This window comes from Nicotiana sylvestris, chromosome 2 (genome assembly GCF_000393655.2).
Source record: "Nicotiana sylvestris chromosome 2, ASM39365v2, whole genome shotgun sequence".
Lineage (NCBI taxonomy): Eukaryota > Viridiplantae > Streptophyta > Magnoliopsida > Solanales > Solanaceae > Nicotiana > Nicotiana sylvestris.
In genome coordinates this window covers 147,732,970-147,805,058 of record NC_091058.1, presented here as the reverse complement: position 1 = coordinate 147,805,058, position 72,089 = coordinate 147,732,970, and the positions used below count along the sequence as shown (strand labels likewise).

The 72,089-nt window shown below is 40.6% G+C and overlaps 3 protein-coding genes across 3 annotated transcripts; 2 read left to right on the top strand and 1 right to left on the bottom strand.

The window, feature by feature from the left end:
- Positions 1-30,416: 30,416 nt before the first annotated feature.
- Positions 30,417-33,065, bottom strand: LOC138885752 (uncharacterized). The gene is made up of 4 exons (XM_070166732.1): positions 32,186-33,065; positions 31,895-32,023; positions 30,910-31,047; positions 30,417-30,583 (listed from the first exon to the last, which is right to left on the bottom strand). Exons 1-4 carry the CDS (start codon positions 33,063-33,065, stop codon positions 30,417-30,419), a joined length of 1,314 nt encoding a protein of 437 aa, XP_070022833.1.
- Positions 33,066-48,956: 15,891 nt separating this feature from the next.
- Positions 48,957-49,706, top strand: LOC138885751 (secreted RxLR effector protein 161-like). Its single transcript, XM_070166731.1, has one exon. The coding sequence runs from the start codon at positions 48,957-48,959 to the stop codon at positions 49,704-49,706; it is 750 nt and encodes a 249-aa protein (XP_070022832.1).
- Positions 49,707-53,879: 4,173 nt separating this feature from the next.
- LOC138885750 (uncharacterized) lies at positions 53,880-55,452 on the top strand. Its single transcript, XM_070166730.1, has 3 exons — positions 53,880-54,274; positions 54,361-54,682; positions 55,084-55,452. The coding sequence occupies exons 1-3, from the start codon at positions 53,880-53,882 to the stop codon at positions 55,450-55,452; spliced, it is 1,086 nt and encodes a 361-aa protein (XP_070022831.1).
- Positions 55,453-72,089: the final 16,637 nt, after the last annotated feature.

Sequence of the window (72,089 nt, the reverse complement as noted above, 5' to 3'; positions counted from 1 at the left end):
TTTCGCGTATTAGCTTAGAATTTCTTTGTAGAATCAGTTACTTGAAGTGTTATTTACATTATGAAATTGAATTGAATAGATTTGGGCCATTTGGAGTCGAGTACTCATGGCAAAAACGTGGTTTTCGAGTTAATTTTGAGCTGGTTCGAGGTAAGTGGCTTGCCTAACCTTTTGTGGGGGACCTTCCCCGTAGGATTTGGTATTACTGTTAATTGAAATGCCTTGTATGTGAGGTGACGAGTGTGTACTTGTACTAATTGTTGAAAATCCAATTTTCAGTAAGTAATTACTAGTATGTTTCTTTTCCTATTCATATTACCTGTATTTAAAATATGTTGTTAGCTTAGGAAAGCATGTCTAAGTGTTTTAATTGCCTTATTTGCTCAAACTGCTTTACCTGAATTCCGTGCAGCATGCTAGGCTAGAATTACTTGTTTGCCTCAATATGAAATTGAAATTTCTGAATATTTTCTTGATGTTGCTGTGTAATTACATTTGGGACTACGAATGTGGGATTCCGGTAGCTCCCTCTTGTTTGTTTATTTGGGACTACGGATGTGGGATTCCGGTAGATCCCCCTGCACAGTTATATGGAACTACGGGACTGCACCTGGTAGATTCCCCAGTACTGGGTATTTACATTTGGGGACTACGGAACGGGATTCCGGTAGATCCCCAGTCCATTATGAGTTAGACTACGGGACGACACCCGGGAGATCCATTGGACATTTACATTTGGGGGCTACAGGACGGTATCCTGGTAGATACCCGGTTGCTATCTCTGTGTTGAGCCGTGTTCCCTCGGTGATTGTTTTGCCTCTATTCTAGTTGTTGTTGCTCTTTCTATTCTATGTTATTTCTTACTGTTGCACTTAATTATACTGTCTTGTTCTACACTATTATACTTTGTATTTTATTTAACCTCAGTAGGTCCCTGACCTTCCTCATCACTACCCGACCGAGGTTAGGCTTGACACTTACTGAGTACCGCTGTGGTGTACTCATGCCCCTTCTGCCCATGTTTTTCATGTGCAGATCCATGTGCCTTAACTCAGACTTACCATCCTTGAGGCGAGGCGACCGTTCAGAGACTTCGAGGTATATCTGCCGCATCCGCAGACCCAGGAGTCTCTCTCCACTCTCTCTTATAGTTACCGCCCTTCTGTATTTATTTTGTTTTAGACTATTCTGGGGTTAGAGCACTATGTAGTGATCCTTAGCTTGTGATTCATGGGTTGTCGGGTTTTGAGAAAATGTATTGGTTTTAAGAGTTAATATTGTGTATGCCGAGCGTCACTTTTAAACGTTGTTTTATTACTCTATTTTTGTTTTAAATTATTTTGTTCCGCAAATTTGTTTTTTCTTCTGCATTTTAAGCTTACTTAGTCGTAGAGACTAGGTGCCGTCATGATGGTTCACGGAGAGCGAATCGGGGTCGTGACAATTACCCGTCCCATACCTATGGTCCATGAGGCTTTGGACCTACTATTTGGGTGGTTCTAGACTTTATTTAAGGTGATCAAAATGGTAACATTTGGACATTCAAAACAGGTAGAACTGCATATAATAGCAATGAAAGGCTCAATTTAACCTCCACACATAAGCACAAAAAGCACAAGATTAGAGTTATAGCTATGTAGTAGACAGTTTCAGATGCATTTGGGTTGCTAAATCCTATAGGCATGGTTCCTATGCAATTCTACTTAATATTATCCAGGCAGTACTGCCGTGTATAGGCAGGTTAAAGCATCGCAAGTCCTATAGATATGATTTCTAATTGTTTACGCAATGAGGCAGTGAAGCAATATGAATTACCAAATTGCTAGTGCTAATTCTATAAGTATACTTCTTAGGCAGATGACAACGTTCCTTGGATGATTTCTAACAACTGAAATTGATTTTATATAATTTATCCCTACAAGCATGCCGTCTAAGTACGATAATGCTATGAAATAAAAAAAGTAGTTGATTAGCTGATTAAGATCCTTTAGGCATGACATCTAAAGGAGCAGCGTGACAGAAGCAATTAATTAGTTGATTAGTTGAGGTTCTATAGGCATGATATCTAGATTGACATACATCGTAGAATCCTATAAACATATTGTCTAAGTGCACAATAGTAACATAGAAACAAGTTTGGCAAGTACTTTGGACTAACATTCTTGACAGTGTACGAGTGAGGTGTGTGTAATCACTATATGCATGATTTCTGTTAGTATGCAACATGATAAACGAAATAACATATAAGTCATGTTGAACGAGATAGCAAACAAAACACGTAGACCCTATAGGCATATTTTCTACCCTTTTTATGCAAACACTAGAATATCCCAATCTCTTTTCAATAATTTCCCCATTATTTGTTATTACAAGTTGTTACAACTTTAATGAATAATACAAACCAAATATGAACTGTTACAGAAGGAGAAAACCATAGGCCCAACAATAGGCCTAGTACAAAATAACCTAGTCTGTTTCTGGGCCTTCGACAGCTCCCTTTCATATGACCATTTAGAATCAAAATCCCCAGCTTATAAGACCAATATAGTGAGTCTGAATCCAACAGCCAAACCCAACATCATATAGAACAAAATTCCAAACTCAAACGAATGACTCACTCGAACATGATCACACAAGTAACAGACAGTATGGCGAATTAATTAAACAAAGTAGGAAGTACATACACTAAGTGTAATGACCCGACCGGTTGTTTTGAGCGTTTGCACTTAGCTCGCCAGTTATTGGGCATGAATAGCCTCGTATGATGTATTATGACTTATGTAAATCGTTGTTTTGGTTTTCAGGATAATCGGAATAAATTTGGAAGAAACAATTCTCAGCTTGAAGCTTTAAATTTGAAAGGTTTGACCAAGTTTTGACTTTTTAGTATTCGATCTCAAATTTTGATTTTTATGATTTGGTTAGCTCTGTTAGGTTATTTTGGACTTGGGAGCGCATTCAGAATGTTATTTGGAGGTCCGTGGTAAATTTAGGCTTGAATTGGCAAAATTGGAAATTTAAAGTTTTTGGTCGGCAGTGGAAATCTTGATATCGGGGTCGGAATGGAATCCAAAAGTTGGAGTAGGTTCGTAGTATAATTTGTGATGTGTGCGCAAAATTTCAGGTCATTCGGAGGTGATTTGATAGGTTTCGATGTCGTTTGCGGAATTTGAAAGTTTATAAGTTCTTAGGCTTGAATCCGAGGTTGATTCGGTGTTTTGGTGTTGTTTTAAGTGATTCTAAGTCTCGAATAAGTTTGAATGATGTTATAGGATGCATTGGCATATTTGGTTGAGGTCCTAAGGGCCTCGGGTGAGTTTCGGGTGGTTAGCGGATCATTTCGAACTTTGGAAAGGAAGCAGATTTTTTGGTATTTTTGTTGCAGGAATTTGTTCTTCACGTTCGCGAAGGGGAGCTTGCATTCACGAAGAGTATCTGGAGATTGAGGAAGATTTGTTCTTTGCGTTCATGAATATTGAGCCACGTTTACAAAGGTTGGAGTTGATTTGCATCACGATCGTGACAGGAAACTCGCATTCGCATAGAAGGGTGAAGTAGGCTTGGGCATCAGGCCCTAAGGCATCACGTTCACGGCCAGATGAATGCATTTGCGTAGGCCAAGCTAGGAAAGGCATCACGTTCGTGAGGTGGATTTCACGTTCATGAAATAGGAATTTGAGCAGTGAATTTTTGTGCTCCGCGAACGCGAGGTTGTGACCGCGTTCGCGAAGAAGGGCGCACCTTAGCAGAATGTTTAAGTTAAAAATTGAGGGTTTTGGTCCATAATCTCAAAAGTTCATTAAAGAGCTCGGGAGAAGGCGATTTTGGAGGGGATTTTCAGAGAATTGATTGGGGTAAGTGTTCTTCACTCAAATTTAGTTAAATCCCATGATTATGTCTTGATTTTTATCATTTAATTTGGGAATTTGGGGTGAAAATTGGGGGGAAATGGAAGAAAATTTGGAGAGATGAATTGGGGATTTGAGGGGCCATTTGAGGTCCAATTTTGATGTTCTTGAATATGTATAGACTCGTGGGAGGATGAGAATTGATGTTCTTTTGATGGCTAGTATCATGGCATTTAGAGCCTCTGTGTGTGAGACTGGAGAGTGATGACTGAGTGAGGCCCAGAGCATGATATTGAGTGACAGTTATGGGATCGGGTTGCACGCCGCATCGAATTATTGATATATGCCTTCGTTGGCTTGTGATAGCGCTTGGGCTGTAGAAGCGCAATTGATTATATTCAGGGATGAATCTTCCCTTGGCATGAAGATAGATCTTCTCCATGAGGTTGGTTGGCTTGTTCCTCGGTACTAGAGATTAATGGTCTGTGATGTGTATATATTCCAGGATGGATCTTCCCTGGGCCTGGTGAGCCATATATAGTACCGAGTGATTGTGAGGTTGCTATCATTGTTATTATCTGGAGATGGATCTTCTCCACATGCTGGAATGGCCTTCCTTAGTACTAAGTGACTGCTGTCAGAGATGTATATATTCCGGGATGGATCTTCCCTAGGCCGTGTGAGCCATATATAGTACTGAGTGGACGAGTATTTGCGATTGTGGGCACATGAGGCACTCAGCATGGTGCATTTCATACAGCATGTGCATTGGCATGTAGATGTAGCAGAGTTACATTTCCTTACCCTGTATATACCTGCTTTGTATTACTGTTCGAGCTGCTTATTTAACTGAAAACATGCCTACATTTTTGTATATTATTTCTGTTACCTTTGATGAGGTTGAGTTTGTCACTACCTATAATTCCAAAGGTTGGACTTGTTACTTACTGAGTTGGTGTACTCACATTACCCCCTGCACCTCGTGTGTAGAATTCAGGCACTTTGGATCCAGTGGCGGTGGTTGATCGAGGCTGCTGACTTAGGAGATTATTGAGGTATCTACACGTCGTTCACAGGCCTTGGCTCTCCACCTTACTTTCCAGTTATATTTCAGTTGTTCCCTTAGACATTATATTAGACTATGTATCTTTCCTTAGACGCTCATGCACTCAGTGACACTCCGGTTTTGGGCTGGATTGTATTTAATCTTGGAATTTCTTATGTTTTAAAAAGCTCTCTAACTGTTAAAAGCTTCCGTAAATGTTTTCAAACTTATTATTCTCGTGTTGATTGTTGAGTTGAGGCTGGCCGAGTTTCACGAAAGGCATCATCATGATGAGTCGGGTTTTGGGTTGTGACACTTAGTTCTTAGGACTGTAAAACTAATAATCACTAAGCCACCTAGACAAAGTTCATGTGGCATGCTGGCAGGGCACACATAAGGCAAGTTCACGTTTGCATTTCAGAGGTTTAGGGGACATGATTGATCATCATAGGATAGCAGACCCTTTCCAAAGAAGTTTCAAACATTAACATGGGCAAAAATAGCTTAAGGCAATTCTCAAGCAGGGGATTTAATTGTAAAAAGCTAAAGGATCAACAGAGAATAGCCTTAATAGAGTAGTTTTAACATAAGGACTGACAACATAGGTTCATAGTCGAGTAATTACTTAACAGGAGGAAGTTATCATACTAAACATTAATCAAAGTACAGGAGACAATATGTCACAACCCAAAATCCACTAAGGGTCGTGATAGCGCCGGACACCACTATCAGGCAAGTCAACCATAAATACTTAAATAAATTCTCGTTTAAATAATTGTGAAAACTATGATTTTCCACAATTTGGCTAGTAAAAGATAGTCTTTATAAAATAAATAAAAGAATGTTTAGAAGTTAATACAGAATACCCCATAATCATCCCAGAACCCGGTGTCATAAGTGCATGAGCCTTTACTAGGGATGAAATAAAATACAGTAACTGTCCGAAATACAAAGTAGACAGAAATGAAAATATAGTACAATAATCTGAAGGAGACGCTGCGGGCTGCGGGGCGTCTCGATAAATGCAGCTCACCTAAGTCTATGTATCAATCATACCGCTATACCACTAAGCCACTAGCCACATATGAACCTGTGCAAAAACAATGCACAACAAGTGTAGTATGAGTACAAAAACAACGTGTACCCAGCAAGTATCCCGTCTAATCTCAAAGAAGTAGAGACAAGAGGTCGACTTCAACACATACTAGTGGTCCAATAATATAGTAAATTGTGGATTTTCATAAAGATGGTTGTAACTCAATAGCATGAAGCAAGTAAGCAATTCTTTCATTAATAAGAGATTTCCAAATTTATTTTTCATCATTTATACATTTATCTCAAGTCAGGGAGAGCAAATATCAACATCCATAAATCTCAAGGCAAGCAATACAAACATGCGCAAATCATGCCGAGGTCGTACGGCCCGATCCAATAAATATTTAAACTGTGAACTGCTAGAGGGTCGAATGACGCAAACCATAGATGCATCTATTTAATCTACCGAGGCGTTCGACCCGTTCTGAAATTAAACACACACATATAGTCAATCAAGAAGTCAACAGGGAATAATTATCCAAAGAAAAGCCAATTCTCTTTTAACTATTTAAGAAAATGATGTTTAATCTTTTTAGAAATTCATTTACTAATTCGATGTGATTTAAGCAATTCAAACTGTCAATAAGATTACAAATATTCCAAGTAATGCATGCTTTTGGGTCCTAGACTACCCGGACTTAAACATAATAGTAGCTACGCATGGACTCTCGTCACCTCGTGCGTACGTAGCCCCACAAATAGAAGCACAAATCCAATTAAGTCACCTATGGGGACAATTCCCTCTTACAATGTTAGAAAGGAGACTCACCTCGCTCCAAAGCCTATTTCCCAATTCAAGAATGCGCTCAAACCTCCACATCGGAGCCGAACGATCCAAAACTATTAAAATGTGGTAAGAACTAATCAATACATGCTCAAAAGTTCATATCCTAATTATTAAACCAATTTCCCAACCCTAAATGAGAGGATTCCTAAAATTCATCCTCGGGCCCACGTGCCCGGATTCCAAAAATTCTTGAAGAAAGTTGTTACCCATAACCTAAGGATCAAGAATATATGATTTCTGCTAAATTCTATAATAAATTTCGTGGTTAAATCTTGTTTTTATCAAAACCCTAGGTTTTTCATCTAAACCCTTGATTTCCCCTCACATGTTAATCTACCCATAATCTATGTATTTAACTCATGTTGTGTAGAAATTACTTACCTCAAAGTACTAGGTGAGTGCCCACTTCCAAAAGCTCCAAAATCTCCCAAGAGATGAAAGGAAATGAGCTAAGAGGACTAAGTATCGAAATAATAGTTGTGCACATGCCTTAGATGTCGCATTTGCGACACCCAGCTTACAAATGCGACGGTCGCAAATGCGAACATGGGCCTCCCCTGCCAAGGTCGCAAATGTGACCTGTGAGCCGCAAATACGGACTTTGCTGAGGTCGCAAATGCGACCAAAACATCACAAATGCGAACTCTGACTCAGGCCATGCTCCATCGCAAATGCGAAGCCTCACTCGCAAATGCGAGGTTCGCAAATGCAAACAATTTCTCGCATTTGCCAGACCTACAACTGCTGCCAACAACACCAGAAAATCTGGTGTGTTTTCTACCCCTCCCACACGTCTGAAACTCACCCCGAGGCCCTCGAGACCTTAACCAATTATACCAACATGTCCCAAAATATGATACGAGCGAGCTCGAGGCCTCAAATCACATCAAACAACGTCGAGATCATGAATCGCACTCCAATTCAAGCTTAATGAACTTTAAAATTTCAAACTTCTACTTTCATTGCTTAAACCTATCAAATCACGTCCGATTGACCTCAAATTTTGCCCACAAGTCATATTTGACATTAATGTCCTTCTCCAACTTCCGGAATCAAAATCCGACCCCGATATCAAAAAGTCCACTTCCGGTCAAACTTCTCAAAAACCTTCAAATTTCTATCTTTAACCAAATGAATCCAAAATGATCCACGGACATCCGAATTCACTTCCAATCGTGCTCCCAACACCAAAATCACCATAAGGAGCTATTCCCAGACTCGAAATCCCAAACGAACACGATAACACTGAAATGCACTTCAACCCAAACTTATAAAATTCTTCCAAAAATGCTAGCTTCCACAATAGGTGCTGGAACGCTCCGGGGTCATCCAAAACCTGATCCGTACATACGCCCAAATCTGAAATCATCATATGAACCTGTTGGAACCTTCAAATCCCGATTCTGAGGTCGTTTACTCAAAAATCCAATCTTAGTCAGTTCTTCCAACTTAAAGCTTTTGAAATCAGAATTCTCTTTCCAAATCGACTCTGAACTTCCCGAAATTCAATTCCGACCACACATACAAGTCATAATACCTGAAGTGAAGCTACTCATGGCCTCAAACTGCCGAACAATGCGCTAGAGCTCAAAACGACCGATCGGGTCGTTATATTCTCTCCCACTTAAACATACGTTCGTCCTCGAACGTGCTGAGAACTGTGCTGGAGTTGTCCGAAATCACTGTTTAACACCTCGAGCACCTACCCATTCTAGCACAACTCAGCTGGGCACCTTAGCTTGATCAATCTGAAGATATCCTTTTTCACTTAGGTGAATAAGCCTTAGAGCCCAATTCCAATATCCGGAATTCTATGCCAGGCTTGTTTCCAACATACGAACACCGTATCAATCACCACACGATGTACCAGAACATGACTGGATACCTTTGCTAAATTCACACCTTGCACCGCTTTATTCACAGGACCACAATAACATCTTCTGATAACAATAGCTGGAATTTCCATGATTCTGATACTCCCATTACACTTCATGAAATACATAGGTCTTGCTCTAAATCTTACAATTCCGCCACGACGGAAGAGACGTGTAGAAATTCATAACCAATTGTCGAATCAACAAATCATTGGGTCTATGCTCCTGACAGGAATCATTACCTCATTCTGAACTAAATAATGGTCTTTTCTCTTTAATATACTTCATATAATTCGATCGCACCAATCCTATATCCAATTATCCCGTCTCACCCAGTGTGAACTACTCAGGCAATAAGCCACCCCGAACATGATCAAAAGTCTCGGATGATGCCACAATGCTAATAGGCTACCAACTCGAACATAATACAAAAGGGAAACGAACTCTGGAAGGGACTACTCAACTTACGCACTAATATGAACTTTTCTCAGAAAATGGAAAACAAGACACACAAAAATAGGATATAGAAAACTGTATTCAACATCACACTGTTGCGGCGTGCAACCCGGTCCAAATAACATACCCCTGGCGACGTGCCACCCGATCCACTCATAAAATTCACATAAGAAGATACACACCGAGCTAAATTGCTCATTACTACGAAATACTGAATATCGGCCACAAGCACGCTAAGTGCATAATACCATCCCTACGGAGTCATATAGCGCCATAAGCTACAAAACCCAAGCACAACTGAAGTGCGATATATGATCTAAATCTCAAGGGCCATCTTGCTCACATAACACCATCGCTATGCGGAACCTCAACACATAAGAATTTATCAAACCGATTCACAACTCACACGGCACCATATAGTACTACATGAAACAACCGATGACGAAATAACATCCAACGTCCGAATACTCCTCCATAAGGAGCGCATTGCTGAATGAACACATCTAGCCTGATACAGAGCCCACATTCATATTTAAATCCATCCACAGATCTCAAGTCGATTCTGATCGTACCGAACTAGGCCAATAATCTCTCTTGGGTACATAATAAACTCCTTTTTCCATAACACACAAGAACAACCATCACAACTGGAGCAATCCTCCAATGTCCACAACCCAATAACTGAGTGCCCTCCAGGCATAAATTCTCAAATTAACAATATCACCACAATCTTCATACTTGGTTTAATTTTTCAATCAATCAAGTGACTACCTGCCACACTTATACAACCTTCCCGTGGGGCACGCTCCCACGACCTCCAGTAACAGATAACAGGTCTGCACATCCCCACCACCGGCCATACCATGCTATAAAGCAAATCAAAAATCTGCAAATCAATACACGAAGCCTCTTGTACAAGGCACTGATCTCAAGGGACGCTAAAGACAATACCAACTTACTTTAAACTTCCAAACTCCTTTCCTGATTATCCAAGCTCGCAACATCCTTGTCAACATCGAACCAAAACCTTGATCCTCACTTTCAAATTCCATACCACTCACTGCACCTACCATGACAATATGCGATAGCACCAGAATTTCATCATAACTCCTGGACCACTAATAGATTAATACTTTATCATATAAAAACTTTTCACTTAACTCATTTCAGGAGAACCATAGCATCGCGCGAGTGAATCCTCATAAATGTAGAACATTCAAATACTCAAGTAGTGGTCTAAACCGCTATAACCCTTCTGGGAACTGCCTGCGCATAACAGGCCATAATACTTGAATACTTCCAAACATAATCAATTACGGCGGCCATCGAGCCTCGCGCGCACCGCCACCACTATGCCAATTCAACCATGGCTGACCAATCTAACTTCCTCTAATTCATTCTTAACTTGCCTTAGAGATAATATTAGCTCCATTCCTTACATCACCAACCTGAATCTGCACTCACCCCGAGTGACCTTGAATCACGAGACCATGGTGTCTCAAATTCCACGAACCATCTCATACCTTCCTTGTGTGCATATCCGCATCCTCAACCAGTATACCCATTCCGAAAATCTCGCTATGGATCCGAAGTCTATTTCCTCCCATTCCTCCAAATGCTACACGGCAAGCCGAAAGTTTCATAGAACATTCCGATTCTCTTATCATGGTCCGTTGTAAAAGCTCGATTCTTAACCATACTTATGGACTCGAAATACTTAAACACCACACTTTAACCTTTGGATCCACTAGGACCGTTATTGAAAGCCACCCAATCTGACTTGGTCCTGAATATAGTCAACTCCAAGAATCTTCTAGCACATGAACACCCTCTCGTCGAAGCACCCGGGTGAATCACTTTCCTTGAAACCCGCATCTATACAAGGCATTAATCCTGAACCATTCCCCAAGTCTGAACGTGGGTCAATAAGGCCAACCATAACATACCTTTAACAATTCATTTGCTCAAGTTACCACTTATACTCTCTTCACTTAGCTGAAATAACCTACAAATATGCTAAAATCAAGAAATCTCACCAATAGACAACCATGCAATCCAACCGTAGGTAGTGGGACTCTCCCACTTAGCTTGAAGCCACTATTACACAACTGTAGAACCCACCAAGATTCTTTATCTCTTATTGACATGACCTTGCACAATCAAACTGCCAGATTCCTTGAAATCCTTCCGTTAGCACTTCATGAACACTCTGAATCTCCATCAATATTCACATATTCGACCTCTTACCAGATGGCCAGTAAAATCCTTCGCGGAAGCTTCGCCTACCACGCGACCGCTAACCTGCTCACAGGGGATAACCCACATGTGGAAATTACCTACCGACATCTTCCAACATCGTTGCACGGGGTACAATAACTATGACATCAATAACCCACCCTAAGCTCGTGCTCATTCACTAGCTGCACAAGTCCATTCACTCCTTGTGGACATCAATTAAATGTGCGACAATATCCTTCCATCCCAAGTCATGTTGTATCCTTCTTCATATCAAGCAACTCCCTTCTGTCATATCCAACCTCCCGCCTCATAATATCCAATACTTTAAATTAAATCCGTAGACCCAACCACTATCCACTAACATTCCCAAATCATTCCAAACTTTACTCAAGGGTGCGTAGTCATCCTACCACAAGACCCATATGCTACTCCGCCACTCTCCCACTTTGGCAAGACTCACTTGTTTAATCAGCTACTCGACTTTCGCTTCTTATTCCTGGCCTTCTAGAAATTTAACCACCGCCTGGCACTTCCCTCATGTCCTTCCTCATCCTTTGATGCTCAGTTGTTGCTCTAATTCAATCTCTATCTCTGAAACATTTGAACCAACAAATTGTCACTAACTTTAATTTTTTGAAGATCGTCTTCCTAAAGCCGTCAGCATTAGAAATACCGATTCAATCCTGCACCACCGCACCCTGCGATCTCTGACAGTCGCTTCTCCAATACTATTTCTCAATACCCTGCCCCAAAGGCGAATTGAAGAGAACCATATACCAGCGAACTTAACATATTCAATCACGGATGACGACACCACGACGCAGATGAAAATCCCATCACACTTGAAATCACCAAGTCTTGTTACTCCATCACTCCAAATCTGGACATCCCTAGGCAAATTGCTTTTCCTCCACCGGAAATGAAATATCGGATCTCCGAATCGTGCACTAAGTAGACTTCCTTTCAAGTCATTAACTACCCCAACACATAAGCAAGCACCTTACCAACACGTCAATATTGTACGATAACCGATCATGAGCAATCAAAGAAATCCGGGCATAGCCTCAAAGCTCTTAGGTGTGCAACTACGGAGCTGAGATGACATAATATCCTTCCGCAAGGCGATGACAATAGCCCAACCAACTATGCCGGGAGAAACATCTCGCATCACATCTGTAGTACCATTACCACTCTTCAATTCTCGATTTATAATGAGCGTTTTGCGTTGCGTAAGATAGAGTAGGAAGGAAACAAGGCATAAGCCTCAAAGGAATCAAATCGCACGATGAGGAATCAAGAAGGGAAGTGCTCCTAACAGCCCTGTAGCCTCTCAAAGATAAATACAGATGTCTCCATACCGATCTGCAAGACTCTACTAGACTTACTCATGACTCGTGAGACCTAAGGGAACCTAGTGCTCTGATACCATGTTGTCACGACACAAAATCCACTAAGGGTCGTGATGGCACCGGACACCGATGTCAGGCAAGCCAACCATAAATACTTAATTAAATTCTCGTTTAAATAATTGTAAAAACTATGATTTTCCTTCAATTTGGCTAGTAAAAGATAATCTTTACAAAATAAATAAAAGAATGTTTAGAAATTAATACAGAATACCCCATAATCATTCCAAAACTTGGTGTCACAAGTGCATGAGCCTTTACTAGGGAATGGAATAAAATACAGTAACTGTACGAAATACAAAGTGGACAGAAATGAAAATACAGTACAATACTCTGAAAGAGACTCTACTGGCTGCGGGGTGTCTCGATAAATGCAGCTCACCTAAGTCTCGGTATCAACCATGCCGCTATGCCACTAAGCCACTAGCCACACATGAACCTGTGCAAATAAAATGCACAGCAAGTGTAGTATGAGTACGAAAACAATGTGTACCCAACAAATATCCCATCAAATCTCGAAGATGTAGAGACGAGAGGTCGACTTCAACACTTACTAGTGGTCCAATAATAATATGCCAATAATATAGTAAATCTTGGATTTTCATAAAGATGGTTGTAACTCAATTTCATGAAGCAAGTAAGAAATTCTTTCATCAATAGGAGATTTCCAAATTCATTTTTCATCATTTATACATTTATCTCAAGTCAGGGAGAGCAAATATCAACATCCATAAAACTCAAGGCAAGCAATACAAGCATGCGCAAATTATGCCAAGGTTGTACGACCCGATCCAACAAATATTTAAATTGTGCACTGCCAGAGGGTCAAATGGCACGAACCATAGATGCATCTATTTAATCTATCGAGGCGTTCGGCCCATTTCAAAATGAAACACACACAAACAATCAATCAAGAAGTCAACAGGGAACGATTATCCAAAGAAAAGCCAATTCTCTTTTAACAATTTAAGAAAATGAAGTTTAATCTTTTTAGAAATTCATTTACTAATTCGATGTGACTTAAGAAACTCAAACTGTCAATAAGATTACAAATATTCCAAGTATAGCATGCTTTTAGGTCCTAGACTACCCGGACTTAAACATAATAGTAGCTACGTTCGGACTCTCGTCACCTCGTGCGTACGTAGCGCCCACAAATAGAAGCACAAATCCAATTAATTCGCATATGGGGACAATTCCCTCTTACAAGGTTAGAAAGGAGACTCACCTCGCTCCGAAGCCTATTTCCAAATTCAAGAATGCGCTCAAACCTCCACATCAGAGCCAAACGATCTAAAACTATTCAAATGTGGTAAGAACTAATCAATACATGCTCAAAAGTTCATATCCTAATTATTAAACCAATTTTCCAACCCTAAATGCAAGGATTCCTAAAATTCATCCCCAGGCCCACGTGCCCGGATTCCGAAAATTCTTGAAGACGCTGTTACCCATACCCTAAAGATCAAGAATATATGATTTCTGCTAAATTCTATAACAAATTTCGTGGTTAAATCTTGTTTTTATCATAACCCTAGGTTTTTCATCTAAACCCTTGATTTTTCCTAATTTTCACATGTTAATATACTCATAATATATGTATTTAACTCATGTTGTTTAGAAATTACTTACCTCAAAGTGCAAGGTGAGAGACCTTTTCCAAAAGCTCAAAAATCGCCCAAGAGATGAAAGGAAATGAGCTAAAAGGACTAAGTCTCGAAATTAACAGCTGTGCACATGCCTCAGATATCGCATTTGCGACACCTATTTCACAAATGTGACGGTCGTAAATGCGACAAAACTATCGCAAATGCGAACATGGGCCTCCCCTACCAAGGTCGCAAATGAGACCAATGAGTCGCAAATGCGGACTTTGCTGAGGTTGCAAATGCGACCAAAATATCGCAGATGAGAACTCTGCCTTAGGCCAGGCTCCACCGCAAATGCGAAGCCCCACTCACAAATGCGAGGTTCACAAATGCGAACAATTTCTCGCATTTGAGAGACCTGCAACTGCTGCCAAGAACACCAGAAAATCTGGTGTGTTTTCAACCCCTCCCGCACGTCCGAAACTCACCCGAGGCCCTCGGGACCTAAACCAATTATACCAACATGTCCCAAAACATGATACAAACTCAGCCGAGGCCTCAAATCACATCAAACAACGTCGAAATCATGAATCGCACTTCAATTCAAGCTTAATGAACTTTAAAATTTCAAACTTCTACTTTCTTTGCTTAAACCTATCAAATCACGTCCGATTGACCTCAAATTTTGTGCACAAGCCATATTTGACATTACAAACTTACTCCAACTTCCAGAATCAAAATCTGACCCCGATATAAAAAAGTCCACTTCCGGTCAAATTTCTCAAAAACCTTCAAATTTCTATCTTTAGCCAAATGACTCCAAAATGACCCACGGACCTCCGAATTCACTTCCGATCACGCTCCAACACTAGAATCACCATACAGAGATATTCCTAGACTTGGAATCCCAAACAGACATCGATAACACTGAAATTCACTTCAACCCGAACTTATGAAATTCTTCCAAAAATGCTAGCTTCCACAATAGGTGCTGAAACGCTCCCGGGTCATCCAAAACCCGATCCAAATATATGCCCAAATCCGAATTCATCATACGAACCTATTGGAACCTTTAAATCCCGATTCTGAGGTCGTTTACTCAAAAATCCAATCTTAGTCAGTTCTTTCAACTTAAAGCTTTTGAAATGAGAATTCTCTTTCCAAATCGACTTTGAACTTCCCGAAATTCAATTCCGACCACACATACAAGTCATAATACCTGAAGTGAAGCTACTCATGGCCTCAAACTATTGAAGGATATGCTAGAACTCAAAATGACCAGTCGGGTCATTACACAATATAAAACTTTAACAATAAGAGAAAAACAAGCATTAAATCTAATATTATTAGACCAAGTGTGGTGAAAGAATATCAATCATAAGATTTATTCCTAAGGTCTTAACTGGTACTAAGGAATGCAGGATTGTGCACGTTAGAAAATACACAATAGGTTCATAATAATAGGTCCCTATGAATAGAAGGATCATAAGAGTAAAAATTAAGGGCAGGGCAAGAAAGCAAACAACAAACATTGGCATAATCATAACAGACTAAACAGGTTTAGTAGAGTCAGAACTCTCAATAGTCAAGGGCACATTAAGGACTAGATTGCCACATGAAGCCTGGAAATTGAATTTCACTTAATAGACTATGAGTAACAACATAGGATTGAATTAAGAATGGAACACACAATAAATCTCACAATTGGCTGACATCACAGTTAAGAATTGGTCATTTAAAGTGTTATAACATATAAGTTTATTTGTCGTAAGGGTGCAGAACAAAGTAGGAACAAATTCAAGGAGCTTGATTTTGCAATACCGTTCATGCATGCTTTCCAACTTAGAATCACTTGAGGAACCTTGATTTGAATATAGGCCCTTTGGAGGAACATAAGGGTTTGAACTCCAATTTGAGAAGTTGTTGTTGTTATTCCAATTTCCTTGATTTGAGCCACCTTGGTCATTTCGCCACTGTTGGTTGTCTTGCCCTTGCGGATTAGGCCTCTATTGATTTTTTTGTCCTTGACCTTGGTATTGTTGCCTTTGATAACCTCCTTGAGAGTTGTTGACATAGTTTGCCTCCTCAAAGTCTTCATTTGATATGGGTTGCACATCCTCCACCACATTTACCTTCTTCGTTTTGCTTTTGGTGAACATATTTGTCAACACATTGACATTTGTGGCAAGCCCTGCGATCACTTGATCTCTCTCTTTATTTTCCTTGATGATGGTGGTCAAGGAAGGAGAACCATATGCAAGTCCACCCGTGGTGTCCTCTGAGTGCCAAGCTGGATTATGTTTTTCCATTTTGTCAAGTATTTGTGTGACTCTTGCGAATGATTTGTCCATAAAAGACCCATCAGCTGCATTCTTAGCTATATAATGGTTCATAGGATCCAAACCCATGTAAAATTTCTCCAACAAGATAGAATTCGGAAAACCATGATTGGGAGACCTCACCAAATATAACTTAAATCGATCCCATGCCTCATCTAGATGTTCTCCCGGTACTTTCTTGAAAAATAAAATTTTATCCCAGAGCTCAGACTTCTTACTTTGCGGGAACCATTTAGCTAAGAATGCTCGGACAAGTTCAGGCCAAAAACGAATGGAGTTTGGTGGCATATTTTGAAGCCATTTCCTTGCATCCCCAACTAGTGAGTACTTGAACACCTTCAACCTTAGGGCATCATCAGAGACGTTGTTCTGCTTATGCATCGCAGACATACCCAAGAAGTTTCTAAGATGTTGTGTTGGATCATCATCAGTGGAATTCCTGAAAAACCCCTCCGCTTTGAGCATAAGGAGTATCCCACCTTGAAAGTTGTAGCACCAACAACTGGAGGTACAATAGCATTTGTATCCTCAATGTACTCATCTATGTCCGCAAAAGGATTTTCTTCCATTTTTTCCTCCATTTCTTCTTCATATTCGGCCATGTTTTCCTATCAACACCAAGCAAAGTGTGATGGAATAGAATAAGACGTAAAATAAAGCACACACTAATTAGTAATTTCAAAACCGTATTCCCTGGCAACGACGCCAAAATTTGATACGCTCAAATTGCACTTTAATTAAATAGTGTAAGGTGGTCGGTGTCAAATATAATAGCCCAACAAGGTTGGGGTCGAATCCCACAGGGAATAGGCGTGAAAAGATTACTCGAGTAGTGTTTTACTTGACTTAAGTTGTGATTCTATTCGGTTAATTGTAATAAGAGTATGATATGATTGTGATTTGGATAAATAACTAATTTTAATGTTGAGAATGTAAATAATTTGATTAAGGAAACCAAGCTTGTGTTCTCTTTAATGGAATGTAATGCTATCGGTGTTAATATGAGATATTTCTAATGGAAGGTTCTTTAGATATGCAAATAATTTCTAAATGACTACCCAATAATTTCCAATAGTTGGGTAGTATTTCCTCTTTATGATTTTTCCAAATATAAATGAGTTGCAATTAAGAACAATCAATAAATGCCAAATAAAACCTACTTATTCCTAAGAGATTCTATTAAACAAGGTTTAAAGCCTTGAGTCTTTGATATTTACTTCTACCAAATTCTAACCCACTTTTTCAAGTAAAGAAAGAATTTAATGGTACTTGTTAATGTTTGTAACTACCAACAATAAATGAAGAATGAGAAATAAATATATATCAACCAACCATTATACATATATTCAATATTAAACACCCATTAACATAACACCCATTTAGGGTCCACAACCTTAGTATTTAAAGTTAGTTGCACATGCTAAAATACAAAAAGATGAGAATATTGAATGCCATAAAGCTTACAAAGTGCAAGATTCTTCATTCAAAAGCTTCCAAAAGAGAGAAATATTAAAGACTTGGAATGTAGCTCAAAAACCAGACAAGAAGCCCTTACAAAACCCCAATAAATCTATTTATAGTGGATCAAAACTCGGGATAAATTTCGGACAAAAACACCCTTACAGGTCAATTATGCGACCGGATATCTATCGCATAACAGATATGCGGTCCGCATTCTCTTCAAGTCCATCGAATATTCAAACCCTAGTTTCCAGGCCTTTGTCACATTTAGTTACGCGGTCCACATTGTTGATTTGCGATCGCAATTTGCACCGCATTTTCCGGCTTCAGCAACTTATCCAACGAGTTTGCGATCCATTATGCGGCCCGTAAACCTGTTATGGGGTCGCATAATGGACCACATTTCTTGCACCTGACTTTGGCCAGCAAATTGTTGGACTCTACGATTTCTTTGAGTATTATGTGGTCCGCATGTTGGATTTGCGGCCCGCATCTTCACCTATGCGATCACATTTTGCTCTTTTCTTGACCTTTTTCGGCTTTTTGATTTCATTTCCATGTTCTTAGGTCCTTATACCTCATACACTGCAAAAACATTAAAATTACATAAGTATAGAAGATAATTGCATTTAAAACTAGCTAATGCCAAAATTCTCCGGCACATCAAACACAAATCCCAAAATTTACCAAACCCGACCTCGGGCCCATGTATTGAAATCCAAAAAATTTACATCAATGGAATCCTTATTCCCCCACGAGTTCATTCATATCAAAAGTACCAAAATCCGTCCATAAATGACCCCTAAAATCCCTAATTTTAGATCTCCAATTTCCAAGCCCTAAAACCCAATTTTGCTACTGATTTTCCCATAGATTTCAAGCTTATAACCTTAAATATCATCATAAAAATGAGTTTAGGGACCAAGGACCTTACCTATAAGAAACCCTCTTAAATTCTCCCTTCTATTAGCTCCCCAAAGCTTCTTCCCGAATCAAATATGGTGAAAACCCACTCAAAATCGTGAAGGGTAAAATTTATAAGTTTTTCCCCAGCTAAACCGCTCCTGCAGTACAATGCCCGAACCTGCGGTCTTAGGTGCGCTTCTGCGTAAATCACTTAAATGCCCAGTTCTGCACCTGCAATAAAGTACCAGCACCTGCGCTACCACAGGTGCGCTCAATCAGCCACTTCTGTGGTTCCAGCTCCCCATGGACATTTCCACATTTGCGACCCTCTGGGAACTTCTTCGAGCCTGCACCTGTGGTCCCCAAGCCGCAGGTGCGGTTATGACAAACTTCAGCAGCTTCGGTTACAACTCTCCAACCCTAACTTTCTGTCAACCATCCGAAATCACCCCGAGGCACCCAGCACCTCAACCAAAAGCACAAACAAGTCACATTCCACTATAAAACGTATACCAATCTTCAAAACACCTCAAACAACATCGAATCAACCAAATAACATCGAATTTAAGCCTAAGGTTCCAAAATCTTCCAAATTCCGCTCTTGATCAAAAAGTCTACCAAACCTCGTCTGAATGACCTGAAATTTTGCACACACATCATGAATGACACAATGGACCTAATCCAACTTTCAGAATTCCGTTCCGACCCCTGAATCAAAATCTCACCCATTAACCGAAAAACTCCAAAATTTCAATTTCGCCAATTCAAGTCTAAATCTACTCCGGACCTTTAAAACACATTCCGATCATGCTCCTAAGTCCAAAATCACCTCCCAAAGCTATCCAAACCATCATAATCCACATCTGATCCCTTTTCACATAAGTCAACATTCGGTTGACTTTTCCATCTTAAGCTTACTCAAAAGAGACTAAGTATCTCAAACCTTACCAAAACCTCTCTGAACCCAATCCAACCAACCTGATAACATATAATATGGCTGAACAAGACAATAAGAAGCAGAAATAAGGGAAACAAAGCGGCAACTCATGAAACAACCGGTCGGGTTGTTATAGTTTATTAAGCCTAGTGTGTCACCTTGGGGTGCACCAGTTCTATTTGTGAAGAATAGGTATGACACTATGAGAATGTGCATTGATTACAGGTAATTGAATAATGTCACAATCCAGAACAAGTATTTTTTGCCTTGTATTGATGATTTATTTGACCAGTTTTAAGGAGCGAGGGTGTTCTCCAAGATTGATTTGAGGACAGGATATCACCAGTTGAAGATTAGGGACTCGGACATTCTTAAGACAACTTTCAGGACCCGTTATGGCCATTATGAGTTCCTCGTGATGTCTTTTAGACTGACCAATGCCCCAACAACGTTCATGCATTTGATGAATAGCTTGTTTCGGCCTTATCTTAGCTCGTTCGTTATTGTGTTCATTGATGATATCCTGGTGTATTCTCGTAGCCAGGAAGAGCACGCCGAGCATTTGATTGTTGTATTGCAGCGACTAATGGAGGAGAAACTTTATGCCAAGTTCTCAAAGTGTGAGTTTTGGCTCAGTTCAGTAGCGTTCTTGGGAAACGTGGTGTCCAGTGAGGGTATTTAGGTTTATCCGAAGAAGATAGAGGCAGTTTATAGTTGGCCCAGACCGTCCTCAGCCACAAAGATTCAGAGTTTTCTTGGTTTGGCTGGTTATTACCGTCAGTTTGTTCAGGGTTTCTCATCTATTGCATCGCCCTTGACCAAATTGACCCTAAGGGTGCTCCTTTCAGGTGGTCGGATGAGTGTGAGGCGAGCTTTTAGAAGCTCAAGACTGCCTTGACCACAACTCCAGTATTAGTTCTACCATCAACTTCTGGTTCTTATACCGTATATTGTGATGCTTCTCGGATCGACATTAGGTGTGTTTTGATGCAGGAGGGTAGAGTGATTGCTTATGCTTCGCGTCAGTTGAAGCCCCATGAGAAGAACTACCCTGTTCATGATTTGGAGTTGGCTGCCATTGTTCACGCATTGAAGATTTGGAGGTAATATCTCTATGATGTGTGTTGTGAGGTGTTTACTAATCATCGTAGCATTCAACACTTGTTTAAGTAGAAGGATCTCAATTTGAGGCCGCAGAGATGGTTGGAGCTGCTAAAGGACTATGATATTACCATTTTGTACCATCCGGGAAAGGCCAATGTGATGGTCAATGCCTTGAGTAGAAAGACAGTGAGTATGGGTAGTCTTTCATTCTTTCCTGTTGGTGAAAAACCCCTTGTAGTTAATGTTCAGGACTTGGCCAATCTGTTTGTGAGATTGGATATTTCGGAGCCCAGTCGGGTCCTAGCTTGTGTGGTTTCTCGATCTTCCTTATTCAATTGCATCAGAGAGCACCAATATGATGATCCTCATTCGCTTGTCCTCAAGGACAGGGTTAGGCATAGTGATGCTAGGGATGTGACTATTGGTGATGCTGGGCCGGATATGTGCGCCCACAATGTGGATGGGCTACGGGAGTTGATTCTTGAGGAGGCCCACAACTCATAGTATTCCATCCATCTGGGTGCCATGAAGATGTATCAGGATTTGAGATAGCACTATTGGTAGAGGAGGATGAAGAAAGAAATAGTTGGGTTTGTAGCTCGGTGCCTCAACTATCAGCAGGTGAAATATGAGCTTCAGAGACCGGGTGGCTTGCTTCAAAAGATAGAGATTCCAGAGTGGAAATAGATGCGGATCACCGTGAATTTCGTAGTTGGGCTCCCACAGACTTTGAGGAAGTTTGATGCCATTTGGGTGATTGTCGATCAACTACCAAAGTCTGCGCACTTCATTCCTGTGAGTACTACCTATTCTTCAAAGCGGATGGCTAATATTTACATCAGAGAGATTGTTTGCCTTCATGGGGTGCCAGTTTCCATCATTTCAGATAGAGGCACATAGTTTACATCACAGTTTTGGAGAGCCGTGCAGTGAGAGTTAGGCACTCTAGTTGAGTTGAGCACAACATTCCACCCTCAGACGGACGGACAGTCTGAGCACACTATCTAGATGTTGGAGGACATGTTACGCGCTTGTGTCATTAATTTTGGGTGTTCATAGGACCAGTTTCTGCCCTCGTGGAGTTTTTTTACAATAACAGTTATTAGTAGAGTATTCAGATGGCTCTATATGAGACTTTATATAGGAGGCAGTGTAGATCTCTAGTGGGTTGGTGTGAGCCTGGTGAGGCTAGGCTTTTGGGTACAGACTTGGTTCAGGATGCATTGGACAAGGTGAAATTGATTCGGGAGCGACTTCGCATGGCGTAATCGAGATAGAAGAGTTATGCTGACAGAAAGGTCCGTGATGTGTCTTACTTGACTGGGAAATCACTTTAATAGTTAGGGTATGAAATTTGAACATGTATTAACTATTTTATATAACATTTGATTAGTTTCGAGTCGTTTGGCACCAAGTTGGGGGTTTAAAGCACAATTTTGGACCGAAAAGTAAGCTTTGAGACAAGGTAAGTCTCTTTTCTAACCTTGTAAGAACGAATTAACCCCGTAGGTGAATTGATTTAGTATGTGCTTCTATTTGTGGGGACTACGTATGCACGAGGTGATAAGAGTCCGTATATAGCTACTAATTATGCTTATGTCCGAGTAGTCTAGGACCCAGACCATATTATACATGCTATGTTTGCAACCCTACTTGTTAATTTAATTGTTTAAATCATATTGAAACTTGATAAAGGAATTGTAAATGGTTAAATTTTATTTACTTGAGTTTTGGATGAGTCACTTGACTGTTATTGAGAATTGGTGTTTCTTAGAACATTAGCCTCTTAATAAATCTTGAATCGGCTATTTATAAAGTATTTTCTCTTCCCGTGGAGCGAATAGAACACCTCGATAGAAGATAGATGCATCTATGGTTCGTGTCATTCGATCCTCAACAGTGCATACTTTATATACTTGTATGTTGGATCGGGCCATACGACCTTGGCATAATTCATGCGTGATAAATTCTTGGAGCCCAATTTTAATTGATATTGCTTCATTGGCTTGGGAGATTAATTTGTTAAATGATTGAAATTAATTTGGGATTTACTATTAGCGAAAGAATTTTTTATTATTTCATGTTATTGAGTTTTCAACTATATTTATGTAATCCATGCTTAATTATAATTTTAATGTTTTATTGTTAACCCATAGTAAGTGTCAAAGTCGACCCCTCATCACTACTTCTTCGAGGTTAGACTGGATACTTACTGGGTATATGTTGTTTATGTACTCACGCTACACTTCTGCACTAAGAGGTCGTTTGGTAGAGTGTGTTAGAGAAAATAATGCATGCATTAGCTTTGTGTATTAGTAATTCTTTGTTTGGTACACCTTTTCAACCTATGTATAACTAATACAAGCATTAGTTATACACTCTATTTGGTATTATCCTATGTATAGCTAATGCATAGAAAACCATGACATTAGCTATACAGAGGCTATTAATGCATACATTAGCATGGTTAAAGACAAAATTATCCTTAAAGTCCCTTAAGTTAAAGAATATGGACGACATTTTTGTAAACAATTAAATTTCTTAAAAATTATGCAATGCATTTTAATTTTTAATACACCACACCAAACAATGCATAAGAAATAATCTCTGTATAACTAATGCTTGCATTACTAACCCATGCATTACTAACCCCTGCATTACTAATGCTCCTTATTTAACATTATTCTTATACGCCCTACCAAACGACCCCTAAATGTGCAGGATCTGAGGTAGGTGCATCTGGACCTCAGTCCAGCGTGCATCCTTGATTTTTCACGAGACTCTACTGTGAGCTTCCATCAAAGCCCATTCTGCAGCAGCCGAAATCTTTCTTTTGCTTGCATTCTGTCTATTTCACTTCAAATAGTAGTGTAGTATTCTTTTATATATTCTACTAGTAGCTCATACACTTGTGACACCAGGTCCTGAAAATTATGCTAGATGGTCTTGGGTTATTTTTTTATATCATAAAAAAATTGTATTCTCTCACCTTATTAAGTCTTTATCTCTTATCTATGCATTAAATGAAAAACCATCTATTTTGAAAATACTAAAATAGAAAAAAAATTATGTGGTTAGTTCACTGTTGGCTTGCCAAGCGGTAGTGTTGGGAGCCATCACGACCTATAGGAGAAATTGGGCCGTGACACCATTTTTGAAGCCACATTTGCTACCCTTCAATATCAATAACCCGCCTAGTGACCGTTTTAAAGCCATCCTCATTGGTGAAATCCAGGAACACATTATAGGTGTCGTAGACTCCAATTTTGACTCAGCCTTTGATTGAGATCGGTTCTTTGAATTTTGACCTTAAGCAATCGATTTGGGGTCTAGATTTTAAGAATCTGCCGTCTATAGTAAGCATGCACTCTGCTGCCATAATTCTATAGTATTCTGATGCCTTGAATAGGAGACATTCCATTGTGGGTTTTGTATATGGCTCACAGATTCTCGATTGTGCCGATGAACGGGTGAAGTAATATCAGAGGTTATAGCAATTTTGGTGGCATAAATGTGCTTTACTTCGATTCCTTTTTGGGGTAGGATCATAGTTAAGGGGGGGAGGGGAGTACTTGCACATCAAGATGAACCGGAGTGGCAGTATCTGGCGGGTCCATGAGGGTGGGGCGTGGAGAAAAAGCGCTAGACTAGGGATCCGTTGGGTTTTTCATAAGAGAGAAAAAAGCCATTATTTTTTGCTCCCTTCCCTAAATGAAGTTGCAATATAAATTATTTATCCATTTCAATTATAATAGTGTTATATAAAAATTTACTTATTAAGTTCTTTGTGTGCGAATATAAAATAAAAGAAACATGGAATTGCAATTTGCAACTAAATTGCCAATTTCAATAATAAAAAAACAAACCTAACCATTGAAGTGCTTAGGGCTTATGTAGTGACTAATTGGTTGAGTCCTGAAGCTTTAAGACTAAAGTGAGACAAACAACAATATTGCTTAGAAAGAAAGTCTTAGTAATGGGATACGTGCAAGAAGCCCGAGAAAATCACGTCAAAAAGAAGGTCAAAGAAGGTAAATTTCATCGATTCTGTGACCTTTTTCGAAACCCTAAATGTTGTTTGAGAATTTCTTTTTGTAGAGCTTAAAGCACCTCTTGATTATTAAAATTAGGTTGCAGAAATTGTTCGTACTCATATCTCTTTTTATACAGTCCAAATAGAAAGACTAGCTCAAATGTGTTGCTCTTATTTTGTTCCGTGTCATATTTCACAACCCATAATTTGAATAGATTGTATTTAGAAAATTTAAATATATTTGTGACCAAAATTAAATGCTCAAAGTTTTTTCAGAAAAGGAGGGATGGGAGACATGAAGAAAAGGAAAACAAAAAGAAAGGGAAGGATAAAGAGGTAAGAGAAGCACACATATGGAGTATATTTCTACGTTTGGTTTGAGATTAGAGGGAAGCAGGAGAAAACAAATTAAACGTGTTTAATGTAATGACCCATACGATTATTTTGAATATTATATCCCGGTTTCCCATTTATTGCTTATTCCATGTTTGTTTGTTGTTATATGACTTGCTAGATGGTTGGTTTGGTTCCGGGGATGTTTTAAAATGATATGGAAAACTTAACCCCAAGGTTGGAAGCCTAAGTTGAAAAAGCTGACTGGATTTTTTGTCACGACCCGGATTTTTCACCCTCGGGAGTAGTGAAAGTGCATAATAGTGAAAGCTAGGCAAGCCAATCATTCCAAATATTTTACCTTTTCCATTTTTAATCCTTCAATATTTGTGAATTAACAATATATAAACAACGAAAATAATGAAGCAGAAGAATGAAATGTTACAATTTAATAATAATACCGATACCAATTCATAACATAAGCTACCCAGAACTGGTGTCACAATTTCACAGACTATCTAAGAATACTACAAATAGGGTCCGAACAAAATAGATACATGTCTGTCTCTGAAATAGTAAAGAACAGAAGAAAAACTAGATAGGAAGGGGACGCCAAGGCCAGCAGACACCTGTAGGACTACCTTGGGTCGCCTGATGGACTGAAGGCAGCAACCTCACTATGGTCCAAAAGCTACAGCACCGGAATCTGCACACAGTGCAGAGTGTAGTATCAGCATAACTGACCCCATGTGCTGGTAAATGCCTAGCCTAACCTCCATGAAATAGTGACGAGGCTAGGACAAGACTACCAAATAAACCTGTGTAGTTAAATCATATTCAACGGAAAAATAAAGGAAGAAATTTACAGTTAAGGATAAGAAGGGGAAACATGTTGCGGGGAACAACAAGTAACAACAGAAAACCAACAGATAAATGTAAAGAACACCATTATTCAATTATTAGCAAGAATCAGAAATCAAAGACAAGTGCACATCATCAACCTTCGTGCTTTTACTCTCGTCCTCACCATAAGAATCAATATAATCGGCACGACATCACCCTTCGTGCTTGTACCTCACATAATCATGGCACTGAATTATCCTTCGTGCATTATCACTCATATCATGGCACGACATTGTACATTGTGCGACACGGCATCACCTTTCGTTCTTTTATCTCACAATATTGGCATGACATCACCCTTCATGCATTAACACTCTCGAAATCATACACGGTATCACCCTTCGTGGTTTATACTCTTCCTCACCCAAGCAACAATCACAAAGTAATTTGGGCAAGGGAATCAATAATATTACAATAAAATCCCGGCAAGGGAACAATAGGATAACAACAATATCTCGTCAAGGGAAACAATATCATGAGTAATGACATCCCGGCAAGGGAGATAATATCAAAAGTATAACATCCCGGCAAGGGAGACAATATCATAAACCTCTTCTCTTATCCACATTTACTTCACAGCTCAATTCTCAACTTGAGCCAACGCTCTACATTATTCAATTACCAATAATACTTCTACAAGCCTTGTTCAACAATAGAAATCATCATATAAAGCATGAACAATACGAAACAGAGTCACATTAATCATAGTATAAGACTCACGGACATGCTTGATGTCACACCTCCTTTTTGCGCGCCTACCCCGAAGGATAAATGCGTGAGGGAGTTTTTCCAATTTAAGTGAAAATATTTGAAATGGGATTATTTATTTAATTCAGAGTCGCCACTTGGGAAAGATTTGGTTTTTGGTGTCCCAAGTCACCAGTTTATCTTGAATCCCGAATCGAGGAAATTTTTGACTTTCCAATGAAGTCTGCGAACCAGAAATTCTAAGTAAGGAATTCTGTTGACCCGAGGGAAGGTGTTAGGCACCCCCGAATCCCGTGGTTCTAGCACGGTCACTTAAATTGTTATAATGGCTAAATATCTGATTTTAATACATGTTATGACTTGTGTGATTTTATTAAGTTTAAACCGCTATTATTATTATTTTTATAGAATTGCAACGTCGTGGAATTGGATCTTCGAACCACATCGCAATCAATGCACCCGTGGTTGTTGATACATTCCGACACCGTTGAGATTTGGATTTAGGTCACATAAATGCGCACCCGAATTTAATAATGTAAATTGATTAAAATCGCGCCTAAAAGTCTAACGCGTTATTATCTTTGAGGAAGGCCGTAAAAATTCGCTAAACGGCCCATCCCAAATTCTAAGTATTTTATTATGACCAATTATTGAGGGCCCCGCAATTTGCATTTTTGTTTGACAAGGCATGCCTCATTTTTGTTTTAAAAGGATCGACCTATAGTGACTATGTTTTTCTATTTCGTTTGTCTCTATAATGAAAGAAAAAGAATTCTAATTTATTTACATGCTCACCAGTAGAGACAAGTTGAGCAGAAAGTTATGTGCAGTAGGCCCAGAAAAAGTTTGATTGAACAGTAAACTTTAACACGTCAAAACCAAACTTTCACAAACTCATTTTTTATCTATTTTTACTCCCCGACGAGTTAAATGCTCTTTCAGAGATTAGAAATATCAAAAATGCAAAGGGAGTTATTAAAGTTGAGTTTCGAAAGTGAGTCGTTTAAAGAGTTTACATGGGCAGCGCATAGAATGTTCTAAATACAGACAGTAAAAGAAAGAAAAGACTACATTAAACTACAGCTTCAAATCTTTCCCATTTTTTTTGCATTCATGCTTCGAGTAGCTTACAAGATGTACCAGTGTATCAGTTTGTGTACCTGGTATTTGGAAAGCAAGGAAAGAAGATGAAGATCAGTAGAAGCAGCAGTAGTGTAAATATACAGCAACAACAGGTTCAGCAACACAGCAAAACCAGTAACGACCAGTAGAATAACCCAGTAACAGATTGAAAAACCAGCAGTACCAGAATGCAATCGCAGTCAAAGCAGAAGAGAGACGAATACAAGTTGCAGTAGTTTACTGATTTTGAATAACACTCAAGGAAAGGCAAACGGAAATTATTCAAGTAAAAGTTCAACTTGTTTTTCTCTTTTGCTCTCAAATTCTGATTTCTCAAAATTCAGTCAACTCTCTCAACTTTTTTTTTTCTATCAGTCTCTCTATCCTCTAAGTCTCTCCCCAAAATCTCTTCTTTAAAAGTCTCTTAAAAGTCTCTCCCAAAAGTATCTTCCCAAAATCTCTCTTCCCCAAAATCTCTCTTCCTTTTGTGTCAAAGAATGACTCTATTTATAACATCTTGTCTTGAACCACTCCCCGAAATATTCCCATCATTGCATGCTTTGTTCCCCACTACCTTAAACAAATGAATTATTCCCCACTATTTTGTGTCTTGTCCCCCACTATATTAAACAAATATATCACCTCCACACTAACTTATGTCTTGTCCCACACTATATTAAATAAATGCATTATCCCCACTCCATTATGTCTTGTCCCCCACTAACTTAAACAATTATATTATTCCCCACTACATTATGTCTTGTCCCCCACCATGTACTATTTTAATATTATTTAATCTTAATGGACAGAGCACTCAAAATAAATAATTGTTCAGATTTTCAATTCCAAAAATACCCCTCCAACCTTACTGAAATTACCATTTTACCCCTGAAAATACTGCAATTTACCAATCTACCCCGTCAGCTATAACCAATTCACCTAATCAATTCTAACAAAAATATAGCAAATATAACCAATTCCTAAACAAATTCAATCAACAAATTCAAACTAAATCTAACAATATTACAGTCAAGACGAAGGATTCCAGTCATCAAACTAACATAATTCTATATTAAAAACTAAATCCTTTTAAATTAATAAGAACAAACTGAAGAAATAATTAATTGAACTTCAACTTAAATCTAATCAACATTATAATTAAACTAACAATTTCTACCTAAAAAATAAACAAGAAAAATGAAACAAACTGAAGAAAATAAAAAACGATAAACACGAATTGGATAAACCAACTAACCGGATCGGAACGACGATGAACTCGAATGAAAACAAATCTGCCCGGAAACAATTATCGCACCAAAATATCTTGACGCCGAAGACGACCACGAACGGACGATCGAAGAAGATGGTCGTTTGGTGTCGTTTGAAGATGAAGCAGTGGTGGCGAAGAGGCGGTGAAGCAGTAACAGCTGCTACTGCTGAGCATGCTCGACGGAGGGTAGCTTTGGTGGTCGTCCATGGATGGACGTAGCAGAAGGCAGCAGTAGCGACGGACATGGGAGGTCGACGGACATAGCAGGAGCAACCACACACATCCATGGTCATTTGACGGACGTAGCAGGAGCAACAGTGCTGGACGTGACAGTGGTTGAAGACGATGGAGAGGTAGCCATGGTCGTTTGACGTGGATCTAGTCGAGCTGCTGGATGCGACAGTGGTGAAGCAGCCATGGACGTTGGTTGTTTTGGATGTGAGGTCGTCGATGGCTGTCGTGGTTGGTCGACGAGCAACGGGGAGCAGCAGACGCAACAGCCATGGGAACTTGACGAGCTCGTCAATGGCGGATGTTGTTCGTCGATGAAGATGAAGCTTGGGACGAAGAAGCTGAAGACGGGGCAGCCATGCGAGCTCGATGAGCTCGTCAATGGCGGACGGGGAGGTTCGTTGGCGTTGGAAGGGGTGTGAGATGAGGAAGATGAAGATATGAGAGAAAGAGAGGGGGGGGCAGATGGTTTTTTGGTTTAGGTTTAGGAAATGAAATGAATATTAGGAGGGGTTAGGTCATTTGGGGTTATGGGGCGGACCGGGTCGAACCGGGTTGAAATGGACCGGGTCATGGGGAAGGTTGGGTATCTTTGGGCCTGTGGTTTGAAATTGAAGAAGAGGCCCAATTCCGATTTTCTTTATATTTTTTGCTCTATTTTCTTTTACTTTCTAATTAATAAAACTAAAATTCTAAATTAAGTTATAAACTAAATTAACTTATCAAAAATACTAACTAATTCCACCCTTCTGTAAGGTGACAATAATAGCCTTCCTGAATATACATGGAGAAACATCCTGCACCACGTCTCCAAGATCACTGCAACTCCTTAATGCCCAATTGATAACAAGTGCTCCACGTTGCATAAGATTGAGTATGAAGGAAATGAAGGTATAAGCTTCAAAGGAATCAAATAGCACGATGAGGAAACAAGAAGGGAAGTGCTTTTACACCCCTATAGCTTCTCGAAGATAAGTACATACATCTCTGTACCGATCACAAGACTCTACTAGACTTGCTCATGACTTGTGAGATCAATCTTAGAAAACACCCGTGCACCTTGAATCTGGTCAAAGAGATCTTCAATACGAGGTAAAGGATAATAGTTCTTCATCGTAACTTTGTTCAACTGGCGATAATCAATACACATACGGATAGAACTATCCTTTTTCTTCACAAACAAGACAGGAGCACCCCAAGGCGATACACTGGGCCGAATAAAACCCTTATCAAGCAATTCCTGTAACTGATCCTTCAACTCCTTCAATTCAGGTGGAGCTATACGATACGGAGGAATAGAAATAGGCTGAGTGCCCGGCAACAGATCAATGCCAAAATCAATATCTCTATCAGGCGGCATGCCTGGAAGATTAGCTAGAAACACATCGGGATAATCCTGTACTATAGGACTGAGTCAATAGAAGGGATATCAACACTAGCATCTCTCACATAAGATAAATACGCGCCATACCCCTTCTCAACTATACACTGAGCTTTAGGAAAAGAAATAACTCTACTGGGGTGTAATTTAAGGTACCCCTCCATTCAACACGCGACACACCTGGCATAGCCAGTGCCACGGTCTTGGCATGACAATCAAGAATAGCATAATGGGGTGACAACCAGTCCATGCCCAAGATAATATCAAAATCAGCCACGCTGAGTAATAATAAATCGGCTCTGGTCTCAAAACCACTAAGAGTAACCAAACATGACCGATAAACGCAATCCATAACAAGAGAATCTCCCACAAGAGTAGAAACATAAATAGGGAAACTCAAAGAATCCCGAGGTACACCCAAATGCGGAGAAAAATAAGAAGACATATAAGAATAAGTGAAGCCTGGATCAAATAGAACTGATGCACCTCTATGACAAACCATGACAATACCTGTGATAACAGAATCGGAGGTAATAACCTCGGTACGGGCAGGAATAACATAATATCTAGCCTGGCCTCCCTCTCTAGGATGACCTCTACCTCCTGGACCTCCACCTCTAGATGGCTGAGCAGGTGGGGTAGCAACTAGATATGTTATCATAGCTTGAGAACTCTGCGGGGTACGCTGTGGTTGAGAAGTCTGTGGAGGTGCACTCCTCCCAAGTCTAGGGCAATCCCTCACCATATGGTGGGTGTCACCATACTCAAAACAAACCCTGGGAGGACGTGGTGGCTATGACTAGCTCGGGCCAGGTCTGCTAGACTGACCTCTGAAGGCACCCCGCGCCGGAGGCGCACTAGAAACTGGAGGTGCATAATAAGGCCCGTGAGGCCTAGGAGGAGCTGGAGCACTGCTGGCTGCTGGAAGAGCTGAATGAACGAGGCGACTCACATAACCTTTACCATGACGTCCTAAAGCTAGGGCACAGGCACCAGAGAAATGGCCCGACTCTCGAGACCTCTTGGCCTCCCTCTCCTCCTTCTCCCTAGCATGCATACCCTCAATCCTCCTAGCAATGCTCACTACCTGCTGATAAGAAATATCCATCTCTAACTCACAACCCATGCTAGATCTGATAGGGGTAATAAGCCCCTCAATACACCCGCGAACCCTCTCGCGAACAGTGTCAACCAAGGTTGGTACATGCCTAGCCAAACTGGTGTAACGAACAACATTCTTTGAAATAGTCATATTACCCTGGCACAAATGCTCAAACTTTGCGCGCCATACGTCCCTGGTGCTCTGAGGAACATACTCTCTCAACAACAGATCCAAAAACGGAGCCCAAGTCAGTGAAGCAGCCACATCTGGACTGTCTAACTCATAGGTGCGCCACCAATCATAGGCGACCCCTCGAAGCTGGAAAGTAGTGAAAGAAACCCCACTCGATCCTGAAATACCCATGGTACGGAGAATGTGGTAACACTTATCAAGAAATCCCAGAGCATCCTCCAATGCTAAACCACTAAATACAGGAGGCTTGTACTTTTTGAACCTCTCAACCCTCAACTGCTCATCCTCAGAAGCAGCTGCCCTGTCCTCAGGCTGAGCTGGCACTGCAGGCGGTATAGGAATAATCTTAGGGACCTGCTCGACATGCACTTGCTTCTTAGGAGTGTGGGCGGCGGGAGTCTGTACTCCTCCCCCGGCATGGGATGTAGCTGCAGCAAGGGGAAGCAACCCTGCCTGAGCCAAAGTGGTGTACATGCTCATGAACTGTGCCAGAGTCTCCTGAAGGGTTGGAGTAGTAGTGGCAGTAGGCGTGTCAGGTGCCTGGACTGTAGCTGGATCTGCTGGTGGTACATTAGCAGCAGCTCGCGTAGGTGCTCTTGCTACACCACGTGCGTGCCCACGGCCTCTACCCCGGCCCCGGCCTCTAACGGCTGCAGTAGGGGGCGCGGGTGCCTGATCATATCGAGTAGAACATGTCCTCACCATATGTGAGAGAATAGAAGACAGAAGTTTAGAATTGTTATGTCAAATATCGCACGACAAGGAAATCAAATGAAGTACAAATATTTCCTAACAGTTACATAGCCTATCGTAGATAAGTACAGACGTTTCCGTACCGATCAACGAGACTCTAATAAAACGGCTTGTGCTCCGTGGATCCTATGAACCTAGAGCTCTGATACCAACTTGTCACGACCCCAGTTCGCCCTCAGTGAACTATCGTGATGGTACCTAGTATCTATGACTAGGTAAGCCTAACAAGTGCGGAAATAAAATTGAAACTTGCGGAAATATAACTAAAGGAAAACCAAGAATAACCAAAAAGGGAAACAATATATAGAAAGCCGCTCGGTATATATATCACAATATCTCAAACTTCTACGACACTATCCCAAAACCCGAAAACTCACGGGAACACAAGCTAGACGAAATACAATAAAATGCTCTAATCTCCAGAATGTCTACATCAACAGTAAGATAGAAAAGACTAACACTACAGGATAGAATAAAGATAGAGACTCCTTGGTGTGCGAACGCGGCAGATATACCTCGAAGTCTCCGAAAGATCTCCCTGCCTCAAGGGTGATAAGCCTGGGTAGAGGTACCTAGATCTACACTTGAAAAATATGCGCAGAAAGGGGCATGAGTACACCACAGCGGTACTCAGTAAGTGCCAAGCCTAACCTCGGTCGGGTAGTGACGAGGAAGGTCAGGGCCCTACTAAGATAAATAAATAATAAATGACAGGATAAATAAGTAGTATAAGTGAGAATCTACAATAAGAATATATAAAGTATGATAAGAGCACAATAGCGGAAATAGAATAAAAAGGCATAACACCAGGAGAACACCACTCACAACAAGGATAATAACCGGGGATCTCTTGGTATGCCGAGGATCTTTTGGTATCCTCAATATGAACACTAGGGATCTCTTGGTATCCTCAATAAATACACTAGAGATCTCTTGGTTTCCCGAGGATCTCTTCGTATCCTCAATAAATACACTAGGGATCTCTTGGTATCCCGAGGATCTCTTGGTATCCTCAATATATATGCCTGGGATCTCTTGGTATCCCGCACCTCAGTCAAGATCATAAATACATGTAAGGGATCTTCCGGGATGCCGTCCTGTAGTCCCAAATTAAATCACACAGCAGCAGCTCAAGAATATCAAAATAAATACTAAGTTCGTAACAAGTAAACAGTCAATTCTAGCCTAACATGCTTCACGTAATGCAATTAAGGCAGTTCAAGCAAATAGGTAATTAAGTCAACTAAGCATGCTTTTCTAAACTAACACAGGCTAAGTTTGCAAGTAGAATAAAAACAGGTAAGAAAGGAACTCAGTTTAGATACTTAAAGTAAAACTGGATTTTCAACAATTAGCTCAAGTACGCGCTCGTCAACCCACGTACAAGGCATTTCAACTATCAAATATCATATCCTAAGGGAAAGGTCCCCCACACAAGGTTAGACAAGCCACTTACCTTGAACCGGCTCAAAAATCAATTCGAAACCACACGTTTGCCATGAGTATCCGACTTCAAATGGCCCAAATATATTAAATTCAATCGCATATTGTAAATAACACTTCAAGTAACGGATTCTACAATTAAATTCTAAGCTAATACGTGAAAACATGTAAAATGACCAAAATGTCCCTCAGGCCAACGTCTCGGAATCGGGTGAAATTTATATTTTCAAAAACCTCATACTCTCACGAGTCTATACATAACAAGAGCACTGAAATCGGAGTCCAAATGACCCCTCAAACCCTCAGTCAAAGGTCTCTTAAACTCAAGCCCTAATTACCCCTTTCCCCCAAATTTCTCACCATTAATTAGGTCTTTAATCACATGTAAATGAGTTATGAAGTCAAGGACATTACCTCCAATCGATTTCCCTTTGTTTTTCTAAAAAATCCCTCTCAAAAGCTCCAAACCCGGATGAAAATGGTGGAAGAATAGCCAAATTTCGCAAAGACAACTATTTATATGTTCTGCCTAGTGTTTTCTGCATTTGCGGCCCTGGGACCGCATCTGCGATCCCGCTTCTGCGGAACAAGTATCGCATCTGCGACTTTCATTAAATGGCCAATTTTTCTGCACCTGCGGTTTTCCACTCGCAGATGCTGTTTCGCTTCTGCGGAAGATCCACCGCATTTGCGGAACCTGCTGAACAAACCAAAATCTGAATCTGCGGTCTCCTTTGCCGTATCTATGGTTCCTAAGCCGCAGATGCGAAAATACCAGAAACAACAATGCTACAGCTGCTGCAACACTTCTTCAACCTTCCCGTCAACCATCCGAAATCATTTTAAGGCCCCCGGGACCTCAACCAAAACCACCAACATAACCTACTACCTTATTCAAACTTGTACCAATCTTTAAAACACCTAAAACAACATCAGAAACTCGAATTAATCAAGGATTTAATCCTAAGAACTCCAATTTTTTCTCCAGATACGCTTTTGATAAAAAACCTAACCAAATCACATCCGAATGACCTAAAATTTTGCACACACATCCCAAATGACATGACGGAACTACTGCAACTTCCGAAATTCCATTCTGACCCTCGGATCAAAATCTCACTATCGAACCGGAAACTTTAAAAATTCAAACTTCGGAATTTCAAGCCTAAATTAGCTACGGACCTCCAAAACACATTTCGATCACGCTCCTAACCCCAAAATCACCTAACGAAGCTAACAAAACAATCAGATTTCCATTCTGAGGCCGTCTTCACACTGCTCCGACTACGATCAACTTTCCAACACTTAAGCTCTCATTTAGGGACTAAGTGTCCTAAACTCCGAAATTCAGAACCGAACGTCCCGACAAACCAAAATAGCAGAAATAAATACGGGGAAAGCAGTTAATGAGGGATTGGGGCACAAATTCTAAAAATGACCGGCCGGGTCATTACAGGCCTTCGCGTTCGCGAATGGTTAGGATGTGAGGCAGGAAGGTTGGCCTTCGCGTTCGCGACGTGGGTCCCACTTTCATGAAGGGTTAGGTGCAGTGTTCATCATGAACACGATGAGTTTCCCCCATTCGCTTAGAGTAAATGGGAACAGCTAGGTCGAGGTTCATTTGTGCTACGCGTTCGCGAGCTAGAGGTCGCGTTCGCGAAGGGTTAAGGAGCTAAAGCTTCGTGTTCGTGTTTAGGATGTCGCATTCGCGATGAAGGTAAGTGGTCAACGGAATTTTGTGCTTCGCGAATGCGAGGCGTTGACCGTGTTCACGAAGAAGGGATTTAAATTGCTGGGCAGAATGTTTAAAAGACAATTTTTGCAATTTTTGGCCATAGTTAACCATTTTTGAGTCGGTTTTGGAGCTTTTTGAGAAGAATTGAAGAGGGAATCAAAGGGAAACACTTGGAGGTAAGATTTATGGACTTAATACTCGATTCTATTGTGATTTCTACCTAATTAAATATGAAATTTATGGAATCTAAAGCCTAAAATTGGGGAGTTAGGGCTTGGAATTTGTTTGATTTGAAGATTTGAGGGGTCGTTTGTGGTCAGATTTTGATCTATTTGATATGTATGAACTCGTGAGAGTGTAAGGATTCCAGTTTTATGAATTTTATCGGAATCCGAGTCGTGGGCCCAGGGGTAAGGTTTGGCCAATTTCGGGATTTGTATAATGTAAATTGGTTATTTTCGAGTGGGCTTTGTCCCCTTAGCATATTTTGATGGTATAAATATGTTTTTGGTTAGATTTGGAGCGTCTGGAGGTCGATTCAAGAGGCAAAGGCATCGTGGGCTAGAGTTTGGACCGGATAGAGGTAAGTAATGATTGAAAATGCTGTCCTGAGGGTATGAAACACGGATTTCACATCGTTGTGCTACTTTGAGGTGACGCACATGCTAGATGACGAGCGTAGGGGTCATGCACCATTGGGGATTGTGATATAGTCTGTCCCGTATAACTGTTAAATCGCGTATGTGATTGAAAACTGTTTGCTATCATTGTGTTTGGAAAGTATTATCATGTTTTGGGCTGTACGCCATATTTGGGCCTCATGCCAACTGTTTTGGACCCTTAGGGGATTTTTACTACTAATCCTCACTGTTTTACTTCATATTTAAACTCAGCCATGTCGTATTCTACTATTTTCATAACTCAGCCATATTTACTCGTTTTTGATATTTTAAATGATATTTTGGGCTTAGCATCATGTTTTACTATTGCACGAGTGGGTTGAGAGATTTCTGACTGATTGAGGCCGAGGGCCTGTGTTGTGAGGATACTATGGGATCAGGCTATTTTCCGCAGTAGTGTGGTACTGATTCATGATTTTGAGGTTGAGGGTATGATTTGTTATGCCACGAGGTGGCTTGATATGAGACCGAGGGCATGTTTGATTATGCCACGAGATGGCTCGTTTTTGTGCTTGGGCTGTAGGAGCCCCTCCAGGAGTCTGTACACTCCCAGTAAGCGCGGGTACCTAGTGTGAGATGTGATATTGCCCAAGGGGCTATTGTTGTTTCATGTTATTGCCCGAGGGGCTGATTCTATTGGTATTTTACCTGAGAGGCGGTTATGGTACTTGCTTTGCCCAAGGGGCTGATTTATGTTTCTATCTTCTTTCCTCACTATTTTGATCACTCATTTGAACTACTGAAAGATGTTTTAAAAAAAGGGTTTTTCTACTAAACTGAGATGTTTTTACGAGTTTTACTGTTTTACTACAATGTTATGGATTTATACTATTTTATTGTAGCATTAGTCTGTGTTTTACGTGTTTTCTTACTGCTCAACTGCCTTTACTTTTATTGCTTACTGAGTTGGCGTACTCACATTACTCCTTGCACCCTGTGTGCGGATCTAGGAGTCTCGGGTCATGCTAGTGAGTGCTGATTTGCCTTCTAGCAGGCTTGCTTGGAGTTGACTAGGTAGCTGCACGACGTTCGTAGCCTAGTGCTTCTCCTTCCTATCCTTATTTTGCTTTGTACTAGCTTTGTTTCAGACTATGTCATTTTTTTTGTAATTCTAGAAGTTGTAGTTGCTCATGACTGGTGACACCCTGATATCGAGATGTGTTTTGGTTTCTGCACTATTTTATCCTACTTTATACTATGGGATTTTAGCTTGTTAATGTCTTAAAATGACTTATTATAATTGTTCGGTTGGTTTGGGTTTTGTGTCAGCTGGCCTATTTTCACGATAGGGGCCATCAAGACCAGATCCGTTTTAGGGTCGTGACAAGTTGGTATCTGAGCCTAGGTTACATAGGTCTCATAAGTTATGAGTAGGTTTAGTAGAGTCTCGCGGATCGGTACGGAGACGTCTATATTTATCCTCGGGAGGCTGCAGAACCTTTAGGAAACCTTCATATTCTTGAATTCTTGTCGTGCGAATATGTTGATCTGAGTACTAAACTTCTTCTATTCTATTCTCTCACAGATGGTGAGGACACGTGTGACCAGTCAGGATGGACGACCACCAGTGCCACTAGCTGGGGCCAATAGAGGCCGAGGATGCGATCGAGGTCGTGGTAGGGGTAGGGGTGTAGCCCGCATAGCAGCTAGGTCAGCACCTGCAGATACACCAGCCGTCCCAGTTCAAGATCAGGTCCTAGTTGTGGACGCTCCAACAACACCAGCTAAGGCACCAGCTGTGCCTATTGCAATTTCGGGCCTTCAGGAGGCCCTGACCTAGATTCTTTCAGTATGCACTGGCCTAGTTCAAGCGGTCTCAGTTACTATAGCCGCAACTACTTCTCAGGCTGGGGGAGGCACTCAGACTCCCGCTGCTCGCACACCTGAGCAGGTCGTGCAGGGACTTCAGATACCGGGGGCACCTCCAGCCTAGCCGGTTACAGCTGCTTAGGACTATGTAGCTCCTGTCATGCTAGAGGACGAGCAGCGCATGTTGGAGTGGATTGGTAAACTTCAGCCTCCGACATTCAGTGGTATAGAGGGCGAGGATGCCCAGGGTTTCTTACACAAGTGTCCAAGGATTCTTCGTACAACGGGTATTCTGGAGACCAGCGGGGTAGCATTTACTACTTTTGAGTTTTCTGGAGCTGCCTTCACTTGTTGGGAGGCTTATGAGAGGCTTAGGACTATTGGTGCAGCACCCTTTACCTGGCAGCAGTTCTCCATTATCTTTTTGGAGAAGTATGTGCCACAGTCTCGGAGAGAGGAGCTACGTAGGTAGTTCGAGAAATTGCGTTAGGGAGATATGACTGTGATGCAGTATGACATGAGTTTCTTGGAGTTAACTCGTCATGCTATTTGGTTGGTTCCTACAGATAGAGAGAGAGAGAGAGGATCAAGAGGTTCATTGATGGCCTCACATATCAGCTTTGGATTCTCATGACCAGGGAGAGGGTGTCTGGTGCTACTTTTGAGGAGGTTGTTGACATCGCTCGTGAGATTAAGTCAGTTTGTTGCCAGGAGTGAGATGAGAGGGAGCTAAGAGGCCTTGGGAATCTGGTAGTTTTGGTGGTGCCCCTTCGAGAGGTCAGTTTCAGCACGGCAGAGGCCGTCTATTTAGGCATGCTCAGGCAGCTCACCCAGGTTATCATGGGGCATCATCGGGTCATGGTTCTCATAGTTCTCATCAGGGCCATTCATCACTCGGTGCCCTTCCAACCTAGAGTTCGTCCCGTTCCCCATCAGTTCAGGGCTCTTCTATGCTAGATGCATCTGCTAGTCATTTCGGTGCTAGGGGTTCCCTTCAGTCCCCGTCTCTAGCACCAAGGAGTTGTTATGAGTGTGGAGAGTTGGGTCATATGTGGAGGCAGTGTCCTCGTAATCTTAGGGGCTCATCCCAGCAAAGGAGTCAGCCATCGACTTTAGTGCCAGTTACTTCACTACCCACCACCCAGCCAGCTAGGGGTGGAGGACAGTCAACTAGGGGTTGCCTAGAGGGGGAGGTCGATCAGGTGGTGGTCGGGCCTATTTCTGTGCACTCCCAGCTAGACCAAATACTATTGCTTCAGATGCTGTGATTACAGGTATTGTCTCAGTCTGCCATAGAGATGCCTTTGTGTTATCTAATCCCGGTTCCACTTTTTCATATGTGTCATTATGTTTTTCTCATTATTTGGATACGCCCCATGAGTCTCTTGTTTTATCTATTCGTGTATCTACTCCGGTGGGCGATACTATTATTGTGGACCGTGTGTACTGATCGTGTGTGGTGACTATTGGGGGTTTGGAGACCCGAGTGGACCTGTTATTACTTTGTATGGTGGACTTTGATGTGATATTGGGCATGGATTGGCTATCTCCGCGTCATGCTATTTTGGACTATTATGCTAAGACAGTGACATTGGCTATGCCGGGCGTGCCACGAATTTAGTGGCGAGGTTTGACTGATTTTGTCCCTAGTAGGGTGATTTCATTCTTGAAGGCCTAACAGATGGTTGGGAAAGGTTGTCTTTCATACTTAGCCTTTGTGAGGGTGTCAGTGCAGAGACTCCTAGTATTGATTCTGTTCCTGTTGTAAGGGATTTTCCCGATGTGTTTCCTGTAGACCTGCCGAGCATGCCACCAGATAGGGATAATGATTTTGGTATTGATCTGGTGCCGGGCACTCAGCCCATTTCTATTCCATCATATCGTATGGCACCAACAGAGTTGAAGGAGTTGAAGGAGCAACTTTAGGAACTCCTTGATAAGGGGATTATTCGGCCTAGTCCTTGGGGTGCACCTATTCTATTTGTGAAGAAGAAGGATGACACGATGAGGATGTGCATTGATTATAGGCAGTTGAACAAAGTAACAATCAAGAACAAATATCCTTTACCTCGTATCGATGATTTGTTTGACCAGCTTCAGGGAGTGAGATTGTTTTCCAAGATTGATCTTCGTTCAGGGTATCACCAGCTGAAGATCAGGTACTAGGATATTCTTAAGACAACTTTCAGGAACTGATATGTTCATTATGAGTTCCTTTTGATGTCTTTTGGGTTGACCAATGCCCCTGCAACATTCATGCATTTGATGAACAACGTGTTTTGGTCTTATCTCGACTCATTTGTCATAGTTCTCATTGATGATATTCTGGTATACTCACGTAGTCAGGGGGAGTACGCGGATCATTTGAGAGTTGTGTTACAGAGGTTGAAGGAAGAGAAACATTATGCAAAGTTCTCCAAGTGTGAGTTTTGGCTCAGTTCAATGGCATTCTTGGGGCACGTGGTGTCCAGTGAGGGTATTCAGGTTGATCCGAAGAAGATAGAGGCGGTTCAGAGTTGGCCCAGACCATCCTCAGCCACAGTGATTCGAATCTTTTTTCGTGTGGCGGGTTATTACCGTCAGTTTGTGCAGGGATTTTCATCTATAGTGTCACCCTTGACCAGATTGACTTAGAAGGGTGCTCCTTTCATGTGGTCGGATGAGTGTGAGGAGAGCTTTCAGAAGCTCAAGATTGCCTTGACCACAACTCCAGTGTTAGTTTTGCCATTAGCTTCAGGTTCATATACCGTGTATTGTGATGCTTTGAGAATTGGTATTGGGTGTGTGTTGATGTAGGAGGGGAAAGTTATTGCTTATGCTTCTCGTCAGTTGAAGACCCATGAGAAGAACTACCCTATTCATGATTTGGAGTTGGCTGCCACTATTCACACGTTGAAGATTTGGAGGCATTATTTTTATGGTGTGTTTTGTGAGGTGTTTACTGATCATCGTAGCCTCCAACACTTGTTCAAGTAGAAGGATCTTAATTTGAGGCAGCGGAGATGGTTGGAGCTACTAAAGGACTATGATATCACTATTTTGTACCATGTGGTGGCCGATGCCTTGAGTAGGAAGGCGATGAGTATGGGGAGTTTGGCCTCTTGCACTTGATGTTCATACTTTGGCCAATCGGTTCGTGAGGTTAGATATTTTGGAGCCCAGTCGGGTATTGGCTTGTGTGATTTCTTGGTCTTCCTTATGTGATCATATCAGAGAGCGCTAGTCTGATGATCCCCATTTAATTATCCTCGAGGACAAAGTTCAGCACGACGATGCTAGAGATGTGACTATTGGTGATGATGAGGTATTGAGGATGCAGGGCCGGATATGCATGCCCAATGTAGATGGGCTTCGGGAGTTGATTCTGGAGGAGACCCATAGCTCATGGTATTCCATTCATCCGGGTGCCGCGAAGATGTATCAGGATCTGAGACAATATTATTGGTGAAGGAGAATGAAGAAGGACATTGTAGGATTTGTAGCACGGTGTCTCAATTGTCAGCAAGTGAAATATGAGCATCAGAGACCGGGTGGCTTGCTTCAGCAGATGGATATTCCAGAGTGGAATTGGGAACGGATCACCATGGACTTTGTAGTTGGGCTCCCACGGACTTTGAAGAAGTTCGATGCTATTTGGGTGATTGTGGACCGGCTGACCAAGTCCGCGCACTTCATTCCCGTGTGTACTACCTATTCTTCAGAGCGGTTGGCAGAGATAGATATTCGGGAGATTGTTCGTTTACATGGTGTCCCAATTTCCATCATTTCAGATAGAGGTACTCAGTTTACTTCACAGTTTTGGAGGTCTGTATAGCAAAAGTTGGGTACCCAGGTTGAGTTGAGCACAACTTTTCACCTTCAGACGGACGGATAGTCCGAGCGCACTATTCAGATATTGGAGGGCATGTTTCATGCTTGTGTTGTTGATTTTGGAGGGTCATGGGATCAGTTTCTACCGCTCGCAGAGTTTGCTTATAACAACAGTTATCAATCGAGTATTCAGATGGCTCCATATGAGGCTTTGTATGGGAGACGGTGTAGATCTCCAGTTGGTTGGTTTGAGCCGGGCGAAGCTAGGCTATTGTGTACAGACTTGGTGCAGGATGCTTTAGACAAGGTGAAGGTGTTTTAGGAGAGGCTTCGTACAGTGCAGTCGAGACAAAAGAGTTATGTTGATAGGAAGGTTCGGGATGTGTCCTACATATTTGGTGTGAAGGATCTATTGAAGGTTTCACCCATGAAGGGTGTTATGAGATTTGGGAAAAAGGGTAAATTGAGTCCTCGGTTCATTAGGTCTTTTGAGGTGCTTTAGAGGATTGGAGAGGTGGCTTATGAGCTTGCTTTGCCACCCTTTTTTTCAAGTGTGCATTCGGTATTTCATGTTTCTATGCTCCCGAAGTATATTGGCGATCCGTCTCATGTTTTGGATTTCAGCACGGTTTAGTTAGATGATGATTTGACTTATGATGTAGAGCCAATAGCTATTTTGGAGCATCAGGTTTGAAAGTTGAGGTCAAAGGATATAGTTTCAGTGAAAGTGCAGTGGAGAGGTTGGCCCGTGGAGGAGGCTACCTGGGAGACCGAGCGAGAGATACGGAGCAGATATCCTTACCTATTTGAGAGTTCAGGTATATTTCTTGACCCGTTCGAGGATGAACGTTTGTTTAAGAGGGGGAGGATGTAACGACCCGGCCGGTCGTTTCATGAGTTGCTGCTCCATTTTCCCTATTTCTGCTTGTTATTGTCTTGCTTAGCTGTATTATGTGATATCGGGTTGGTTGGTTCGGGTTCAGAGAGGTTTTGGAAAGGAATGAGACACTTAGTCTCTTTTGAGTAAGCTTAGGTTGGAAAAGTCAACCGAATGTTGACTTATGTGAAAAAGGGAATGGATGTGAATTCCGATGGTTCAAATAGCTTTGGGAGGTGATTTGGGACATGGGAGTATGATCAGAATGGGTTTTGGGTTCCTGAGTAGAATTAGGCTTGAATTGGCAAAATTGAAATTTTGGCGTTTTCCGGTTGATTGGTGAGATTTTGATATAGGGGTTCGAATAGAATTACATAAGTTGGAGTTCGTCTGTTGTGTCATTTGTGACGTGTGTGCAAAATTTCAGGTCATTCAGATGAGGTTTGATAGACTTTTTGATCGAAAGTGGAATTTGGAAGTTTTTGGAATTTTTAGGCTTGAATCCAATGATGATTTGGTGTTTTGATGTTGTTTGGAGTGTTCCGACGGTTGGAACAAGTTTGAATGATGTTATGGGATATGTTGACATGTTTGGTTGAGGTACCGAGGGCCTCGAGTGAGTTTTGGGTGGTTGAACCGATCAAATTCAAGTTGGAGAAGTTGCAGAAAATCTGCTGTTGGTGTTGCAGACATTTGGCCTTCGAATTCGTGAGAGGGCTATCGCATTCGCAAAGGTTTAGGATGTGAGGCAGTAAGGTTGGTGATAGATCTTAAATACTCTTGCCTGATGTTTTGATGATTTAACAAACTTACTGTTAAGAACCAGATGAGGAACCTGACCTACTTGGATTGCTGCAAACTTTGACGATTTCCAGCTAAAGATGAACTGCTACAGCTTCAGGAGCTAGGAACCAAATAAGGACCTGATGCTCCTGTGGTTTCCTCATAGCAGTACAAAGTCATTTGGACACAGCTGGAAATGAAGTGACTATCGGCACTGTTTCTGCCGCACTGCACTACACTGTCAGCCCACTCATTCTCTAACCAAACAAAGTACTCACATCATTTCAAGTGATGTGATCAAGATGTACCCAATGAGCTTTATACAAAATATCACCGAAAGGTTTCTATTTCTTATTAAAGCCTCTTGCAAAAACAGAGAAATCATCATCACAAGCTTGAAGAACAAGGTTGAACGCCACTACAGACCAGTTCCTAAATGATTGATTGTTGTTGTCCTAGTTTTGTTGTAACCTTTTTATTGTACTTACTGTATCTCCTAAATCGCTTACCTAGAAGCATTCTGATTAGGAATCCTCTTGTAAATCCATAAACTCGTTGAGTTTATGTTGTGACTAGATATATTCATAATGAAAAGTCTTTGTAATCGTAGCTTGTGGTGATAGCATCACAAGTTAGAAAAAGTCTTTGTAACTAGGATAGTCACAAAGTGGCTTGTCGTAAAGGTACCACAAGTTAGTTGAGTAAATCCTTTGCAATAGGAGTTATTGTAAAGTGGCTTGTAATAGGTAAGATTACATGTTAGTGAAGTTAAAAAGCCTACAGGTGTAGGTCGTGGATTTTTGATCCACTTGTGTGGGATTTTTCAACGTAAAAATCCTCTGCCTCATTTACTTACTACTTTATTAAGTGTTCTCAGCAGAACCTTGTAAAGGACTAGGTATTCTACGATTTGGTGGACCCATACAAACTAACAATTGGTATCAGAGCTGGTTCCTCCTATCAGGCTAACACCTAGGAAGGATCCTCATGGCGGCTCCACTAAATTTTGAAGAAGGTAAATCCATATACCACCCCCCAAGTTTGATGGAAAATGCTATTAGTGGTGGAAAGCTAGAATGCACGATTTCATCATGGCTGAGGATTGTGAGCTATAAGATATTATTTGCGATGGTCCGTTCATTCCAGTCAAGGTACTAGATGAATTTCCATTTTTAATAAAAAAATCAGCAAAGAATACGCTAAAGCAGATAAGAAAGCGGTGGAAAAGAATTTTCGTGCCCAAAAAATTCTAGATATGGATTGGGACCTAAAGAGTACGACAAAATCTCTACCTGCGAGGCTTTGCAAACTGCTCATGAGGGAACTACACAAGTAAAACAAGATAAACTTAATACTGGTGATAGTTCCATGATGGCAGTTGAAGGCGAGAAGATTGGATATGACTCAATGCTTGCTTTGATGGCTCAATCAGATAATGATGAAGACAATGGCAATGAAGAGGTAAACTTCAGGGACGTTCAGAAAAATCTGAAATCCTATTCTCCAAAAAAACTCATGCATTTAGCTGATGTTTTAATTACTGCCTTTTGTAGTCTTGCGGAGGATAGGGATTTCTTGTTTTAGAACTAGAAGAATCGGAACATACTATAGAAGACTTAGTGGCTACAGTTACTGATCAAGAGAAAACCATTGAAATTCTTAGAAAAGAAAAGAGTGATTTATTGGTAGAAACTGCAGACCAAAGGGAAAAAATAGTAAAGCCATTGACTAAGTCAAAACCTGAAAGAGGAAAGGAGATAGTTAGTGAGGAATACCTTAGGCTTGAAGATGAGGCGAAAGCTTTGAGATGTAGGATGTGTGCTGAAATTGAGAAAAACGAGCTCCTCCAAGCCAATTTAGAAAAAGTAATGAATGATCTTGAAAGGTCTCTAAAGTGGACCTAGTCCTTAGAAGCTACCGCTGCCTTATTCACTAATGATAGTGAAAAAATGCAGGGAGCATGGTTCCAAAGGGAGAAAACTCCTCACAGCCCTCACGGTAAAAGCGCCACTACATCTAATAACTAGCCTTGTACCCAATATGGGAACACTGGGCACTTCAAGGAAGGTGTCCTGGCCAAGAATCAAGCAGTACAGAAAGACAAAGTGGTTGCTGAAATCGTGACCACAAAAGAGGGACCAGGTTATACTCACAAAAAATGCACACTACCTGTTTGAACTAAGAGAGCTCTTATTCATCCTCTTGCTTACTACAAGGGACCCAAACTTGTTTGAGTTCCTTAAAATAACTCCTAATCTCTTGTGGAGGGAACAGTGAAAGGAAGCGGTCAACAATAGTTCATGGATAGTGGATGTTCGAAACACATGACTGGGAACACCACAAACTTTCTTTTACTAAAAGCCCTGCAAGGAGGGAGTGTATCCTTTGGAAATGGTAAAAAGGGGTACATTCTTGGAGTTGGAAAAGTTGGGAAGTCACTCACTCATTCTATTGTAATGTGTACTATGTCAATGGACTTAAGTACAGTCCCCTGAGTGTCTCTCAAATTTGTGATAAAGGAAACAAGGTGGAATTCTTGTCCAAAATATGTACAGTCACTAACCTTGTGACCGGTGAAATAGTTCTGGTGGCCAAAAGATACAAAAACATCTATGTTGCTGATTTCGAATCTTTACAGAGTGGTGATTTAAGTTGTCTAAAGGCGGTTCATGATGATGCTGAACTATGGCACAGAATATTGGGCCATGCAAGCTTTTCCCTTATGAACAAACTAATTCAGAAGGACCTGGTCCATGGTCTGCTTATGTCACAATTCAAAACTCAGAAGGTCTATGATTCCTGTGCTAGAGGAAAACTTGTAAAGTCCTCCTTTAAGTCAAAAAGAGATATGAGCACCTCAAAGCCGCTTGAGCTTTTACATATGGATATGTGTGGACTTATGAGGGTGCAAAGTAGAGGAGGAAAGAGATATATTTTCGTAATCGTGAATGGCAACTCCAGATTCACATGGACTCTATTTCTCAGAACAAAAGATGAAATTGTTGAAGTATTCGTGGCCTTTGTGAAGAAAATCCAGGTGAAGATAGAGTCTAGAGTTGTATGCATTAGATCAGATCATGGGACATAATTTTACAATGTATCTCTCACAACTTCTCAGCTCCCAGAACTCCCCAGCAAAATGGAGTAGAAAGGAAGAACAGAACTCTGGAAGAAATGGCAAGAACAATGCTGATTGACAGTGGACATGCAAAGAACTTCTGGGCTGAAGCTGTCAACACTTCCTGCTACTTAGTGAATAGGTGCGTGATCATATCACTTCTGAACAAGACCCCGTATGAATTGCTGAATAGAAGAAAACCCAAGCTGACTCACCTAAGAACATTTGGATGCAAATGCTATGTTCTCAATAATGGAAAGGATCAACTTGGTAAGTTCGATGCCAAAAGTGACGAAGGAATATTTCTTGGCTACTCTTCTCAAAGCAAGGCATACAAGATATATAACAAGCGAACTCAATGTGTTGAAGAAAGTGTCCATGTTATTTTTGATGAATCTCATCGATCATTTGAAAAAAGTGCGGGGGAAGATCAAGATGGAGAACCCTTACTTGTTCCTGGTTAAGTGAGTAACATGACAAACGAAAAGGCAGATATGATGAGTCAAGTGAATGAGCCAAATGAAGACAGTGCTGCCTCATCATCAACAGAACCAAGCACTTCAATTACAACCACTGAAGCTGAAGAAAGAGTGGTTGATGCAGTTCAAGGAACTCCACTGGCACCTGAGAGAAGGATAGAGGAAAATCATCCAAACATACCTTCCTCCTCTCAGAATGAACCTCAAACGTCCAACTGGAGACATCAAATCTCTCACCCTATAGATAATATAATCACTCCTCTAGATTCTGGAGTTCAAACTAGGTCGAGAGCCAGAAATTCACTTGCCTTCTCTGCCTTTCTTTCCCAGATAGAACCTAAAAACATCAAGAAAGCCTTGAAAGATGCTGATTGGATTACAACCATGCAAGACGAGCTGCATCAGTTTGAGAGAAAAAATGTGTGGCACCTGGTACCCAAACCCCCAGATAGGACCATCATAGGAACCGGGTGGGTATTTAGAAACAAGATTGATGAACATGGAATTACCACAAAGTACAAGGCCAGGCTAGTGGTCCAAGACTACAATCACGAGAAAGGGATTGACTATGATGAAACGTTTGCACCAGTGGCTCGCATGGAAGCTATCAAAATTCTAATCGCTTTTGCTTCTCATATGGAATTCACCTTGTTCCAAATGGATGTCAAAAGTGCATTTTTTAATGGACTCCTTAAAGAAGAAGTCTATGTGAATAAACCCCCAAGGTTTGAATGTCATGAGCACCCTGAATATGTGTTCAAACTAGACAAAGCTCTGTACGAGCTAAAGCAGGCTCCTCAAGCTTGGTATGAAAGATTGTAAAAATTTCTCTTAGAAAATAGTTTTAAGAGAGGGAAAATTGAAAATACTCTTTTCTTAAAGAAACAAGGAAGGAACCTAATCATTGTTTAGGTTTATGTTGATGATATCATTTTTAGAGCAACAATTGACTCTCTGTGTGAAGAATTTGCAAAACTTATGGGAAGCGAATTTGAAATGAGCATGATGGGGAATTAAATTTCTTCCTAGATCTTCAAGTAAAATAGTCCTCAAAGGGCATTTCCATTTGTCAGCAAAAATACATCAGGGAACTCTTGAAGAGAATTGACATGGAAGCATCAAAGGTGATAGACACTCCCATTGCAACTGCGACTCGACTGGACATGGATGAAATCGGATCTCCTATGAATCAAACAATGTATAGAGGCATTATTGAGTCTCTCCTCTATCTAACTACCAATCGACCTGATATTGTCTTCCGTGTGGGGCTATGTGCAAGGTTTCAATCAAATCCTAATAAATCTCACTTGAAGGCTGCCAAAAGGATACTAAGATATCTTAAGGGAACACAGGACCTAGTGCTGTACTATCCATCAGGTGACAATTTTAATCTAATTGGGTATGTTGATGCAGACTATGCAGGTTATCTTGTGGACAAAAATAGCACTTTTGGAATGGCTCACTTCTTAGGTTCATGTCTTATCTCTTGGGGAGCAAGGAAGCAGAATTCAATGGCTTTGTCAACAGCTGAAGCTGAATATGTAGCCGCAGTATCCTGCTGCGCTCAACTTCTATGGATTAAGCAGCAACTGGAGGATTTTGGGGTACTCACTAAAAGCGTGCCCCTCCTATGTGACAACTCCAGTGCACTCAACATGGCGAAGAATCCAGTTCAACATAAAAGGACCAAACATATTAATGTGAGACATCATTTTTTGAGAGATAATGTGGAGAAAGGGTTGATATGCATGAAGTTCTGCAGCACAAAATATCAAATTGCAGACATTTTCACCAAGGCACTAAGTAGGGAACAATTTGAAAGAAATAGAGTAAAGCTGGGACTGTTGAGGCCAAATTAAGAACCTGATTCCTCTTTGGCTGGCTCGTATTCTTAAGAAATAATTGGTTCAAAGTGTTTTCTGGACCTATCTAACTCACTTCAATACCGTTGTAGGTAAACATGCATGATGAGCATAAAAGCAATAGATGCAGTACTTGACTGATAAAAGAGGATTAATTCTTTTCAAAAAGGGGGGGGGGGATAAAGAAAATGTTTTCTCAAGAACCAGGTTCTTGTACTAAAGGTTAGTAGTTTTGTGCATTCTTTTAATACACGTCTTAAAAAAGGGACAAAATACAACTGCCATATCAACTTTTCAGATCCTACTGTCAGGTCTCCTCAATTCAATTGTTCCATCTCCCTCTGAAACATTGCAATTCTCCACGCCCAACCGCCGTTTCAGAACTGGTGCCTATTCCTCTCCCTTCATAATTATCCTCACCTTTTAAAAACCCTCTCTTCTGCTCTCCTTAACCATAAGCCCTACTCTAGATTCACCCAAAAGGGAAGGATCATCACACTTTTTCTTCCAATGGCTGAAAAAACTTCTGATCTCTCTGCCTCAGCTGTAATTACCTCTGAACCATATATGGAACCTCTCGTTTTCACTGAGCCTTCATCACCCTTTATCACTCTTACTGCTATAGTAACACCTACCCCAGTCTCCAAATCCTTTCCCAACTCAGAAACCCTTGAAATTGTTGTTCCGTTCATCCCATCATCTGTTGTTCCCACCAATAAAACCATAAGTGGATAACACGGTCAAAATACTGAGTTCCCAAAAGGTTCCGCCATCGTTGCCGCTGATTCCATGGTTGTGGAAGAACCGGTTGAAGAAGAAAAGACTGTGTTTGTGGTATCCGCTTATGGGGTATTGCATGAAGTTATTTCCCAGAAACATGAGTCACAAAGCATGGGGGAAGAAGGGGCCATTATGTCTATTGAAGAGGATGCAGTAGCATACACTGCTGGGGCATCACATGAGGAACCTGATCCCTCTCCGGAGGACCTAGGTCAGGACTCTCATCCCTAGGACAATGCTATTCCTGCATTTGATGTTGTGCCCCTAGAACTTCAAGCACCAGAAATGCGATCTAGTAATGAAGAAGACCTGGACATAGTGGCCCTTGATGCATTCATAAGTAAGCGAAGGGTTGTCTCCACCCCTGAGTCTGAAACTAAGCGACCCACTACCAGTCTTCAAGTCAAAGTGGCCTACAATTTTGCACTCCAAAAGAGCAAGAAAAGTAGTAAGAAGAAAAGAAGAAAGTTGGTGAAGGATAGTGTACTTGTAAGTGATGAAGGTATCCTTGTAGTTGAGGTGGAAGAAGGAACTCCTGAGGAATTTGGTTCCCTTGTTAGGCGGTCATCGAAAAGGGCTGAGCTTGTTTCCACGAAGAAAGGGTCAATATCTAAGTCCAAGATTAAATAGGTAATGAGTGATGAGGATGTACTAGTGAAGTACAAGGGAAAGTCAATGGAGAAAAGCTTAGGAAACACAAGTGTGAAACTGTTGAAGAACCTAGTTCTGGAAAGAAAGCAAGAAGTGAGGTGTGACTTGGCTCTGAGCGCCTAAGGTATCAAAAAGTTCTGTTGGGTCGTACGTTTGACCCAACAATCTTAGAGATAGCTGAAATGCGCCAAATTCTGGAAATGGTGGAGTTTTAACAATGGGTGCATCTATTTTACATTGATGCCCCTAAAGTGTATGAGGAGGAGGTGCAAAATATCTTCGCCAGTCTCTTTCCAGTCGATACTGACCATGTCTGTGCTTTGGTCAATGGGGTAGACATCGTCCTTGACGTGCAATTGTTTGGAGAAATTTTGCAAGTTCCTACAGTTGGGGTGTCGAGTGTACGAGATGTTTGTCAGTATAATTTCAAAAATGCAGTGGTGAAAGACAATGCTAATCAGAAAGGGGACCAGATCCATAAGAAAGCACTACTCCCTGCCTACAAGCTATTGTTTGAGTTGGTCAACAAAGTCCTGTTACCTCGAGCAGAAAGGAGATCTGTGACTTCAAAATCTAACCTATTCCTAATGGAGAAACTGGATGGTTTCAACCCTGTGAGTCTACCTGCCATAATGATTGAACACATGCAGAAGGTTGCCAATCTCAAGGACAGTAATCATGGGCTTCCCTATGGATTCTCGCTTACTCTGGTGTTCAAGTTCTTTAAGGTTCCACTGGGAACAGGTAAAGTGGGGACCCAAAAGCAGACATTCTCATAGACAACCTTGGAAGAGTGCGAGTGTATTGAGAAGTATGGGGGGGGGGGTAGGAAGTACATCAAATGTGTCTCAGCTCATCAATACCTAGAACAGTGCAGCTGAGGAAATTCGTCGGTTGAAGGCTAGGAATGCTATCCTGGAAGGTCAACAAGGTCGACCGATTCCCATGTCGAATGATGAAGTGGTCCGTTGCCACAAGAAAATATTGATCTCAGGGAACAAGTTGAGAACCTGAAGGTTGAACCGCTCAACGAGCAAAAGTTAGGAAACGCCGTAATAGACCTTGTTCTCCAGACACTTGCTGCAACTTCCAAGCCTTTTCCTCCTAGTGCCCCCTAAGAACCCCTTTAGTGACCAGTTTTCTGGATATGTTTCTTTTTCTTGTTTCTTTGTTGATGGTTGGTGGATGTTTTTTTTTTGTGTGTTTTTAATGGTTGGGATGTACTACTACTACTCATGTGAACAAGTCCAATGTTGCCTCTTCCTTTTTCAAAGGACGAGGCATATTAAAAATTATTAATATGAATCCTTTTTTATTATGTCTCGTACCTTCTCTCTGTATTGTATTCTTTCTCATGATTGTGTGCACATATATGACATGAGTTAGCTTAGCTGGACTTCTTTGTGTTGCTATTCTTTTTAATGATTCCAAAAGAGGGAAAGACTAATATAGGACTCAGGGGGAAACACATTGGGGAATTGGTTCTTATGCTCTATTACTCTGACCATGTAAGATAAGACATAGTCTAAGGGGAACACTCTTTTAAACTGTTTTGTTTTACTGCCCCAATTCCGATTTATAATTGTTTAAGTTTATCATCATCACAAAGGGGGAAATTGATAGATCTTAAATACTCTTGCCTGATGTTTTGATGATCTAACAAACTTACTGTTAAGAACCAGATAGGGAACCTGACCTACTTGGATTGCAGTAAACTTTGACGGATTCAAGCGAAAGATGAACTGCTACAGCTTCAAGAGCTAGGAACCCAACAAGGACCTGATGCTTCCGTGGTTTCCTCATAACAGTACAAAGTCATTTGGAGACAACTGGAAATGAAGTGACTGACGGCACTGTTTCTGCCACACTGCACTACACTGTCAACCCACTCATTCTCTAACCAAACAAAGTACTCACATCATTTTAAGTGATGTGATCAAGATGTACCCAATGGGCTTTATACAAAAAGATCAATGAAAAGGTTTCTGTTACTTATTAAATTCTCTTGCAAAAACAAAGAAATCATCCTCAGAAGCTTAAAGAACAAGGTTGACCACCACGACGGACCAGTTCCTAAACAATTGATTGTCGCTGTCCTAGTTGAGTTGTAACCTTGTTATTGTACTTACTGTATGTCCTAAACTGCTTACCTATAATCATTCTGATTAGGAATCCTCTTGTAAACCAGTAAACTCGTTGAGTTTATGTTGTGACTAGATTTAGTCATAAGGAAAGGTCTTTGTAATCGTAGAATTACAAAATGACTTGTGGTGATAGCATCACAAGTTAGAAAAAGCCTTTGTTACTAGGACAGTCACAAAGTGGCTTGTGGTAAAAGTACCACAAGTTAGTTGAGTAAATCCTTTGCAATAGGAATTATTGTAAAGTGGCTTGTAATAGGTAAGATTACAAATTAGTGAAGTTAAAAAGCCTACAAGTGTAGGTCGTGGTTTATTGATCCCCTTGTGTGGGATTTTGCCACGTAAAAATCCTTTACCTCATTTACTTACTGCTTTATTAAGTGCTCTCAGCAGAACCTTGTAGAGGACTAGGTATTCTACGATTTGGTGGACCCATACAAACTAACAATTGGTATCATAGCCGGTTCCTCCTATCAGGCTAACACCTAGGAAAGATCCTCATGGCGGCTCCAATAAAATTTGAATTCCATATACCACTCCCCCCAAGTTTGATGGAAAATGCTATTGGTGGTGGAAAGCTAGAATGCACGATTTCATCATGGCTGAGGATTGTGAGCTATGGGATATCATTTGCGATGGTCCGTTCGTTCCAGTCAAGGTACTAGATGAATTTCCACTTTTAATAAAAAACAACAAAGAATACACTGAAGTAGATAAGAAAGCGGTGAAAAAGAATTTGTGTGCCCAGAAAATTCTATTATATGGATTGGGACCTAAAGAGTACGACAAAATCTCTACCTGCGACACTGCCAACGAAATATGGAAGGCTTTGCAAATAGCTCATGAGGGAACTACACAAGTAAAACAAGATAAACCTAATACTGGTGATAGTTCCATGATGGCAGTTGAAGTCGAGGAGATTGGATATGACTCAACGCTTGCTTTCATGGCTCAATCAGATGATGATGAAGACAATGGCAATGAAGAGGTAAAGTTTAGGGATGTTCAGAAAAATCTGAAATCCTATTCTCCAAAAAAACCCATATGTTTAGCTGATGTTTAATTACTGCCTTTTGTAGTCTTGCGGAGGATAGGGATTCCTTGTTCTTAGAACTAGAAGAATCAGAACATACTAGAGAAGACTTAGTGACTGCATTTACTGATCAAAAGAAAACCATTAAAATTCTTAGAAAAGAAAAGAGTGATCTGTTGGCAGAAACTGCAAATCAAAGGGAAAAAATAATAAAGCCATTGACTAAGTCAAAACTTGAAAGCTCTGAAAGAGGAAAGGAGATAGTTAGTGAGGAATACCTTAGGCTTGAAGCTGAGGTGGAAGCTTTGAGATATAGGATGTGTGCTGAAATTGAGAAAAACGAGCTCCTCCATGCCAATCTAGAAAAAGTAATGAATGATCTTGAAAGGTCTCTAAAGTGGACCTAGTCCTTAGAAGCTACCACTGCCTTGCTCACTAATGATAGTGAAAAAGGTAGGGAGAAATGTTCCAAAGGGAGAAAACTCCTCACAACCCTTACGGTAAGAGTGCCACTCCATCTGATAACTGGCCTCGTACCCAATGTGGGAACACTGGGCACTTCAAGGAAGGTGTCCAGGCCAAGAATCAATCAGTATAGAAAGACAAAGTGGCTGCTGAAACCGTGACCACAAAAGGGGGACCAGGTTCTACTCACAAAAAACGCACATTACCTGTCTAGACTAAGAGAGCTTTTATTCATCCTCTTGCTTACTACAAGGGACCCAAACTTGTTTGGGTTCCTAAAACTAACTCCTAATATCTTGTGCAGGGAATAGTGAAAGGAAGAGGTCAACAATGGCACATGGATAGTGGATGTTCGAAACATATGACTGGGAACACCACAAACTTTCTTTTACTAAAAGCCTTGCAAGGAGGGAGTGTATCCTTTGACAATGGTAAAAAGGGGTACATTCTTGGAGTTGGAAAATTTGGGAAGTCACTCACTCATTCTATTGAAAATGTATACTATGTCAATGGACTTAAGTATAGTCTCTTGAGTGTCTCTCAAATTTGTGATAAAGGAAACAAGGTGGAATTCTTGTCCAAAATATGTACAATCACTAACCTTGTGGACCCATACAGACTAACAGTTGGCCTTCACATTTGCGACGTGGGTCCTGTGTTCGTGAAGGGTTAGGAGCAATGTTTATCGCGAACGCGATGAGTTTCCCGCGTTCCGTAGAGTAAATGGGAGTAGCTGGGTCCATGTTCATTTGTGTTTCACGTTCGCGAGCTAGAGGTCGCGTTCGCGAAGGGTTGAGGAGCTGAAGCTTCGCGTTCAGGATGTCATGTTCGCGATGAAGGATTAAGTGGTCAATGGAATTTTTGCTTCACGAATGCAAGACATTGACTGCGTTCACGAAGAAGGGATTTAAATTGCTGGGCAGAATGTTTAAAAAACCACTTTCGCAATTTTCGGCCATAGTTCACCATTTGTGAGTCGGTTTTGGAGCCTTTTGAGAAGAATTGAAGAGGGAATCAAAGGGAAACACTTGGTAGTAAGATTTATGGACTTAATACTCGATCCTATTGTGATTTCTACCTATTTAAACATGAAATTTATGGAATCTAAAGCCTAAAATTGGGGAGTTACGGCTTGGAATTTGAGACGTTGATTTGAGGATTTGAGAGGTCGTTTGTGGTCGGATTTTGATGTATTTAATATGTATGAACTCGTGAGAGTGTAAAGATTCCAGTTTTGTGATTTTTATAGAAATCCGAGTCGTGGGCCCGGTGGTCGGGTTTGGCCAATTTCGGGATTTTTTATGTAAATTGGTTATTTTTGAGTGGGCTTTGTCCCCTTAGCATATTTGATGGTATAAATCTGTTTTTGGTTAGATTTGGGGCATCCGGAGGCTGATTAGAGAGGCAAAGGCATCGCGAAATAGAGTTTGGAACGGATAGAGGTAAGTAATGATTGTAAATGCTGTCATGAGGGTATGAAACCCCAGATTTCACATCGTTGTGCTACTTTAAGGTGACTCATACGCTAGATGACGAGTGTGGGGATCATGCACCATTGGGGATTGTGACTTAGTCCATCCCGTATGACTGTTAAACCATGTATTTGATTGAAAACTGTTTGCTATCATTGTGTTTTGGAAAGTATTATCATGTTTTGGGCTGAACACCATATTTGGGCCTCGTGCCAACTATTTTGGACCCTTAGGGGATTTTTACTACTATTCCTTACTGTTTTGACTTCATATTTATACTCAGTCATGTTGTATTCTATTGTTTTCATAACTCAACCATATTTACTCGTGTTTGATATTTTAAATGATATTTTGGGCTGAGCATCATGTTTTACTGTTGCCCGAGTGGCTTGAGATATTTCTGACTGAGTGAAGCCAAGGGCCTGTGTTGTGAGGATACTATGGCATCGGGCTGCACGCCGCAGTAGTGTGGTACTGATTCATGATTTTGAGGCCGAGGGCCTGATTTGTTATGCCACGTGGTGGATTGATTTGAGGTCGATGGCCTGTTTGATTATGCCACGAGATGTCTTGTTATTGCGCTTGGGCTGTAAGAGCCCCTATAGGAGTCTGTACACCCCTAATGAGCGCGAGTACCTAGTGTGAGATATGATATTGTCCGAAGGGCTATTGTTGTTTCATGTTATTGCCCGAGGGGCTAATACGATTGATTGTGAGGTAGCCCGAAGGGCTGGTTCTATTGGTATTTTGCCCGATGGGCAGTTATGGTACTTGCTTTACCCGAGGGGCTAATTTATGTTTCTATCCTCTTTCCTCATTGTTTTCATCACTCATTTGAACTACTGAAAGATGTTTTAAAAAAGGGGTTTTCTGCTAAACTGAGACATTTTTACAAGTTTTACTATTTACTGCACTATTCTAGATTTATACTATTTTGTTGTAGCATTATGTTATGTTTTACATATTTTCTTACTTCTCAACTGCCTTTACTTTTATTACTTACTGAGTTGGCGTACTCACATTACTCCCTTCACCCTGTGTGTAGATCTAGGAATCTTGGGTCACGCTAGCGAGTGCTGATTTGCCTTCCAGCAGGCTTGATCGAAGTTAACTAGGTAGCTGCATGGTGTTCACAGCCCAGTGCTTCTCCTTCCTATCTTTATTTTCCTTTGTACTAGCTTTGTTTCAGACTATGTCATTTTTTTTGTAATTCTAGAAGTTGTAGTTGCTCATGACTGGTGACACCCCGATGTCGGGCTGTGTTTTGGTTTTCGCAATATTTTATCCTACTTTATACTATGGGATTTTAGCTTGTTAATGTATTAAAATTACTTATTATAATTGTTCGGTTGGTTTGGGATTTGTGTCGGCTGGCCTAGTTTCACGATAGGCGCCATCACGACCGGGTCCATTTTAGGGCCGTGATAGAAACATGATCTTGCAGCATTGGGAGACTCCTCTAGTGAGTCTGAAGATGAAACTAATGCAGGTGATAGTTCCATGATGGTAGTTGAAAGTGAGGAAAATGAATATGATTCAATATTTCTTTGATGGCCCAATAAGATGATGATGAAGACGATGGCAACAGTGAGGTAAATTTTAGGGATGTTCAGAGAAATCTGAAATCCTACTCTCCTTAGAAACTCATTTCTTTAGCTAGTGTATTAATTGATGTCTATCATAGTCTTGTGGAGGATAAGGATGCCTTGACCTTAGAGCTAGGAGAAGCTGAACAAACTAGAGATGATCTGATAGTATGTGTTGTTAATGTGAAGGAAACCATTTGTGAGTTGGAGAAAGAAAAATTTGTTTTAACCAAAAAAATTGCTAACATAGAACATGAAAGAGATGACTTAGTGGTTGTAGTTGTTGACCATAAGAAAACTATTAAAAATTTCAGAAAAGAAAGAGAAGCCTTGATGAATAGAGTGACTGAGATTGAGGAAGAAAGAGATGATCTCTTGGTAGTGATTACAAACCTAAGGGAAACAATAGAGAGACTAGGGACTGAGTCAAAACCTGAAAATTCTGGAAAAGGAAAAGATGTAGTAAGTGAGGAACACATTAGGCTTGAAGGTTGTGAGAACTAGTCTGTATGTTGAATCTGAGAAAAACAAGGATCTCTAGACTGAACCGGAAAGAATAAAAAATGATCTTGAAAAGTCCCTAAAGTGGGCTTGGTCCTCAGAAGCTATCATTGCCATGCACGTTAATAATGGTGGAAACAAGTAGGGAATAAGGTTCCAAAGGGAGAAAACTCCTTACAACCCCCATAACAAGTATATTACTGTGCCAGGCTGTGTACCCACTATGGGAACAATGGGCATTTCAAGGAAAATTGTCAAGCCAGGGTCCAGTCCTTTCAGAAAAGCAAAGTGTTTGCTGAAAATGTAACTACTAAAAAGGGACCAGGTTCCACCCACAAAAAGCTCATATTACCTGCATGGACTAAGAGAGCTCTTATTCATCCTCTTGCCTTCTACAAGGGACCCAAACTTGCTCGGGTTGCTAAAACTAACTCTTTATCTACTTGTGCAGGGAACAGTGAAAAAAAGCAGTCAATAATGGTTTATGGATTGTGGATGTACAAAGCACATGACTGGGAATGCCATGGACTTTCTTTCACTAAATCCCTGCAAGGAGGGAGTGTATCCTTTGGCAATGGGAAAAAGGGGTACATTCTTAGAGTTGGAAAAGTCGGGAAATCACTCACTCACTCTATTGAGAATGTGTACTATGCCAATGGTCTTAAGTATAGTCTCTTGAGTGTCTCTTAGATTTGTAATAAAGTAAACAATGTGGAGTTCTTGTCCAAGATATGTACAGTTACTAATCTGGTTACTGGTGAAGTCGTATTTGTGGCCAAGAGATACAAGAACATCTATGTTGCTGATTTCGAATCCATACAAAGTGGTGATCTGAGTTGTCTGAAAGCTGTTGATGATGATGCTGAACTCTTGCACAGAAGACTGGGACACACAAGCTTTTCTCTTCTAAACAAATTAATTCAAAAGGACCTGGTCTGCCCATGTCAAAGTTCAAAGTACAGAAAATATATGATGCCTGTGCTAGAGGAAAGCATGTGAAGTACTCTTTTAAGTCTAAAAAAGATGTAAGTACCTCAAAACCACTCGATCTTCTGCATATGGATTTATGTGGCCCTATGAGAGTGCAAAGCAGGGGAGGAAAAAGATACATATTTGTTATAGTGGATGACTACTCCAGATTCACATGGACTCTATTTCTTAGAACTAAAGATGAAACCTTTGAGGTATTTGTGGATTTTGTGAAGCAAATCCAGGTGAAGATGGCGTCTAGAGTCGCATGTATTAGATCAGGTCATGGAACAGAATTTGACAATGCCAAATTTGATGAGTTCTGCAATGAAAATGACATTACTTACAACTTCTCAGTTCTAAGAACCCCCCAGCAAAATGGAGTAGTGGAAAGAAATAATAGAACTCTTGAAGAAATGGCGAGAATAATTTTGATCAATAGTGGGATTGCAAAGAACTTTTGGGCTGGAGCAGTCAACACTGCCTGCTACTTGGTGAACAGGTGCATGATCAGATCTCTCCTGAACAAAACCCTCTATGAGTTGCTGAATGGAAGGAAACCTAAGGTGACTCACCTAAGAACATTTGGGTACAAATTCTATGTTCTCAGCAATGAAAAGGATCAACTTGGTAAATTTGATGCCAAGAGTGATGAAAGAATATTTTTGGGGTATTCTTCTTAAAGCAAAGCTTATAAGATATACAACAAGCGGACTCAATGTGTTAAGGAAAGTGTTCATGTTATCTTTGATGAGTCCTATCCTTCCTGTGAGAAAAGTGCTAAAGATTATCAAGATGAAGAGCCCTTACTGGTTCCTGGTGAAGTCATTGACATGACAAATGGAAAGGCAGATATGATAAGCCAAGTGAAAGAGCCTAGTGGAGACAATGCTGCCTCTTCTTCAATAGAACCAGGTACCTCAATTACAACCACTGAAGCTGAAGAAAGAGTGGTTGATTCAGTACAAGGTACTCCACTAGTACCTGAGAGAAGAACACAAGAGAACCAGTTAGATATACCCACCTCCTCTACAAATGAACCTCAAATGTCTAACTGGAAACACAAAAGTTCTCATCCTCTTGACAACATAATCACTGCTCTAGTTTCTGGAGTACAAACCAGGTCAAAAAGCTAGAAATTCACTTGTCTTCTCAACCTTTCTCTCCCAAATAGAACCCAAAAATATCAAGGAAGCCCTGAAAGATACAGATTGGATTACAACCATGCAAGATGAGCTGCATTAGTTTGAAAGGAACAATGTCCGACACCTGGTACCTAGACCCTCAGATCAAACCATTATAGGAACCAAGTGGGTATTCAGGAACAAGCTTGATGAACATGGAAACACCACAAGAAACAAGACCAGGCTAGTGGTTCAAGGCTACAATTAGGAGGAAGGGATTGATTATGATGAAACATTTGCTCCGGTCACTTGCATGGAATCTTTTAGAATCCTAATTGCTTTTGCATCTCATATGGAATTCACCCTGTTCCAAATAGATGTCAAAAGTGCATTTCTGAATGGACTTCTTAATGAAGAAGTCTATGTGAAGCAACCTCCAGGGTTTGACTGTCATGAACACCCTGAATATGTGCTTAAATTGGACAAAACATTGTATGGGTTGAAGCAGGCTCCTCGAGCTTGGTATGAAAGGCTGTCAAAGTTCATCTTAGAAAATAGCTTTATAAGAGGGAAAATTGACAACACCTTGTTCCTAAAGAATTGGGGAAGGAACCTGCTCAATGTTCAGGTCTATGTTGATGATATCATTTTTGGGGCAACAACTGATTCTCTATGTGAATAATTTACAAAACTCATCAGAAGCGAGTTTGAAATGAGGGAGCTGAATTTCTTCTTAGGTCTTTAAGTGAAGTAGTCCACAAAGGGTACATTTATTTGTCAGTAGAAATACATCAAGGAGCTCTTGAAGAGGTTTGATATGGAAGCATCAAAAGTGATACACACTCCCATTGTAATGGCTACTCGACTGGACATGGATGAAACTGGATCTCCTGTGAATCAAACTATGTATAGAGGCATTATTGGGTCTCTTATCTATCTCACTAACAGCAGACCCGATATTATCTTCAGTGTGAGGCTACGTGCAATGTTTCAATTAAATCCCAAGGAATCTCATTTGAAGGCTGACCTGGTCCTGTATTACCCCTCAGGTGACAGTTTTAATCTCATTGGGTATGCTGATGCTGACTATACAGGTTATCTTGTGGACAGAAAAAGCACTTCTGGAATGGCTCACTTTTTAGGATCATGTCTCATCTCTTGGGGAACAAGGAAGCAAAACTCAGTAGCTCTTTCAATAGCTAAAGCAGAATATGTAGTTGTAGCATCCTGCTGTGCTCAACTCCTATGGATTAAGCAGCAACTGGAGGATTTTGGGGTGTTTACTGAGTCTGTGCCTCTTCCATGTGATAACACCAGTGCACTCAACATGGCCAAGAATCCAGTTCAACACAAAAGAACCAAACATATTGATGTGAGACATCATTTTTTGAGGGATAATGTAGAGAAAGGCTGATTTGTATGAAGTTCTGCAGCACAGAAGATCAAATTGTAGATATCTTCACCAAAGCGTTGAGTATGGAACATTTAAAAGAAACAGGGTCAAGCTGGGGCTATAGAAGCCCAATTGAGAACCAGATTCCTCATCAATTGGCAATGAAAATCACCTTCAGGTAAAACTAGCTAAAGTGTTTTCTGGCCAAGTCTAACTTGCAGGTAAACACGCATGATGAATATAGAAGCTGTAGATGCATTGCATGGATGATAAAAGAAGAATGATATTTTCAATAACAGGTCAAAAACCTAGTTCTTGTCCCAAAGGTTAGTAGTTCTGTGCATACACATCTTGAAAAGGTACAAATATCAACTGCCACGTCATCTACCTTTTCAAACCCTGCTATCACATCCCTTCACCTCAAATCGTTCCATCTCCCTCTGAAACGTTGCATTTCTCCAAGCATAACCGCCATTTCAGAACCGGTTCCTATCTCTCTTTTCATAATTATCCACTCTTTTTAAAACCCTTTTCCTTTCTTCACAAACCACAGTCCTCCATTAGAACTTCTCCAAAGAACTTTCTCTCTATCTCTTCAATGGCTGACACAAACTCCGAAATCCCTACCTTAGTTGTCTCTAATACTGAAAAACCTATTGAGTCATTCGTCCCCAATGAGTCTTCTGTAACCACTCCTATTCATATCTCTGAAATCACTCCTAACCCAGATTCCCCGTCTCCCTCTAGTTCTAAGTTGACTATCCTAGAAGACCCAAAAATTGTTGACCCTTCTTCCCTCTCTTCTGAGTTTCACATTGATCAAAGAAAAAGTGGAGAACAAGGTAAAAGTCTTGAGGTCGTAGATGTTTGTGCCATTATTGCTTCAGATTCCGTGGTGGCCATGGAGCCTATTGAGGAAGAAAATGTCGCGACCATCTTTCTGGTATCTGCTAATGGAGTATTACATGAGATAATCTCTCCGAGGAACGAGATACAGGGTAGGGGGGAAGAAGGAGCCATGGTGGCTATTGAGATATATGTACTAGCAGAAACTACTGGTCCCTTTCGTGAGGAACCCGACTCCTCTCCGAGGAGACAGGTTAGGGCTCTCACTCCCAGGCCAGTTCTGCTCCTGCATTTGCTATTGCGCCCTTGGATATTCAAGTCCCTGAGTTGAGGTCTAGTGATGAGGAGGATCTAGATAACATTGCTCCTGATGCTTTCATAGTCAAGCGAAGGGTAGTGTCCACTCCTGAGTCTTCTACTAAGAGACCTACTACTAGGTTTCAAGCAAAGGTAGCCTATGACTCTGCCCTTCAAAAGAGCAGATGTTAGCCCAAGAATAGGTGAAGTTTTGAAGAATGACAAAAAGAACTCAGTCATGGACCAGGTCCACTTGTGAAGCACAGTCATGATCAACCTATACATGTGAGATGCACGTGAAGAAGATAAGTCCTACTGATCAAGCATCAATATCTCCTGATCTGATCGAAAAGGTTGCATATTGGATAAGGGGAGAAAGTCTCCTTATATGAAGAGAACACAATCTAGGATGAAGATAGTGTTAGAATTTGAGATCATCATGAACTCTTCTATGATAGGAGAGCAGCAATTGAGTTCCAATCAAACTCTGATTACTAACTTATTAAATGTCAGTGTTGTTCTCTTTTACAGGTAAGGCACATACGCAGAAATTAACTTAATTGAGAGCAAAGAGCAAGGCGATTTTGCAAGCAATTTATGTGTGATTTGATTGTGCACTTCTGAAGCTACTTGAACGAGATAGAAGAACTAGTTCCATTGTGTCTATCTTTTATTCTAGTTCAATTGTAGTAGGTGGTTTAAAGTTGTACCTTTCAGCTTTTATAGAAGCAATCGTATTAGGTACCTAGAGTGTTCAAGTTATAGCTAACTTAAAGTTGTCGCAACAGTTGAGGTTGTGTGCCACAACGAGATTAGAGTTAATCCTTAGGTTTACAAAGAGTTTTTGTAAATGTTGTTTTGGCTCAGTGATTTTAGTAGAAGTTTGGGAAAATCTTACTGAGTAGTAGGTCGTGGTTTTTTCACCTTTTGAGCCAGGTGTTTTCCACGTAAAAATCTCTGTGTTCTTTATTTTCTGTATTTATTATTCTGCAAACAATAGTAGTTGGAACACCTAGAAGAACCAGGTTCTTCTATAGTTCAGTTAAGCAAAAATTGGGTACTACACAAATCACCCCCCCCCCTTTTGTGTAGTATTGACGCTTAAAACATCAATTGTTATCAGAGCGGGTTATCCTTGAAGAGGCTAATACCTTAGGAAAAGATCGAAATAAGTGCACCACCTGGGAACTGGGAAGGGCAATCCACTGCTAGGCCTCCACTCTTTAATGGTCAGTACTATTCTTGGTGAAAGAACAATATGAGAGATCACATCATAGGAGAAGACTATGAACTCTGGGACATAGTCACATATGGTCCTCTGGCAACTACAAAGAAGAATGTTGAATGAGTGGATGTGCCAAAGACAAGAGCTGATTGCATTGCTGAAGACTTGAAGAAATGGGAGAAGAATGCCAAGGCCAAGAAATGGCTTGTGTGTGGACTAGGTCCAGACGAGTACAAGAGGATTCAAAGCTGTACTACTACAAAAGAAAAATATGGGTACAAGTAGCTCATGAAGGAACTCCTCAAGTAAAGAGATCAAGATGAACACTACTATATTCTCAATATGTGAATTTCAGTATAAAGGAAGGAGAATCTATCCAGGAGATGTACACAAGGTTCACAACACTAACAAATGAACTTAAATCTCTTTGGAGAACTATCATTGAAGAAGACAAGGTTGAGAATTGACAAGGGTTTTACCAGTGACTTGGGAAAGCAGAATCACTACTATTCAGGAATCAAAGAATATTGCTACCCTCAAGCTGGGTGAACTGATTGGAAACCTCACTGCCTATAAATTAAGAAGGCAAACCATGAAAATGGATGCACCCAAGAAGGAAAGAAGTCTGGCTCTCAGAATAGCTGAAGGTTCCGATCTGGAAGATGATGAAATGGCCATGATCACAAGAGATTTCAAAAATTACCTAATGAGAGGAAAGAGTTCTTCAAGAGGTACAACCTTCAACAAACCAAGGGTTATTGAGAAACAGACCAACGAGGGTTGCTACAAATGTGGTAAGACTGACCACATGATCAAGAACTATCGTCAATGGGAAATTGAGAAGGAAGGGCAGAATGAAGGAACAGGAAGAAGGCACAGGTTCAACCAAAAAGGAACAAAGGATCAACAAAGGCTATGGTTGCTTCTTGGGGAGAAACATCAGATGAGGACTCAGAAGATGAAGCTAAAGATGAACAAGCACTTATGGCCATCGGAGAATCAGATGGTGAACAAAAGGTAAGTATCCTTCATCTCAAAGACAAGATTAAATTCCTGTCTAAAGAAAGGTTGTCTAAGCTATTACTAAACTTCATTGATGAGTCCGAGATAATTAACAATAAGAAGGAAGATCTGTCTAGGGAATGTGTTATCCTAAAAGCCAAGTGCAAAAACCTAGAGTCTAGGGCTAATGAGAGTGATAATAAAAATGCTGAGTTGAAGAACTAGGTTCTTGAACTTGACACTAGTGTCTTAGAACTTAAAACTAAAACTAGGAACAAGTAAGAAGAAAGCTGACCACACACATCTCACCCTAGAAGAAAACTTAGGAAAAATGAAGGATGAGTTGTACAAGAAGGATGAGCAGATAAAATCTTAAAACAAGATCTAGGGAAGGTAAAACATGAACTAGACAGAACTTGCAAATGGAACGAGGCTTCTGATGCTCTTTCCTGGCTACAAGAACATCACAGTAGCAATAAAAGAGGACTTGGATATGGGACTCAAGCACCTAAGTGGGATCCCAAAAACAAGTGCCTCACTCTCCCTGAGAACAAAATCTGCACACACTGTGGCAAGACTGGCCATTACAAAAATTAATGTAATGCAAAAGAAAAAGCCAGTCAAAAGAAAAAAACTTTTATTCAAGAGAAAAATAGGTTGCTTGGGTAGGCTAAAAGGAATTTGATTCATCCCTTTGCCTATAGAAAGGGACCCAAACTAGTTTGGGTTCCTAAGACTAACCCTTGATTTCTTTTTGCAGGTCCAAGTGAAGGGAAGTTGCCAAATATGGTACATGGATAGTGGCTGCTCAAAACATATGACTGGAAGTAAGAACTAGTTCCTTCCACTTGAGGACTTAAAGGGAGGTAATGTCTCCTTTGGAAATGGGAAGAAAGGTGAGATTATTGGGATTGGAAAGGTAGGTAAGACAGAATCTCACTCCATTGAGAATGTCTACTTGATAGATGGCTTGAAATACAGCTTGATCAGTGTGTCACAACTGTGTGACAGAGGTAACCTTGTAGCATTCACCTCTACTAAATGCTTTGTGATTGACAAGATTGTTTTGCAAGGAAAAAGAGTTAACAATATTTACATTGTAGATTTGTCTACTCTTTCAGAAAATGAACTCACCTGCCTAAGTGTGTTGGATAATGATCCCTCCTGTGGCACAAAAGATTTGGTCATGCTAGTCTGAATCAGCTAAACAAATTAGTCTTTAAGGACTTGGTGATAGGGTTGCCTAACATTAAGTTTAAGGAAGACAAAGTTTGTGAGGCCTGTGCAAGGGGGAAGCAGGTAAGATCATCCTTCGAAAGTAAGAAAATGGTAAACACAACCAAGACGTTGGAACTGGTCCATATGGATCTCTGTAGTCCAATGAGAACTATGAGCATAAGTGGAAAGAAATATGTAATGGTACTTGTTTATGATTATTCTAGATTTACCTGGGTACTATTTATAACATCTAAAGATGAAGCATTTGACATGTTTATTATTTTTGTTATAAAAATTCAGAAACAACTAGGTAATCAAATTGCATCTACTAGGTTTGATCATGGAACTGAATTTTAAAATGCTAAGTTTGCTGAATTCTGTGATGAGCATGGTATGGATCATAACTTCTCTGCCCCTAGGACTCCTCAACAAAATGGAGTAGTTGAAAGAAAGAACATGACTCTTGAAAACTTGGCTAGGACTATGCTTCTTTCTAGTAAACTACCCCACAGCTTCTGGGCAGAGGCTGTAAACACTGCATGTTACATTATTAATAGATGCATGACTAGACTTCTTGTAGAGAAGACTCCCTATGAGTTACTTAAAAGGGAGAAAACCAAATATATCCTATCTTAGGGCATTTGGATGCAAGTGCTTTGTGCACAATAATGGAAAAGACTCTCTAGGTAAGTTTGATCCCAGAAGTGATGAGGAGTATTCTTGGGATATTCTTCACATAACAAAGCATATAAAGTGTTCAATAAAAGAACATTGTGTGTAGAAGAAAGTGTGCATGTAGTGTTTGATGAGACTAACATTCTTTTTGAGAGACAGGAACATGAAGATGAAGCCATTGGATTGGTAAAGGATTTGACTGAAGTCTCAGCACAAGTTAAAGTGGCACCAAAAGAAGGAACAGGTGATGGAACATGTCCTTCCATTCTGGGCAACCTGACAGGGGGAACTGATCAAAGAGGAATTGAAACAAATCCTCTAAAAGAACCTATTCATAACCCTGTTCCTCATCAATAGAATATGGGATAAACATCTAGCAGACATCAGTTGGTTGTGAAACCTCACAAGTATCAAAGTTCTCATCCTATTGAGAACATAATCACTGATCCAACATCTGGAGTCAAAACTAGATAACAATTAAAGAATATGTGTGCTTTTGATGCTTTCTTATCTCTTATTGAACCTAAAAATGTTGTTGAGGCTTTGCATGATGCATATTAGGTGAATGAAATGCAAGATGAAGTCAATCAATTCGAGAGAAGTCAAGTTTGGCATCTAGTTCCAAGACCCAAGGACAAATCAGTTATTGGTACAAAATGGGTCTTCAGAAATAAACTTGATGAAGATGGAACAGTTACAAGAAATAAGGCAAGACTTGTGGTCCAAGGTTACATCCAAGAGGAGGTTATGGATTATGATGAGAGTTTTGCTCCAGTTGCAAGACTAGAGGCAATAAGACTCCTCATAGCCTTTGCTGCACACATGGAATTCACTCTCCATCAGATGGATGTCAAAAGTGCATTCCTGAATGGCTACCTGAAAGAAGAAGTGTTTGTGAAACAACCTCCAGGGTTTGAGAGAAAGGAATATCTTGAGCATGTGTACAAATTAGACAAGGCTCTCTATGGACTCAAACAGGCTCCTAGAGCATGGTATGAACGACTGTCCAAATTTCTGCTTGAACATGGCTACAAAAGAGGTAAAATTGACAGTACCCTATTCTTAAGGGAAAAAGGTAAGGATCTCCTTGTGATACAAATATATGTTGATGACATAATCTCTGGGGCAACCACTAATAAACTATGTAAGGATTTTGCCAAATTAATGGGGAGTGAGTTTGAAATGAGTATGATGGGTGATCTTAACTTTTTCTTAGGCTTACAGATCAAACAAAGCCCAAATGGAACCATGATCCATCAGCAAAAGTATGCAAAAGAGCCGATCAAAAAGTTTAAAATGGATGAATCAAAGGAAATAGACACCCTCATTGCAATTGCCACAAAATTAGACATAGATGAACCTGGTTCATCAGTTGATCAGAAGTTGTATAGGGGTATGATTGGTTCACTCTTGTATCTTACTGCTAGCAGACCTGACATAGTTTCAGTATAGGGCTTTGTGCTCGCTTTCAGGCCAATCCAAAAGAGTCTCACTTGACTGATGTCAAGAGGATACTAAGATATTTGAAAGGCACCACTGATCTATGTCTTTGGTATCCTAAAGGTAGTAATTTCAATCTAGTAGGATATGTTGATGCTGATTATGCAGGTTTCTTTGTGGATAGGAAAAGCACCTCAGGTATGGCTCACTTTCTTGGCTCATGTCTTGTATCCTGGGCCATTAAAAAGCAAAATTCAGTGGCATTATCCACTGATGAGGCTAAATATGTTGATGTTTCTTCTTGTTGTGCTCAATTGTTATGGATAAAACAACAGCTGGTAGATTTTGGCATTGAAGTTGGTTGCATTCCTATATTCTGTGATAACACTAGTGCTATAAGTATGACAAAGAACCATGTTCATCATAAGAGGACTAAGCACATAGATGTTAGACACCACTTCTTAAGAGATAACTATGAGAAAGGATTGATCTCCATAGAATTTTGTGCTACTGATAAACAAATTGCTAACATCTTCACTAAAGCACTGAGTAGAGAAAACTTTGAGAGGAACATGTTGGAATTAGGGATGATTAAGATCACCTAATAAGTCCAGCTCATAATGCAATGAAAAAAAAATTGAAAAATGAAAAAAAAATTGGCTAGGAATTCTGAACTTGTGCAATTATCTAGATTAATTCTTACTCAGCTTCATGCTTTAATTAGTAGACTCCTGTGACATGTGCTTATATGACTCACTGATCTCTTACAAAATATTCTCTATTATGGCATTTGAGGCATGTTCAAGAGACTTCTAAATGAAGAACCTGGTTCATCAGTATGTGTTCATATGAAAACTAAGGTATGTTTTCTATACTCTGCACAATTAGAAAGATTAGTAATTCCATTATGAACAGAAGTCCTATACTTGTTAAATTCCTAGAAAATTGTATCTGTTAGCATTGAACTAGTTCCGTTTGCCTAGAACTCTAAACCAAAATGTTTGCCTAAAATCTAGGGAAGATAAACTGATCATTCAAAATCTAGAATTTAGGTTGATTAGACCTCTATTTGACTACTGCAAAAGGCTGTCGTTACCTATTAAATATGTATTTCTCTTTAAATACACATTATTATATTCCAAACCGTCAAACTTTTTCTTCACTTTCACTTGTCTTCTTCTCCAAAACTCTAAATTCTCCAATTCTCTAAAGAAACCAACGATCATGACTAACCCACATAACAATCCTGGAACTCCTCCACCACCATCTCCCTGTAATTCATCCACACCTCCTCCACCCAGTACATCGCCAAAACCTAGACTGTGTAGGGTGAAAATGCTTGCTCGAAAGACTGTAGCGTCTGGGGCTCTGAGGAAGAAATTAAATGAAAAGTTGAAGGCAAACTAGGCCCAAAATTCCAGCTCCAGCTCTGATTCTGAATCATATCAATCCGCTATTGAGGGGGAAGGACCTGGGTCTTCTGACTCTGAAAAGACTCAAGAATCTCCATCTTTGAGAATCTAGAAACTAGGTTTATTCTGATTGGGTCTGTTAAGGATGTAGAAGTACTAGGGTCATAAAGAAGTGGAGGTAAAAAGTATTCTGAAAAAGAAAAAGAGAGAGGGTGCATGTTGTGATGAGAGGAGTAATGGGAAGGGAGCAGTTCTTGCTATCTGTGGGGTTGCACAAGAAAGGGTAGAAGAGAGTGGCATGAAGTCAGGAGGAAGTGGTTCTTGGGAAGCTGCTGAGGGGTTGGTTCATCTGAGCACACAGAGAGATGAACTTGTTTCATCTACTAAAGAGACCTTAGTAGACCTACTAAAAAAGGTTGGGGCAAGCTATGACCCAAAGAAACACAGAACTCCCACACCAAAAGCCCCAATGTTCCTAAGCCTTCTAAGAAAATAAAATCTTTATCCCCAACACCTACTGCCACTTCAATGTCAAGGGGTAGAGCAACAAGAAGTAGGGTGAAACAAAGTGAAGCTGATCTACAAAGGGCTTTAAAAGAGAGTAAGAAAAAAAAATGGATAAAGGAAAGGGGAAGATTGCAGAATCCTCAGAGGCTGTTGAGGAAGAGGAGATGGAACTGGTCCATCAAGAAAGGGGTACATCAGTGGACGTTCCTACCCCAAATCCTAAAAAGCCCAAGACCTCCTCCAAGAAGTCTTCCTCTGTGTTTGAGGCTGTTGAACCTACACTAGCCAAGAGGACAAGATCTGAAGTGAAAAACAAACAATCAAAAATTTCTGATGATGATGACTGGAGTGGAGAAGAAGAAGAAAATGATTCTGAGAAGGAACATGATAAGCTTGCCATGTTTGGCAAAAGAAAGATTTTAAAGGGTAGACTGCTGAAAGACCTGGTGGAACCAGGAATGATGAGATTGGTGGATGTTTTAGCTGCTCAGGTATGGAAGGACATGGTCCTTCAGATGGATGGTAGGCTAGCTAGAAACGAGCTAATTGAATTTATGGCCAATGCTGCGGTTAAGGATGGCATTGTTAGTAGCCTGGTGAAAAGAGTCCAAGTGCAGTTTGATGCAAAGAAATAGGGAGAGATCCCGGACATACCCTTTGAAGGGTTTGATGACTATACAAGGCAAAGGTGGCCCTGCCTGGACTCCCTCCTTATTGCTATTGCAATCACCAGGAGGTTTTGTGATTCAGAAGAGATGAATGAAGCCAGGGCTGTGCAGAAAAGTGAAATGAGGCCTGAGCATAAGGTCTTGTTTGAATTTGTCAACAAGTGTTTATTGCCTAGGCAGGAGAGAAGGAACATTGCTAATTACATGGATCTAGTTCTTATGGAGTGCCTGGAGAGAGGAAAGCAAATCAACTGGCATGCCTTCATTATCAAGCTGCTAGACAGGGTCATAAACGCCTCCAAGGCTCATGCTACTCCCTATGGCTTTATTCTAACCATAGTTTTGGACAGACTCAATGTGCCTCTGAAGAAATGGGAAATGGCCTCGAGCAAGGATCATTTTGGAATCAATACTTTTCTCGCTTGTGACTATGCAGTCACTGCCATCCCAAATGAACCTGGTTCATCTCAGAAGGCACCCATCAACAGCAAAGTTAGGACTCTAGTTCAGGAATGTGCAACCAAGGATGCTGAAATAGCTAGGCTCAAGGCTTGTCTGATTGAAGTGGAAACTGAGAGGGATGGTCTTAGAACTGAGCTTGCCAAAGAAAAGGAGAAGAATGATGGAATTCTTCATAACATGCTGAGTCTTCTCCAAATACAAACCCAACCCTCTAGTTCCTCCAAGCCTTAGGACTCCTGAAATTGTTTAGTACCTCACTGACCCAGATTAGGGATGTTTCTATCTTTTGTTTTTTGCTCATGGTTTGAATGTTTTTCTTTCTTTTTGTGGATTGTTGGTGGTAACATATCTTTGTCAATGATAACTACTATTTTGCTCTTGTTCAATGATTAATATGTCCTTGATAGTTTAAATATGTTTGCTTGATTACTGATGATTGCACCATTATTGCACTTGTAGTTGCCCCAGTGACCATGAGTACTTATTAAAATTTGGGTATCACACTTTGTATGC

Coding starts and splice junctions, on each gene's coding strand:
- LOC138885752 (XM_070166732.1), bottom strand. CDS start 33,065: ATGGTGAGGACATGTTCTACTCGATATGATCAGGCACCCGCGCCCCCT. Junction 32,024..32,185: donor TATCAGATCTAGCATGGGTT/GTGAGTTAGAGA, acceptor GTCATGGTAAAG/GTTATGTGAGTCGCCTCGTT. Junction 31,048..31,894: donor GGCGCGGGGTGCCTTCAGAG/GTCAGTCTAGCA, acceptor CTAATCTTCCAG/GCATGCCGCCTGATAGAGAT.
- LOC138885751 (XM_070166731.1), top strand. CDS start 48,957: ATGGAAGCATCAAAGGTGATAGACACTCCCATTGCAACTGCGACTCGA.
- LOC138885750 (XM_070166730.1), top strand. CDS start 53,880: ATGGCTGAGGATTGTGAGCTATGGGATATCATTTGCGATGGTCCGTTC. Junction 54,275..54,360: donor AATGGCAATGAAGAGGTAAA/GTTTAGGGATGT, acceptor TGCCTTTTGTAG/TCTTGCGGAGGATAGGGATT. Junction 54,683..55,083: donor TCCATGCCAATCTAGAAAAA/GTAATGAATGAT, acceptor TATCTTGTGCAG/GGAATAGTGAAAGGAAGAGG.